General features: G+C 47.9%; 3 protein-coding genes across 3 annotated transcripts; all 3 read left to right on the top strand.

The window, feature by feature from the left end:
* The first annotated feature begins 17416 nt into the window (after positions 1-17416).
* On the top strand, positions 17417-40362 carry MTMR8 (myotubularin-related protein 8). Its single transcript, XM_034063997.1, is given in 16 exon segments — positions 17417-17535; positions 19098-19220; positions 19863-20025; positions 21924-22081; positions 23566-23694; positions 24651-24785; positions 26618-26750; positions 28168-28277; positions 29367-29492; positions 31123-31172; positions 32008-32208; positions 32634-32762; positions 33675-33720; positions 33722-33802; positions 35293-35493; positions 35495-40362. Coding segments are annotated over 16 exon segments (1893 nt in total). The 5' UTR covers positions 17417-17511; the 3' UTR covers positions 35579-40362.
* Positions 40363-46674: 6312 nt separating this feature from the next.
* On the top strand, positions 46675-48366 carry ASB12 (ankyrin repeat and SOCS box containing 12). The gene is given in 3 exon segments (XM_034064249.1): positions 46675-46704; positions 46706-47504; positions 48233-48366. Coding segments are annotated over 3 exon segments (963 nt in total).
* A 1230-nt stretch (positions 48367-49596) lies between these two features.
* Positions 49597-54210, top strand: AMER1 (APC membrane recruitment protein 1). The gene is made up of 2 exons (XM_034064052.1): positions 49597-49654; positions 50609-54210. The coding sequence occupies exon 2, from the start codon at positions 50679-50681 to the stop codon at positions 53913-53915; it is 3237 nt and encodes a 1078-aa protein (XP_033919943.1). The 5' UTR covers positions 49597-49654; positions 50609-50678; the 3' UTR covers positions 53916-54210.
* The last annotated feature ends 16173 nt before the right edge of the window (positions 54211-70383 follow it).

Here is a 70383-nt window from a genome sequence, read left to right as displayed (position 1 = left end):
TGGAGATGGCACATCTTACACTGGCATTCCCACTAGCAGGGCACCCTCAAGCAAAGCTAAGGGGTGCGGGACACAGAAAGCCCAGGGTTATCCTGGAATCGAAGTTTAATTCCTTCAGGAGCTTGTCAGTACTGAAATGTCAGAGGTGGGAGGATGAGACTGAGCTGGGGACAAGAAGAGGGCAAGTAAAGACATAAAGTTGCCAGTGCAGAAAGAAAATACAGGAATAACCAGCTTCTAGTAGGCTCTAAAGTGTAATTGGTACAAACAAGGTAATTTTTGCCTTGTTTAACATGATAATCAATGAGATAGATACAAAAAAGGCTTTAATCTGGAAACGTTGGAAAAATCACTTTTGAAAGTTTTAAGATGGTTCATTTCTGTGGTTGAAAACCAAGAGGCTGCAAATGTTGAAGCACTACTTCTGCCTTCCCTACACACAGTGAATCCATGAATTAACAGCATGTTTCAGGGGACACAATGCCTGTTTTAAAGATCATGAGAAGAAAAATCCTGCAGTGTTCTAAAGGCCCCACAGCAGCACAGGAGTGTAATGACCTCTTCATCTGTGAGCTGAAAATAAACCCAGACTATCTGCAGTCTCTCTTAGTCCCCTTGCTCTATGAGCAGGATCCATGTCTGCAGCATGGTCATCCCGTGCTTAACTGCAAGGAGGAAGAAAACTGTTGCTAAGTGAGCACTTGGAAAAGCAGGGAATAAGGGCAGCATCCTTTGGAGCAGTCTCCTGGTAATGTGTAGCACTGTTTGCAGCTTGAACACTTCAACACGTGTTCTTGGATGTACACAAAAGCTGTTCCCACATAAAGTTTTAGGAGTGTTGCCACTGCTTGTAGAGGGAGGCTGCCCAAAGATGGGAGTTTTGATCAATATTTGCACCAAATTCGCTCCCTTCTGATGTTTTTTAGGTTGAGTATTAGAAGCAGCTTGCACCTTTATGCTTTAGTAACTATTTCATAGGTTCAGTTAAGTCATATTTCAATCTCCAAAGGCATCAGCACCCATCACCTTCGCCAGTCGGTCCCTTTTCATGCATCACTTTTTAACTGGCTTTTTGGCAAATTTCATTAGAGAGATTGTTGGATGAAGAAATGTTAAATGAAATATCTGCTTGGAACTAGAGACCTTTCCAAATGCTGCTCAGCACAGTGAGAAATGCATTTTGCCCTCCTGTATTTCAGCTCTGTAAGGGTAAGGTTGGCTGATTGCGTGGGACCTGAGCTAGAAAACACTGAGCAGCCCCAATACCCTTTCAACACAGCCAGAGGGGAGTGATGTGCTCTCTTGGATTGGACTCTCGCTGAAGTCATACTTGAAACCCAAAGCTGTATTTGCCTTAGGGCAAATTCGAGTTTACTCACACACTCAAGGTCAGCGCTATTAGGCAAGACTAAAATGTAACTTTTATTGTTGGTTGTTATAGGAAAAGCAGCATCAGACAGGCTTTAAGCTTAGCACTTTGTGCAGTTCATCATAATAAAATGTATCTCAGTAAAGATAAGGGGCTGCAATTATTTCCTCCCATCTTCCAAGTTAAAAGAGTACAAACCCACCTGCTAGGGCAGGTATTCAAATGCTAAGGAATTCTTTAGGTTGTTCATTGCATTACCACTGAAGGATGGCTGCCCTCATCTGATCTCTCTCTGCACATACACTACCTTTAACAACATTAGTATTTTTCCTCACTGCCTCACTTGGCAGGATAAACCCTTGTGAGTTCCTATTCAGGGTCTGTATATGTGTGTGTGTGTGTTGCAGGGGATATTTGTTCCTTGTGTTCGTTTTTGCCACAGACTGTTCTGTGCTGTCATGTCCACTTCACTGCTGCAGGGGTAGATCAATGTACTTATGTATAAAATATTGTATGTGCTTACAGAGCTTGGTAACCCACTTTCAATTTGGACAGGTTAAAAAGAGCTACAGGGATATATTGGGATGCTAGTTGTGAGCTACAAGGCTAAATTGTGAGTAAGTTCCTATTCTAGTCCCTTCTGTTCTGTTGGTTCATCCTTGTTCTTTGCCTGTTTTGGGGAAGTTTTAAACACAAGCAATCCAGCCTGTTCTGCATGGGAGGACAGTGATGATGGTTTCCCATTATTAACAAACAGTCTTGTTACCTATTCTGAATATCCCTGCAGCCAAAACAGCTTGAGCTTTGCATTTACAAGTTACCATGGAAATAGCCCTTAGAGAGATCCTTTCTTTTTCCCCCACTTAAGGGTTGTTTCTCTTATTTAGGGAAATGCACATTCCCTCCTGTGAATCTTCCGGAGGCAGCAGGATGATGAAAAGTCCCTGTTATCCTAAGCAGAAAGCACAACGTGGAAGCTTCCTGACTTGCAGCTGCTTTGCCTTCCCTGCAGCACTATTGTTCAGTATTTTACAGTCTTCTGTAATGTTAAAGGTTGAACTCTGCCACCAGATTTCAGGTATATTCTTATCGTTTCTTAATGCCAAGTGAACGTTTAATACAGAGCAAGAAACAAATTAAAGAGTAATCCCTGTGTGCAACAGGAGCCTGCAGCCCCATGGTCACATCCTGTCAGGTGCTGATCAGTTCTCCTCTGATGCTGCCTGTACTGCTCCTCTCTGACATCAGGTTGGTCACCACTGTGCTGAGTGCTGGCACAAGCCAGGACTGGCCCTAGAGAAAATACAGGGGAAAATGGAGGCACAATGAGAACTGTGCCCTGCAGTAACTGAGTACTTTGCATTGCATGAGTGTGGCTCTTGAGTGGAAGCTGCCTGTGAGAAATTATGCCAATATTCTCTGATGGATCACCAGGCACTCCATAGACCTCATTTTTACCATGCTTGATGTGCACCAGCAATGCTCCTGCTTCCAGCAACTACCTGCATGGCTGGGGGGACCCTCTGCAACTCATTAATCCTCTGCATGTTTCAGCACAGAAAGGTGGAGTGTGAATGTATGGTGCTGGCCAGAGCCTTGGAGAATGAAGGTTTCTGCTTAACCACTAAACATACACTAACCTCCTGTTCTGTTACCTCCCTGCTGCCTTTATGCACATTGAATAGTTAACACAAGAGGGAAGGAGATAGCTGAGTATGAATGTTAAACATAGGGAGGATCTAAAGTCAGGAAAGAGAGGATCAGACCTGTCTATGGAAGGAAACAAGGAATGACCTGGGAGGAGAGAGCAAAGGGCAGGGAACCAGGCTTGGGAGATCTGTGGTATGAATGGGGAACCTAGTGAGGAAGACCAAATCAAGACACACAGGAAGGCGATTGCTGCTCTGGAGACTTGGGGGTTCTTGTGGTGTCAGAAAGAGAAAAACAACTGAGGCATCATGGAGCTCAATGTAAGCTCCAAAGCAACTGCTCCCTATTCAGGGATCCTGCACTTCTGCCTGCCTCCCCCTTTGCATTCATGCCCATGTCATCCTCCAGTGCAGGAGTTTAGGGGAAGAGGGAAGATGGGACAGGGCAGAAGAGTCACGGTAGGAGCCATGGCTTAGGGGAGGTTGATGGCTGTGATTGGAGGTGGGAACCAGCCCAGGGCAGATGGGATGGAGCAGAGGAGCTGTCGTGGTTCAAGCCCAGGCCATAAATCAGAACCATGCAGTCTACTCCCCTCCCCCTTTTCTTCCCCCTGATCCTGGAGGGATGGGAAGGAGAATCAAAAGAATGTAGCTCCCACAGGCTGAGATAAGAACAGTCCAGTAACCAAGGTATAGCACAAACCACTGCTTCTGCCACCAACAATAATAATGATACGGGAAACAACAAGGGAAGAGAATACAACACCTCACCACCTGCCAACTGATAATACCCAGCCCCCAGCAGTGCACCAGCCCTTCCAGGTAACTGCCCCCAGTTTATATAGTAGGCATGATGTGCTGTGGTTTGGAATACCTCTTTGGCTAGTTTGGGTCAGGTGTCCTGGCTCTGCTTCCTCCTGGCTTCTCCTCCTCCCTGGCAGAGCATGAGACTCACAAAGTCCTTGGTCAGAATAAACATATGAGCAGTAACTAAAAACATTGGTGTTATCAGAGCTGTTCCCAGGCTGAAAGTCAAAAACACAGCACTGCACCAGCTACTAAGAAGGATTAAAAAGGACTGCTATTGATGAACCCAAGGACAGCAGCCCACTGGCCTGAGACTAAGGCTTGCTAGGCAAGTGTTGCTGGAGGTCTCTGAGCCCAAACCATGAGCCTCCTGGGACTGAAAACAATGCTGTGCCATGCTGCTGGGCAGTTCTGCTCTCACTAACCTCTTGAAGCCTGATTCTCTACTCGTGTTAGTGTAAGGCAGGGAGCTGTTTCTGGCACACAGGCTGGTGCTAGCAAGTGAGAGTCGCCCAGGGCAGCCTCCTCATTCTGGCTCTGTATCATGCAGAGAGGCAGCTCCCTACAGGCACTGCCTGCTAACAAGATCTGTCCTTTAACAAGAGTCCCTTTATTAGTCATTATCACAGTATTGCTTTATTGTGTTCTAATTAAGGAAGCAAAGAATGAAGGGACATAGAAGGCAGTAATTCAGGGAGAGCCAGGAGGCCCATGTGCCAAGGTGATGGGTGAGCACACAGCCTTCTCTGCACATCATTACTAGATTAGTGAGGGGGTCTCATCCCTGAACCAGGGGGCATGCTGAGGTTACTTAGCAAAATCCATGCTCTGCCACTGTAATGAGGAAGCTATAGGAGAAGCTACTCATGACTGGAGTCAAGGAAGCTGCAATATCAACTGTTCTCTGAAGACAGAGATTTAAACCTTTTCTTTTGTGATGTGATACCAAGGTGTCCTTCTGTTACTGAGAAAATAGCTCTCTAACATAGGCTTGCATGACTTCATCTGTTCTTTAAATGCTTTGGCCAGGTTTTAGGTGAGAACAGACTGCAGAATCAACAACATTAGTATCTGTAAAAGCGCATGCTGCCTCTGCAGAACAAAACCAGCAGTCCTGTGAGCTGTAAGGGACACAAACTCTGCGTGTTTTATATAGAAACAGTTACTGCCCTTTAGAAGCCTGTTGGTTGGGTCTAGTGCTGTGTGCTCAGTGTCCTGCTGCTGCAGGGCTTTACTTTATCAACATGAATGCAGACAATACTGATGGCAGAGCAGGCACTGTGGAGCATTAGGGATGGAGGGTGCTGGCTGGAGCAGAGAACACTCCAATTTCCTTCTTTTCTTTTCCTTCTGCATGAAAAAGAAGCCAGCTCTGCTTTTGATCTCTATGTACAGTTACAATAGTCGCTGTGTCCCACATGACTCCTTTGTACTGACTTGCCTGGTCACAAAAATCACAGCCTGTGTTTTATGTTCTCAATTTCCAGCTTGCCACCTCTTTAAAAACAAACCCAGGAATATTAAACCCAGATGGTACTGTTCATCTTCCCAGCAAAGAGAGTGGGGCAGAGGGAGCTCACAGCAGTGGATGGAACACCCTTAGTCCCTTTTGGGGGCATTGTTTTTTGACTGAACCAACAGCTTCCAAGAGACTTCAGTAAAAATCCAGGCCTTGAATTTTCCTTGAGTTTGGCTTTGAGAGCCCCTTCACTCCCTATGATTGTCCTTTTTCTCCCCACTGTAAATCTCTTTTCCCTGAAGAACCAGTCTCATTTCTGCCCTTTCCTACCATTGATCTTTTGAGTGTGTTCCCTGCTGGGCTCTTCCCTCTGGAATGAGCCCCCTCTTGATGTCACCACAAGGCTGAACAGTCCCTTGGTCCTCCTCACCTCGAAAAACAAACCACCTGTTCCGGGCAGGTTACTGGAAAAGAGAGTGGCAGGACTTATTGAGATGGTGATTTACTGAGGTGAGCTTCCTGAGCAGCCTGAATGCTCTTGATTGTTCCTATACAATAGGCCTGATTTTCAAGAGGGGATGAGTCCTCGAGTCAGCAGGAGCTGCCCGAGCTGTCTGTGTGAAGATGAGCCTGAGCTCAGGCTGTGTGAAGATCAGGCCCGAGTGGTGCTGAACAATTGCTGCTGCTGCAGATGGAACCTAAGAGTCAAACATGGGAAGAGTTGAACCAAACTTTCATTGCCAGCTCAAATCACAACGTGTTTGGGGTTCAAACAAGTCTGGATTTGTTATTATTGTTTAGTTAGGTGTCGATTTTTCTCCTTTGAGTTGCAGCTGCTTCAGAGTTTAAAGGATTAGAAGCCTGAAATGCTGGAAATCTCACAGGAAAACCCCTTAAAATCTCCAGCCCTGACTTCGCTGAGCATCTGACCCATTGGGCTCTATTATTTTCTGCTAGAGTTTTCTGCAGTGGGCATTTCCTAGCTAAATCTAAAAGACTGCCATCAGAGGCTTGGCATTTATGGCTGAGCTGAAGTCAAGCCACTGAAAAGTATCATGACAGTTTGAATCATGCTTCATAAGCTTAACTCAAGGTCTGTGCAGGCATTTGCGTTCATCAGATCACCGTCAGAAATAAGTCCTGACAGGGTGTTTGTTAGGCTGTGCAATAGCAATTTCATTTGTATTTCTGTGTGTGCATCACCCGACTGTCAGTCAAGGAAACTGTGTAAGGGGCTGTATAAAATAATGCAGAAACTTAGTTTTTGCCCTAAACTGATAACAGTCATCATGTGAAGCATCCTGACTGAGGAGACGTACACAGGACCAGGGATCAGCAGTGAGGGCAGCTCACCTGAGAGCTGCACTTGATGTACTGCACAGCAGAGCGTGCCTGTGAGGAGGAGCTCTGTGAGTAGTTAGTTACAAGAGCCTTCTCTCAACCAGTGCAGTGGAAAGTGCTAAAACCCCACAGGCATTTCAGTGGTGATTTAACAAGCTGGAGGCTTTCTGTGGGCTAACAGGGAATTGGACTGCATGTTCACATAGGAATTGAGAGGTGGTAGAAGAGGTGAAGAGTAGTCATGAAGATTCTGGAAACTGGTGGAGGAAAAAGCTGTGAAAATGCTGAAAATAAAGAAGCTTGATAGGAAGGAGGATAAGGAGTCAGCAGGGAATGCTCTGAGAGGGGTAAGCAGACAGAATAGGGTTATATTTATCAAGGTGATAACCATAACAATATGTTGAAAGTCTGGCGGTGCTGCTCCTAAGAACACTTGAAACATGGAAAATAAAGACAAGAAAATTACTAGATAATTTCAGGCAGGAACAGAACCTTCACAGCTACATAAAGAAAAGAAGATGGAGTAAGGTAGATGCCTTTATAAATCCCGTTCCTTTTTGCATTTCTATAGGAGACAGTGATGTAGTAAATGGAGATTTGGAACCCAAAAGCTGCAGGTTCCAGATGTGAGTCAGACCCAGAGAAGGGCAGACAGACACACAGAAACATGCCAGGCAGCAGAGACACAATCCTTTCAACCCTCTGTGTCACCTCAGTCCCAGTGCTGCAGGCACTACACTGGGGATTCAATTCAGCAGTGATTTAGATGTCCATTGCAAGGCTCCTTCTTCTATTCCGTGGTACAAGCCTTCACAGTGCTTTCTGCTTCCTCCTTGTTTCTTTCTTGAAATTACTTTGATGTCTCTGGTGATTGTCTCCCTTGACACTTCCCTACATTGTGCAGGCACAAGTTGTGATGTGCTTGGCAGTTCTGCAATTGCTCTGACACTTGAGAGGATCCTCATATGCCATCAGTCACTTTCCTCTGCTTTGAATCTGCTGGCAGACTCTGTGCCACTCATACGTGCACTGTGGAATTGGCTACAGCATCACTGGCTTGTGGTTTGGGGCCTCGTGTCACAATCCCTCTGTTTAATCCCTTTTTCTTTGCAATTCCACTGGCATTCACTAGAGAAATTGCTAGAGAAAGAGCAGCTTATGCTAGTGAGTAAGGACTGAGTGCATGAAGGTTGGACAGAGCCTTGGGTGACATGGGCTAGTGTGAGGTGTCGCTGTCCATGGCAGGGGGTTGGAACTGGACGACCTTAAGGTCCTTTCCAACCCAAACCATAATATGATCCTATGATGGTATCCTACAAAAAGAAGAGGCCCCCATTCTTAAAGAGGGAGGGCTCTCATGCAGAGACATGAGGGGAGCAAACCTGTCTGAGGGGTTCCATGTGAACCCAGCATTGTCACACTCACTGCTTCCCTGCACCAGCTCTCTTCTTTCCAGAAGCTCCTTTCCTGCTGGGGTTCCTCAGATCAAGGTGGATTTGGCTTTACAGTTTCATTGGCAACTGGAGAAATCCACCACTGGGACATTTCAAAGAGCCACCAGAGAGCTTCAGGTCTTTCTTCCATGTTAAATAAACTGATTTGGCACTCTAGAGAGATGTTGCACCTGGGCTCAGAGTAGTTGCACTGGGAAAGTGCTGATGCAAAGCCTTTGTCTTCCCAAGCTTCATCCTCCCTCCTTCCCTTCATGTGCACACACAGCCAAGTGTCATGCTGCATTAGTGGATAGCTGCCATTGTCCCTCAGCAGCTCTTAAGAAAGAGGAAAAACCTAGTCCTGGAAAGAGTTTTTGTGTTTCTGCCCATTCTATATTTTACTCTATTACTGGCATCATAAAATGGAGGATTTCTGCTAACAGGAATATATATATATCTATATTTTTTCTGGGTCCTGAATAAAGTGTGCAGGAAATTACAGTATATAGTAAAGAAGAGAGCACGCTGTGGATAATGCTCCACTGTCAGATCAGGTGAGCACCTGGACTCTCCTTTGTGCTGAGGCTGCCAGTCTTTCTCCCTTGTGGCATCATTTGGAACTAGATGATCCTTAAGGTCCCTTCCAACTCTAACCATTCTGTTTATCCAGGTTTCAGGCCCAATGTTGTTTGTTGCTTCAGTTTCCAATTGCAGCCCCTCTGCACAGGCTGTAATAAAAGCAGAACTCAGCAGGATACAAACCCCTGTAATACAACAGGGATCATATCTATTTCTGATGCCACTTTCTCCACTCGGCCATAGAGGTCTTCAATGTCCTACAACACCCATGTGAACACACAGCAGGGCGTTCTGCATGGCACAGGTACATTGGGGAGGGAAGCACTGGATGGAGAGCAGAACTCATCACCTGGAATTGAGGCAGGGTGGAAATATGTGAACAAGATGAGGAGTAAAGCAAGCTGCTGCCCTCACAGAACACAACCTTCTCTAGAGATTCACTCAGTACTTATACTGTCTGACATTTCTGTTCCATGGCCGTTAAAACAGGACCCTCTCTGGATGATTTCTGAGTAGAAGAGGAATGGAAGTGGCCACATTTCTGTATCCTCCTGTGCCTGGAAACTGATGGAGAAACAGGGCGTCCTCCCTGCCCTGTCCATGCCAAGAGGTTTAGATCATTTGAAGAGGCATTGGTATTTCTGGATGCTTAATCAAAGCCAAACCTCAAGGTGAACCTCTGAACCTCCTTCAGCTCGACCATCACTTCTTATAAGTGATGTTTTAATTTTCATCTAATACCAAGAAAAGTCTTTGATTCTCCCCAGCTGGCATTAGAGATAAGGGACTAAATCCCCCAGACATTAAAACATCCAACAGTTCTGTCATGTGTTACTTTAGTCTCCTGCTCAAAGTCTTTCTCTTCTTCCTGACTGATCTCAGATAAAATGCAAAATCATCAGTGAGCAAAAAGAAGGGCAGTAATTTAAAGTGTGGCTTTGAAGTTTAGCCTGGATTCTGGGCTGCTGCCATTCATTTTCCAGCCATCTGAGATGTGTGTCCTCAGGCTGTTGGGCCAGATCTGCAATGGCTCCTGTATGACATCAGGGAATACTCTTAGGTTCACTAGGAATTGGGGATCACTAGGAATTGGTTGTGTGTCACAAAACTGCACTTTCACTAAGATTGCTGATGCTTTTCCCCCAAAGGAACTAACACACACCAGGTCATATCATCAGGTATTCACATCCTAGTTTTGATGGCACATGAGGCCTCAGTCACAGTCCTGGATATAGCCCCCAGCTCTGAAAACTACTTGACATTGAGATTCACAGGATGCTCCTTCATTTTAGCATGTGGCCAGGGCCATGCCCTCTCCTTGCTCCCAACTCCCAGTTCCCCACAACATGCTCCACAAACAACACCACTATTCATGGGGTTTCACCCCCAGTAGAGAGACCTGCACAGAGCTCCACAGAGCTCTCTTCCTATTAGGGATGATGACAACTGAAGTGCTGCTGGGGAAAAGGAATGTGGCAAGCAGTCCTTCTGATGGAAATGAAGGGCCTGTAGGGACAGGACAAGGGGGAATGGCTTTACCCTGCCAGAGGGGAGATGAAGATGAGCTCTTAGGCAGAAGCTCTTCCCTGGGAGGGTGCTGAGGCGCTGGCACAGGGTGCCCAGAGAAGCTGTGGCTGCCCCATCCCTGGCAGTGTTCAAGGCCAGGTTGGACACAGGGGCTTGGAGCAGCTGCTCCAGTGGAAGGGGTCCCTGCTGGTGGCAGGGGTTGGAGCTGGAGGAGCTTTAAGGTCCCTTCCAACACAAACCATCCCATGATTCTATGAAACCTTCTACAGGAGCCAGAGCTGAAGCTGAAGGTTGGTGTCACTTCCTTGAAGATCAAGCCTTGCAGAAGACCTCTCTTTAGCAGTGTCTGTTTTCATTCTGAATGAATGTGCATCAACTTGCCAGGAAACACCTCTTCTCGTCAAGAACACAGCTCTGACCTTGTGTCCGAGCAACAAAATCCTCCTGGATTCGTTTCCACCAGAGGGTGCCAGTGACTGGGAATCCACCGCCCCTGCAGCAAAAGAGACCTCAGTGCTGCCCGCGTGTCCTAATGGCACAGTGCAACACACAGAGCTGAAAAAACAGGCTTTTACTTTTAACTCCCTTCTTGGAAGGAGCGACGTTGCCTTTTGGAGCAGAGCTGGCCGCAACGCCCCAGCACAGGCACAGAGGTGATGCAGAGGAATAGCCAAGACCAGCGCTGTTTCCTGTTCCACCCATGCTGTGAGGTGGTGAGATAGGCAGTGGTACTCCCTGGGATGTTTCAGGATGCACTGCTTACTTACAGCTCTGGGTAAAGCATCTCTTTGTGTTCTTAACTAACATACAGAGTTTTCTAAGGCTTTTTTTAAGATGCCCCATTCTAACCAAGGGAAGAATTAAAAGGGTCAGTTCCTCGCCTGAAACAAAACTTGTCACTTGATTAATCATCTGATGAAGGTTTGGACTAAAATCTTTGATTTCTTTGACACAAGATAAGAACAGCCTGTTTTTTTTCCCCCCATTTGCCATATGTATTCACCTGCCTATCATCAACAACAGCAAATTTGACTACCTTTTTCTCCTGTCTGCCATCTAGAAGGACCAAAGATAGGCAACACCAAGCTGGGGCCTGTGTTGTCTTGCATGAGATCAGCAAACACGAATTTCAGTCGCAAAACCAGCAGTGCAGTTCTCTTGCCTTCCAATCAAGACATAGATCACACCCCCAGAGTCCCACTGAGAGTAACAGGGCTGCAGGCTGGAGATGAAGGGCACTATTTGCTCTGTGTATCTTCATTAGTTATTAATGTCTGGGCAGAAATAGCCATTGGGTGAGTTCAGCCTTTGACTTGTTACTCAGGCAGGTGTGATCTATGCTCACTGACTCGTAATGAAGATCAAATCCACGATGAGGTTTGATTTGGCTGTTTATTTTCCAGTCTCTTTCCACAGCAGAGCTCCACAAATGCAGCAGATCTGCTGTAATGTTAGGCAGAAATAACCCCCTGCATGGACAGGCTGGTGGGGCAGGGACAGGAAGACATGGCAGAGAGAAGCAGAATTGTAAGACTGAAGGAGCAGCCTTCATCTGTTCAAGTGAGGCATATGCTAGATAGGAATTAACTTTGTCATCTCAGCTGGGTGACATTTTCCCAAATGCAGAAGTGTCACCAAATGGAACAATCCATTGGGGTTGGCACATTCCCCAGAAGAGGATCTTGCCAGTGAGGGCTGATGACATGTTAGGTCAGGACTGCAGTGTGGACCCTTCAGACTGAAATAAGGGCTGTTGTGAGTCAGAGGTCAGTTTGCATAGCTGGGGGGGGAGCCTCTGACACAGGGCACATTCTGACACATTACCAAAAAGCACTGGTGGCATCTCTGACACACACAGCATCTGTATAAAACCTTCACTTGGAGAGTTTCTCTTTCAATTCAGGCAGCTAAACTGAACTTACAGTATCAGAATCATTTAGGTTGGAAAAGACTTTCAAGATCATCGAGTCCAACATGAACCCAGCACTGCCAAGCCCGCCACTAAACAATGTCCCTCAGTGCCACATCTACACATAATTTAAATACCCATGATCAAAAAACCCCAAACTTGAGGCTTTTAGTTTTACTAACTGAAACATACAGTTGATAAATTATCTCACAACAGAGACTCAGGGTGAACCTCAATAATTTGCTTTGTTGTCTCCATGTGACCCTGAAGTCAGAGGAGCAAGAAGCAGAAAGACATCCCTTTGTTTTAGAGCTGATAGAGCATCTCCTGCTCTACCTCCAGCTGTGTGTGCATGGCTGACACTTCCCTGGGGGCTGGCACCACTTGCAGGTATCTGACATAAGATAGAGATGTGGCATTCTCAGGATCAGGAAGCTGATCCTCTGTGCACATCCCTCCTTGGCCATAGCAGAGGAGAGAAAATCATAATAAAATCCAACTAACTTCAAACAAAAGAAATGTGGTAGAATGTCCTTTTGGCACACGATTGTTTCCTATGGCACATTGCCTAGTGCTCTGCTGGTAATCCCAAGGATGATAAATGAAGTTTGATATACACAGTGACTGAGAAAAATTGCTGGTTGTCAGAATATCATCAGCCAAGACAACAGCTCTGTTTATTGAATTGCAGCCTGCAATGTAATCTTAGTTATTGGTAAACCCAGTGCTGTCCAACCTGATAGTCCTTGTGGAAGCATAGCTTATGGCCTTAGAGAAAGGATGGCAGCTCCCTTCTCCTTGATCATGCATACTAAACTGTCACTGTCATACACTGATGTATTGCTGTAGCATTATTTTAAGTGATGTTCTTCCTCTGTCTTTAAATTGCTCTGGTTTGAGGTCTGTAGCCAAAAGCAATCAGCAGATAACATCCATAAATGTGCACATTAGAAAACAAAGCTATAACAGCAGAGTAAGAAATTATTCATACTAATGGAAATAACAGAATTGCTAAAGAGAACATCAGCTCCAGGATTCTGAAGCTCAGCAGCAGGGCTAATCTTATGTAAATTCCCCTTCCTCTTGTATCTCTTCAGAGGTTCTATCTAATGTAGGTAATTATTATAGCTACCTCAATTGAAGTCAGTCTTCCCCTGAGCACGAGGTGGGATGAGATGACCTCCAGAGGTACCTTCCAATCTTTTTTTAGCCCTTCTTTTTCCTATTACCCTGTTTTACACACAGAACAACTGATATGGGTTGCCCAGGGAGGTTGTGAATGCTCCATCCCTGGCAGTGTTCAAGGCCAGGTTGGATGAAGCCTTGAGTGCCATGGTTTAGTGTGAGGTGTCCCTGCCCATGGCAGGGGGGTTGGAACTGGATGATCTTAAGGTCCTTTCCAACCCGAACTATTCCATGATTCTATGATATAGACACTGAGTGCCTTACACACATAGTGAGTTAACAGGAAACACAGAACTCAGAAGATCAGATGCTGACACTGTGATGATCTGGAAAATGGGATCAATACGGAAACAATATAGGATAGTCTCCCTGAGCCTGCAGAAGTTGAGGAGCTCAGTTTCCACCCCTGGGAGGTGCCACAGACAGGTGAATTGCCATCGGTGACATCAGCTTTGTACGTGGGGTTAGGATTCATCCAGTCCCAGCATGCCCAGGGTGTTCATTTCTGTGCTCCCAGTGCTCCCAGTGTCACCTCTACTCCTGGAAGCTGCATCCATGGAGAGCAGCTGCAGACAAACAGTGGGATCCAGCTCTGTCCCAAGCTTCCTTTCAGGAATCCATGTGTCCTAAAACACACATGAGAAGGAACACAAGCACAGTGGCTCCCAAAGCCTTGAGGGAGGAGAATCTTTTCAGCACCTCAGATGTATTGAGCATTGGAGTATTTAGGAGGAAGGTAATTGTGTTTCGTGAATACAAATGAAATATGATGTAAGAAAATACCTTTTGACAGGGTATAGGGTGTAGATGGGTGTGGGGTGCACAAGAATAAAATCAGCCAATACATCCACACAGGGCTGGGACTATTGGAACAGGACTGGCCAGGCCACATGAAACTGGTGTAGTGGGGACTGGGATGCATGGATGGATGGATGGATGGATGGATGGATGGATGTGAGGGTTCCTCCACTGCTGGACCACCCTACATGGGCTGATTCTGGTGTGTGCGAGTTCTCAGGTGGATCTAGGCAAAGGACAGCAGAGAGTGGAGGGAAGATGGAGCCATTGTCATGGCCAGCCCTGGGAAACTGCTGTTGCTAAGATCATTATTTCCCTTCCCATCCCTTTATTCTGCTCCAGTATTTTCCCAGCTCATTTCTAGAAGCCATTTTGACACTGTCAGCAGTGAACAGAGATGGCATGGACGTTCTGGGATGATATTCCTTGGAAATGCCACCTGACAAAGCAACTTGGAACCAGTGCACACTGGAACAAGCCATGTTGGTCACGGACAACTGACTTTGGAAGGATCAGGGAGCCTCACTGGAAGAAGGTATAAGTTGTCTGTCCTTAGAGACAGCAGAAAAAGCACGTACCTGCGCTTTGATCTCCTGGAAGTCTTGCATAAGACCACCGAAGTCTATATTGTATTTTGAATGTATAAACACAAAGTCATCTTGCTGCCAGTGCTATCACTCAGGGAGTTGAAGGCCTCCATGCTGCTGCTGACAAATAACCTGCAATTGTTCATCTCTGTTCCCGTGGGTGCTTTCCCTGACAATGGGATGACTCAAGTCAGCAATGATGACACCATGAGCACGATTTCACAATAAAATAATCAGTCACTTTGTAAAAAAGGGCAAATTTATGCAGCCACTTGGAAGGAAAAAGCAAAGTGAAGCCTAAAATTCCTTTCATTTACAGTGAGAAATGAAGCATGAATAAGGTGATTAAAACTGTAATTAAACAAGAGTCAAATCCACAGACCTGCACCATATACAGAAGGAGGCTCCCAGAGAGACAGCACAGAAGAATCCTTTTTCCACTGCAAGCCCACGGAACATCCCTCCTTGATTTGATCTCTAATGAGAAGTGATGTCCAGAAGCCCCTCTGTTTACCCTTGAATAAAAGCTGGGCCTCAGGAAAAGGTCTGGCTGATTTTCTCACTATGTGAGAAACACACATCCTTAGTGCATGCACGGATACTGAAATCTGAGCTTCATTACAAATGGGGAAAAACAATTGTCTAAGTATGGCAGGAGAAAACCCCAGAGGAGGTTCTGTCTGCAGCCAAGTAACACTTGAGTTTGGCTCCAGCCCTCAGTAATACCCCTTTCATTTGCCAAACACCATCTCCATTCTCCAGGTGCTGCTAACATCCTAACACCACACTGCAGTCAAGTACCATCCCTGCTCTCCTTCGCTGTATTATACACTTCTTGGCATGTTTTCAATAGCTTTCCTAAACCCACATTCAAATTCACTCTGCTAGGTTTCCATCTCTTGCTGAGAGGCAGATAATCCAGCCTTTGTCACGATGGATTGAGTCCTGTCTCCCAAAAAAGAACAACTCCATTTCATCAGAGAAAAATAGTTAGGAATGGATTTGTCCCTGCTAACAAGCTGGACTGGGTCAGAGCTTTGTGCACTGGAACAAAGAGTTTAAGCCCCTGAAACATGTTAGTATTGTAGCAAATATTCTATTCAGTCCCTCTAGAATTCGTATTTTAAAGCACTGGATCACTTGTATTTTGTTAGATGGTGTCTTACACTATAGGAAGAGTACCTGTCAGATCCTTACAAAGCACTGCTCTGCTCTGCATCTAATTCAATGTGTTCTCTTTCTGTTTCTATAGTACAAGAAGTCTCAGTGCTTGTAGCTGTTTCCAGAGGTACCAAGACAGCAGCCCCCAGCTAACCCAGCGCAGTGCCCAGGGGCAGACAGCATTCCTGGCTCTCAGTCCTTGATTCAGCCATTCATGCTGAGCTTTAACCCAACAGGGAGCTCAGTGTGCAATGGAAGCTGCTAAATAACGTTCAGAAAACAACTTTCCCACTTGCCAGGGCGAGAAAGAACAGCTCCATGTCCTCGGGGAAGCCCAGGGTCTGTGGTGTTTGAAGGCTGAGGTTTGAGGTCTTATTCTTACATAGCACAGAATGGTATCTACAGAGATTTGTTTGAAACTAAACACACCTGCTTTGGCCTTGCTCAGGCTTATCTCAGGGTCCCATTCCATGAATGTTCATGCAAGTGATTTCTCAGTAACCCAGCTCTTTGCAAAAGCCAGATTTATCTTTGTTTTCCCAAGTGCAGGCAGCAAGAACAGTTTATAGGAGCATGCCTTGTGATGCTTGGGGGAGAGAAACAATGCCATGTCATGCTAAGACCATTAAAACCCAAGAAGTGCAGCTCAAATGGCAAGGCAATGAGCAAGAAGGCTGTGATGCTTCTCAGATGCATTCTTCTTCTCTGGGAAGATAGTTCCAAATCTATTTGTGACAGTCAGAATTGTAAAATATGGGCAAAATCCGTGCTCCCCAAGGCTATTTCTTGAGCAGCTATTTTCTGAGTATCATTATAGTGAGAAAAACAACCTCTGAATGCCAAATTCATGCCTGGTGTCATTCAGGCATCAGCACCCCAGCAACAGGCTTGGCCGAAAGGACAGAACACCGAGCACCTGGACTGGACTGTACCCAAACCATCACCACAAGGTATTTTTGGTACCTTTATAACACTTGTAAAGGAAGCTCCTTTTCAATAGCCTCCCCCTGGACTCCTACTACAGGAGCATAGCAGTGTGGGTGTCGAGTAATCCTTCACTCAGGAGCAAGTGTGTTTTCCTCAGCCAAAATGTGCTTTTCTGTCACATTACACAGGAGTTCAGTGCTCTGTTGATGGGGATTTACTGTGCATACAGTGACAAATGGTGTTGTTCAGGGGTCAGCACTGGGACCAGTGCTCTTCAGCATCTTGGTTGGCAACATGAACAATGGGAGGGAGCACCCCCTGCAAGTCTGACGGCATGAGATGCTGTCAACACGCTGGAGGGAAGGGATAGGATCCAGACGGACCTAGACACACTTGAGAGGTGGGTCTTGGGTGAACCTCATGGAGTTCAACACGGCTAAGGACAAAGTCCTTCACATGGGCTGGGGCAATGCTAGGCTAAGACAGGCTGGGGAAGGCTGGACTGCAGCAGCCCTGAGGAGGAGGACTTGGGGTGCTGGTCCATGACAAGCTCACCACAACAGCAGTGTCGGCAGAAGGAACTCATAAGGAGATCAAAGCAGTCCCAGGTCCTCCATGACCACCCCTGCCCTCACCCACCATGGCGGCCGCAGCATCGCCCCCCCTCCCCCCGCTGCTCTCGCGAGATTTGCGACGGGGCGGGTCGGGCGCTGCCCCTTGCAAATGGCGGCGCGCGGGCGCGCTGAGGTAAAGCGGGGGTAGGCGGGCGGTGCTGCCGCCATGGAGTACATCACCACACCGAAGGTAAGATGGGCCGACACGGGACTTCGGCTGCTGCCCCTTACAGTACACCCGCGGGGCTTGGGGGCTGCAGGAAGGGCCGGGTGTGGGGCGTCTGAGGTGGAGCCCCTCGGGGGGCGGTGGGCCTCGACTGGGGCTCTGGGCAGGGCCTTGCGTTTTTAGAGGCTGGTTTTGTTTTAAACTCGGATTTTTAATCAACGCCGTGTCTCTGCTTTCCTCCAAGGCATAACTGTCCGTGAGCATCACTTGTTTTTTCAAGCTGGCCATCGATAAGGCTGTAAGGTTTAAAACTACTTGGTATATAGGTAATTCTTACTGTATTGCCTTGTTGGAAAGGAAATACCTAGTAAGGGTGATGTTCAAAAGGCGTTTTAGGTTCGATTCATATAAGCTTTGTTTATATCAAAGTGCAGAGACCTCTTCAGTGTAAAGAAGTGAATCAAATTGTGCTTTTTCAGTTGAATAAAGTGAAGCAGGAGCTCCGGCAATGCTGTGTTCATGACAGCTGGGAGAATTGTATTTACTTCACACAGCTGCCTGCCTACAATCGAGTTCTTTAATTATTATTAGTCTTTAAAGATGCTGCTTGCTGTATTTTGTGGGTTTTTTTTTATTTGCTATGATGCTAATTTGGGGATGCTCCTTACCCATGTTGCCTAAGGGGCTTTGCTGGACCTGCTTGTATCTAGTGGGACTGAAAAAGGGCAATGTTAGATGTAGTTATTATGTGTGCTGGAAAATGGGATGTACCGGGAGGACACACAGCCCAGACCTCTGCTCTTCCAGTTCATCTGCTGACATTTGCTGTGCTTTATCTCTACTAATGGCCTCTAAGGAAATTTATGTATCCAGTACCCAGGACTAGTGTATTGTGTACTGTTAAACTGTTTTCATATATATGTTTTATATATGTTTTTGGTTTTTTTGTTATTATTTTTGCTTAATGATGAATTAAAAAATGCCCTCTGTGTGCCTTAAGAAGCAAATAGGTCTGGAGAAAAATCAGTCAAATAATGTACAGTACTTAAAACCTCACGTTTTGTTATGTTTACATTGACGTTCTTAGAAACTGGTTCTATTAATTAGCTTAGTGTGGTTTATGAAGTGCACATGCATGCCTAAGAAGTGTGTTGGGAGAAATAGCTACTAACACTTGTTTATAGGGACTGAGCAGTAGGAGGTCAGACTGGAGGGGGCTGTTTCTTCTGCAGGAATACTGTGATTATACTGATCATGGACAGTCTTTCACACCTCTTTGACTTACCATTTCTGCAGCCTTGCACAGTAATAAACTGTGATTGTCTTGGCTGCACATCCAGTAATTGTGTTGCTCACACTGGTGCTAAACCTGGGCTCTTTGCTTAACCTTTTTGGCTTTTAATTGCTGGAGAAATTGATTGAGTTTATAGGATAAATCTGAGTTACTGTTGTAGGTGACTTGAATTCCTGTGTTTTTTTGTCTTACTTCCCATTTTGTATATTAGGAGTTAAATGACTGTGGTTCAACTTAAATATTTCCTCACTCAAAGTTAAACTCAGTGTTTCATACTCTTTCTATGTTGCAGGTTGAAAATGTGAAATTACTAGATCGCTACACAAATAGGAAAGCAGCAAATGGGACATTATATCTGACAGCCACCCACCTTATCTATGTAGATGCATCTACTGATGTCAGGAAAGAAACATGGGTAAGTTGTGATACATGGAGTCTCTTCAGAAGCATGTATAAAAACTACTTCATATCTTATATCCAAAACAGGTTTGTGAATTCCACTATTGCAGTGTTTTTTTTATAGTATTTTGAGACCAAATGCTTAACAGAAACAGCTGGTGTTGAAGCTAGAACAGTAATGGGACTTGATACAGGTCGCTCGCTGAATTTGTGCTAGTTCCAGGAACACAACAAACTTGTTTGGCTTCCTATCTGAAGCTCAAGTCACCAAACTTGAATGTACAGCTTTTAGAAGTGTGAAATTAGGACTGAAATTACAATTTTTAATTAATTCTACATTAAAATGGGAATGACAAAATATATTGCATATGAGGGTGGAGGGAAGGCAAAGTGAACCGTGTAAACTGAGCTGCATGTCAGCCTCAAGGTAATTTATATACATCTGTACTTTTTCAGTCTTGCTCTTAGTTACCAGCCTTTGTATGTGCAGTTGGGGTGTTATGTTTGTTTGATAAATATCTCAAACTCACTTTTTGCTGCTAGTTAGATGCAGCAAGCTTAAACAACTGATAGTATTTGAAGAACTCCATATCTGCTTGTACTGCTCATGACCTTAAAAGTGCCTTCTGAAAACCACTGTTTATTTCCTGTTTTGCAGATTCTGCACCACCATATTGCAACTGTAGAAAAGCTGCCTCTGACCACAGCTGGATATCCACTCCTCATTCACTGCAAGAACTTCCACGTGGCTCACTTTGTTATTGGGCAGGAACGTGACTGTCACGAAGTTTATACCTCATTGCTTAAACTCTCACAACCAGGTATTTAGGCCTTGCTAATTGTTGAAGTGCTTCAAGCTGGAAGCCATAGAGTTTTACCTGCCAGACCTTTGGGTTTGTGGTGTTAGTACAGAAAGGGGAGGATGTGGAGTCAGAATCTCTTCCCACCACCAGAGATGATCAGTGAGGGTTGGCTCAGTAAGTAGAGTGCTGCTGTGTGGACTCCAGGATGTTCACTTCCGCATAAAATGCGTGTCTGTTGTGGCAGTGGAAATGAGGTAGTGCCCATTGTCGCACATTTCTGTGACTTGGCTGTTGGGTGAGTGTGGTTCTGCCCTTTCCAGTTGATCTGGATGCTCACAGAATTCTGAAACCCCACAAATAAAGCTTTAAACATTGGCATATTTCATTTGTTTCCCAACAGCCTCTTTAGGCTACTCTTCAGTGTTTGTCGTTCAGTTGTGAAATCCTCTGCTTCTCCCTGGCTGTTGTCACTTAGAGTCACTCTCAGATTGTAAGCAAAACATCCTCAAAAGCATCTGATCTCTTCTGGCTTCAGCTTTTTAGTCCATCATGGATGAATCTTCAGGCTCTTTGCTCTTCTTGCAGGACAGCATTTCGCTGAGTTTCGTACCTAGCTTCTGTCTGTGGCAGCTTCTGGTTTTGGGGTGCTCCCTTTATGAGCCAGTATTTGGAGTTTGGCATTATTATAAGGATGCCACTTGTAATTGCATTTTGTAATGATGTCACTAGGCTAAGGGAGGGGAATTGATATCACCAGTCTGCTTCATGCTGCTGTCACACAGGACTTTAATAGAAATGCTGTAGTAGGAATACTTTTTGCTTAGTTCAGGGTTTTTTGGATGATATTTAGGCTTGGGTCTGTTCCCATCATGTCCCTTGTGCTCTGAGCTTTGGAATTTTCCTAGGTCTGACAACTGGCAAGTTTCTGGTGATGTTTAAAAGCTGTCAGTGTTCTCTCAGTTTTGAAAATCAGAGGCTTAATGTAGCATCTTGAGGCATAGGAGCTGTTGCTGCTGAGGCTTCTGGCAGTTTCTTTTGTCTTATGGCTGTTTGTGTAGAGTGCTGTAGGTTTTCCTTTTGGGTTTTCTTTTTCTAGATTATAAGTTCTCTTTTGTTGCTTTGAAACTCTTGTGTATATGCTTCCTTCATGGCTTTTTGTCAGAGCATATGATGATTTGATTTGCACATGTGTGATTGACAGCTATGGTTACCTGTCTGGTAACCTGGCTACTTTTATCAGACTCTGACAGGTTTCACTCCGGAGCACTTGCTGCCTTGGGAATCGGCTGAATGAGTTATTAGTTGGATTTGTATCTTATAAAGAGAAGGAAGGAAATTGGGATGGTGGAGATGGAGGGAAGCAGAAATTAGCACTTGTCAGACACGGCCTGAAGCTTTTGTTGGGTGATAGGAATATCAAAGCCTTCTGTCAAGTGTTCCATGCAGCTCTGAACTTGCTGTTGAGTGATGAGCTTATAGGTGTGCAAGAGCTGGTTCATGAACTCTGCACAGAAAATAAATCTTTTAAGATATGTTTTCATTTATGGGTTAATCCTTATGATATAAATCTCATCTAACATGCCTATTGCAGTGACTTCAGTAGGAAATAATGTGATCAGGAAAAATTACTACTTTGAGGTTTCAGTTAATGCTAACAAAATATTTTAGTTGTCTCCTTATATGTGGGAACTGAGTATTGGAAATTCCTGAGGATTTCAATATGAACTGTTGGTACTATCTTGAATGAAAACCTGTAAATGTGAGGTTTGGGTGCTTAAAATTTCCCTGCTCTTCTATGTAGTGCTCAATTGTTTTATTTTCAGGGGTGAGAGTCAGTCTAAGTTTGCTTGGAGGAGTGAAGTACACAAAGTAAAGAAAGAAAACTTCTAACTAGTTAATCTTTTTCTTCTTTCCAGCAAAACCTGAAGAACTCTATGCTTTCTCTTATAATCCTAAAGTGTCTAAAGAGAGCCGGGAGATTGGATGGAAGCTGATTGATTTAAAAGTAGATTACCAGCGTATGGGAATTCCAAATGACTACTGGGAACTAACAGATGTTAATAAAGACTATGAGGTAATTTTTGCACACAGCAGTCATTTAATGCAGTATCTCTTATTTGTTATTAAGGATATGCAGCAGTCCTGGTGCTGCATAAGTGATCCCTCGGGGGGGGGAATGAGCTCAATTGGCTCTGATCGAAGCAGCATCGTCTTGATGTGAAGTTGAGGATAAGGATTCTATGGAAGAACAGAACAGAGCTTCAGAGTCACCTTGGCTTGCTTTGATCCCCCTGGCAAAGTACCAGATACTTGTTTTTCTAGAGGAATGTCAAACCATCTGTTACAAAAACTTGAAGTACCCTTTGCTGCTTTTGGCATTTCCAGGCCCTGTCCCACCAGGCTGGTGGCAGATGCATAGAAGAGAAATAAGTGGCAGCGGTTTGGCTTGATGGGGAATGAGGCAGAGTGGAAAGGGACTAGATAGGGAAGGGGGAAGAGCAGCAGCAGAAATCAGTTTTTTCTTGGTTGGTTGGATCTTCTGCTAAATCAGGGCACTCATGCATTTCAGTCCTAACTGGCTGCTGCTGTTGTTTTCTTCTTTCTCCCCTGTAAAGCCAGATTTGATCTAAACCACATAAAATGAAAACATTTTTCAGCAAGCTTACTCAAACTCATGCTTCATTTTATTTCCCTTTTTATTTCGTCTGATGTTGTGTACTGTCGGAGCTTTCTGTCTAAAAGACAAACAGCTCTGAGGAAGAAACTAGTATATTAAGGCCTGAATCACTTCCTCCTGCTCTCTGTTCCCTTCCCCCACAAGCTTCCTTTGCTTTTGTGGTTTGGGTTGAAGAAATACAAGCCTGTGCTGTCATAATTGACTGGTAATTTTAAATGACTCTGTCTTTGGATGCCTGAATTGAGATACAATGTGAGAAGTGCTTTTTCCATTAGCTGATTAGGGCATCTGAATGTGAGCATCTAAAGTATTAATCACTTAGAAGCTTTATTTGCTAGCATGTAACTCTCAAGTGCCAGTGCTTTAGAATTTCCTCAGGGTTTCCAACTTAAAGTTGTCAAGCCTGAAGTAAAGCCAGACTTGGAGAACAGCCTATCTGTCAAGTACCTGCTGCGAAGACTGTACTTGTTCAAGGAAAAAGGACAAAGCTGGTCTCTGAGGATGCTGGAAGCTCATTTCAAGTTGAATAAGAAGGAACTTTTTAAACATAGTTGTTCTCAATACAGTTTTTTGTGACAAATCGGGAACTTTTCATAAGATTAATGGACATAAAGAGCTTCCTTTTAACATATATTGTGCACAGTGCAGTCCATTTTTCAAGGTTCAAATTGTTTTTTTTCACCACACTCCTTTATTTTGCACCTATTCCTATACTACTTTTTTGAATGCATCTTAATGGCTGGAAACTTTAGTGTTAGATACACCACAGCAAAAAATCTATTCCTGTTGTTCATAGATGCTAGATCAGAAGCTAAAGATGAATTTTTCATGCATTTTGAATTCTTCGCAGTAATACCTGGCTTTTCTTTCTTCTCACTTAGGTTTGCAGCACGTATCCTCCAGAAATAGTGGTGCCTCGAGCTGCTAGTAAGGCAGTGGTGATCGGGAGCTCACGGTTCAGAAGCAGAGGGCGGATTCCAGTGCTTTCTTACTTGTACAAGGAAAACAATGTTAGTTGGTCACTGTCTGCTGTCTTTGTTGGGGAGTGAGGGTTCCCCTTCTTGTCCATCCCCTTTTAGTGAAAGGAAAAACTGAGGTAATTATTAGAGCATATTAACTTCATGTTTGAGAGCTGTACTTCTCTTATCGCCTTTAATAATGGCTTGTTCTGAGTCGCAGAATAAGCTGGTTAAAGGCAAACTCTTGGGACGCATCCAGAGCTGTGCAAAAAGCACAAACTTTCTAAGCCTTCTGTCTGGATTTTTTTTTAATCAGCTTTCAGCAATGCCTTATTATGTAGGTTTTTTTAATCCATTCTTTGCTGTATTGAGTAATGTTTTAGCAAGATAATGTTAACTCAGCTGGATTTTCTTAGTGTTGAAGAGGAAGAACCATCCTGAAATAAATCCCCACCAGCTCAGAATAAGAGAAGGGTTCTACTGAAGACCAGAATGTGCATTTTTAACTTGCGGTCTCAGCATGTTTTAGATGCAGATGTTAGGAAAATGCTGTCACAGTCAAATGATTGTTTTCCTGAGTAAGTGTCCCTTGACCTGGGCAACTGTGTGGAGTTGTGCTGGCAACTTGGAATTTCCCTAAAGGATACTCAGTGCGGTTCTGAGCATGGCACAGCAACAACTGATAAGCAAAGTTGTGGAAATTAATGGTTTGGACAATAGAAACCAAGTAGAAAACATGAGAAGTGCTAACATTTGGGGTATTGATCATAATGCAGAGCACAGTGGGTTTGAGAGCACAGCCCTGAGGTTGCAGCAGAGCTCAATACTTTCTTAATATTCCCAAACTCATAGCTTGGAGAAATGTTCCAGTAATATTTCTGTATGTCTATGGAAGTAGGAGGTTTTTAGTGAAAGAATGGGACACTTAAACCCAACAAACTGTGTTCTTTGGGACAGTGCAGTAGAGACCATGTGGAAGCAGGCAAAGGTGAGATGTTGTTTTGCAGGCTGCCATCTGCCGCTGTAGCCAGCCCCTGTCTGGGTTCAGTGCACGCTGTCTGGAGGATGAACAGATGCTGCAGGCCATCAGAGAAGCCAACCCTGGGAGCCCCTTCATGTATGTTGTAGACACAAGGCCAAAGGTATCTTCATGGGGTTTGTGGCTACTTCTAAAGCTTGTGACTGAAGTAGTAATGCTGTTTCCAGTTCATTCTTTCATAACTCTTACACTGCATTAAGTTAAATTGTGGCAGTCCTGAATCAGGAATTCAGAATCAGGCTCCCGCTTCAGTGCCTTAATGTGATGGATGCTTGTGCATAATAAGCCAGCAACATTAAGTGCTGTTAGGAATGTTGGTGTATTCTGGGCTGAGGTGAGATTTGTGTGAAGCAACTGGCAGCTTTAAACAGCTGAGACAGTGAAGCATTTTCCTGCAGAGAGCTGGTCCTTAATACATTGAGTTGGAGAGAAGCCTCTAGGATTCAGATCCACCAGGCTGAAGTGCTTTTGTCAGTAGACCTGGGAAGGAGTGGGGCTGCCTGGAGTTTGATAACAATGGAGAAAAACAGTTCCTCTTTTTTTTTTTGCTTGTGATCTCATGATATGCAGCTTGGAGTTCAATACAGTTCAGCTTTTCTGATCTATAGGCATTATCTGGGGCTAGAACTTCTTTGCTGAGCTGTTTGTGTAAGAGGATATCGAAGATTAAATATGTAGTGACTGTCTTGAGTGACTGAATTCAGAAACCAACTCAAATGATTCCTGTAGTCATATTGATTGGCAGGCAAATTAGAACGGGGATTTTCATAGTACACAATCATTTAAATACAGATTTAAAAGTGTTTCTGATTATCTTAAAATTGAGCTTTCTGAGAACCTGCTTCACTGTTCAGACATTGCAGTTATAGAAACTATAGATTTAGTTGAACTATGGCATGGGCAAGAAGGGAAAAGGTCTTCTGGGAAGATGGGGAATGTTTCACCTGGTGGTCTGAGATGTATTTTGGCTTTTTGTAGCATGACATTTCCTAGAGAGAACCTATTCTGTAATTATATGAGTATTTATAGCAATAACTGCATGATGTTTTGGTTCAGGGACCTTCCAGTATCATGGATGTTCTACTGACATCTATCATTGATGACAGTCTTGTTCTAAAGTATTTAAAGAAGGGAGGAATTATAATTGGTCACATTTCTCCTTCTAACACAATGTGTCTTGTGTGGTAGAACTGAACCACAATGGTTGTTTAGTTATTCTGAAGATATTTATACCATATCTGACTCTTTCTTCTCTCTGGAGTCAAATCACTCCTTCCTAAATAAATATATGGGGAGTTTGAGGTGCTCCTTTGGGTTTTCTTTTGCTCCCCACTAAAGATTTCCTGGTAGCTCTTAGACTGGCTTGGGTGGCTGTTAGAATAGCTGTCTTCTTTTCTGCTTCTTTTCTGCAGTTCTAGTTGGTTGCTATATTCTTTCTGCTCAACTTGAATATTTCTGTTTCCCTCAGGTGGCTTTATTTCATCTGTGCATGTATGTCTGTGAAAAGCTTTGGAATTCTCTTACTATTTCTGTACCACCATGTATGTGTGTTACTCATACAAATGGCTTTCCTAGTTTTACTTTCATATGCTTCTGTCTGAATCTTTTGCGTAGCTTCACACTTAAGGCAGACCCAAGGTCTCTCTCCCTGTTTTGATGACAGCAGTATTGTGAAACTGGGCATGGTTTTCATGCTGGCCACCCTAAGAAATTCTGTCCTGAGTCTCTGCATATGAATGATGGACTGGAGACAGTAGCATGATTTTAGTGAAACAGCTGGAAATAGTGTCTGGGAGGTGGGAAGTGCAACTGAGGAATGACTTTGTTCAGTGTATTTTCTGGGAGATCTAGAAAGAAGGACTTGCAAAACAGACTTGTTTGTGCATACTGTTTGCTGTAGTTTTCTGTTTTCTCCTGTTCCTTCGCTTGTGACAGTTAAATGCCATGGCCAACCGAGCTGCAGGGAAGGGCTATGAGAACGAAGATAACTATGATAACATTCGCTTTAAATTTGTCGGCATAGAAAACATCCATGTGATGAGGAGCAGCTTGCAGAAACTGCTGGAAGGTGCGTGCAGGCCACGTGACTGGCCACTCTTCTTTACCCCAGTCCAGAGAATGTGAATTTCTTTTATGTGCCAAATTAAAAGGCTGGAGAAATACTCCATTGTACTCATTTTGTGAGTTATTGAAAGAAAATGGACATAGGTTGTTGAAGAAGTAACTTTCTGGGCATTTGGAAAGTTCGGAGCAGTTCAGTGTTAAACAGTATTTCTGATTTGAAATTATGGCATGATCTTCCAAAGACTTTAATCCCCTACATGCATAGTTCTTTTTATTTCTGATTCCTGTAACTGAGCTTGTCTTCAATACGTCTTAATGATTAAAGACATGTTTTAGTACATTAAAATAGATATTAAAATGCAGAGTTGCTCAGATAATTAAGCTGCTCTGTGAGACTCTGAACTTAGCGGGGGAAAAATGTGAAGCAGCACAGAAGAAATGCTGACCTGAGCTGTTGCAGATAAGGAAGTGAATCAGGTCTGTATTCTCAGTAACGTAGTTTTGGAGAGGTTCTGTCAAAGGCGAATGCACAGCTTGGGTCACACCAGTCTGCTCTGCTTGCTGCTTTCCAGCACTGTTACTGTCCTTGTGCAGAGGGGATGCTGCAAATCATTCTGCTTGGTCCCTGTGATTAGTTCTAATACAAGTACTGTCATTCAGAGTACAAGTGTAATATTTCAGGGGGCAGCATAATGGTCATCTTGCCTCCCAGTAGTTGAATAATTGATGCTACCAATTGCCAGGTGGCACTGCAGGACCCATGGTGACCTTGGAGAAAAATAAGGCTATTCACACAATGGAGAGATTGTCCTGATGACAAGTACAAGTCCTCAATTGCCTGTTCTGGCAGATTTATTTATGGTGGAAGAAGAGGAGAATAAATACTTGTTTACTTGTGTATTCTTCTCAGACAGTGATAAAAACTTTACTGGTACTTACAGGCTATGGAGCTGCATTACTAGAAGTATTTTCTTTACTGGGTTTCAATATAGCATCTGGTTTGCCTTCAAGGTTTAACTTGTTATTTCTCTAAATCAAAACTCTTCTTCAGGTCTTTGGTCACTGTATGTTAGTGGTGGTTAGATGTGTGTGTGAAGGTGACTTACAGCAAAGAAACAGCACTAAACACTTCCTTTTGTTGGAAAACCTCAGCTGAAAAAATAATGAGTTACCATTTAAAAAGAGAGGAGGAGGATGATATTTTCAGATCCTCAAGTTCTCTCATAGCTAAAAATTGCTGGTTTGTGTATTTAAGTATGGAGCCAGTGGTTTCTGTGCCCTTCAGACAGGATGTTGCTGACAGTGTGGAAATGTGAGCTTTTGGGATCTCCCAAGCTCTGGTGCTGTGAAGAGATAATGAGGAGGTGGGAAAAAGATGTTGTTAATGGAATGTCTGCTAATTCCTTCATTTGTGTTCTCAGTGTGTGAGATGAAGTCCCCCTCCATGAGTGATTTCCTCACTGGCCTGGAGAACTCGGGTTGGTTACGGCACATTAAGGCTGTGATGGATGCAGGTGTCTTCCTTGCCAAGGTAAAACTGTACTCCGACCTGAGGTGAATTAGGTGTGTATTTGTCTGTCAGGGACTGCTCCAAGGCTGGAAGATGTCTCTGGAGAGAAGGTGGGAACATATTTCTGGTCATGTTGGCCTCAGTTCTGAAAACCAAGCCTGCAGTTGGAGGACATCAGAGGTTCACCCAGCGGCTCTCCCCTACCCACTTCCTGTGCCTAAACTAAATGCCATAGGAGTTAGGACATTGTCCTGTGCCACCGTTTGTTGCAGTTGTCCAGGCTTTATTAGAACTCCTTTGAAACAAATAAAGTCACAATGTCAGTAAGTGATCTTTCTAAATGTCTCTAGCGTGGAATTACCAGTGCAAACAACTCATAACCTTGTGCTCATTAGTTACTGAACTGCTCTGAACTGCTTTAAATGAGGGATTGTTTAGAGCAAGTTATTTTCTCCTGGTTCTGTGCAATGTGGGCATTGCTAATTTTGATTATTCAACAGAGTCCTCATTTCTTCAGAGCAAGTCAGGCAGAAGGAGAAAAGTCACCAAGGCATGTGGCTGTTCAGTGATAGTAGAGGGTGTGCAGGCAGCACGTGGCGAGAGTAGGGACCTTCTGTATGTGTTGTCTTTTCTCTCTTCAAGTTTTCCTGTGTAGCCAGCAAAAAGCTATTTAGTGTTTCTATTGTATCACCAACACAAGGTAATCCATATGGGAGGAAGTTGGAATGAGCTCTTACAATTTTTCTCGGAGTCTTTTGTCCCTATGTAGCTAGTTATTATTCTTATCCACCAAATTTTTTCCTCAGAGGAGGGAACTGAAATTTCTTGGCCTTTCAGAAAACTGAGCATTTTGAGATCAGAGGGTCTTTGTTTCTTGACAGTCTGTTTCCTTCAAGGCACACCATGGCATTGTATTCTGGTTGGGGTTTCCTGTGGGTTGATGGTGATGTGCCCAGAACTGGTGCTTTTCCATGGTCTGGAGGGGAAATGACAAATTTTCCTCTTGAGTCTCAGGCCAGTCAGGTAAATGCAGCTGAAGGGACAGCATATTTAACTACAGTAACACACTAAGAAAGCTGCTCAGCTTTTGTGTGTGGTATCTCTTGACAGGCTGTGAAGGATGAGAAAGCCAGTGTGCTGGTGCACTGCTCGGACGGGTGGGACCGCACGGCACAGGTCTGCTCCCTGGCCAGCCTCCTCTTGGATCCCTTCTACAGGACTTTTAAAGGCTTCATGGTAAGAACACAAACACTGGAATTTCAAAACCAAAAAATGCTTCCTGGGTTTGTAAACAAGCCATAATTGAATGTTTTGGGCCATTTCCTGGAACAAACAGTAGGTGACCTATATAAAAGTAGCTTTGATTCCATAAACAAGCTTTAATTGCTCTGAACAGCATGGGGACAAAACACACTTGATCTGCAGTTCCCAAATCTTTGTTTCCTTGAATGTCCATGGCAGAGCCACTAATGAGATTTCAACAAGGGATAAGTGAGCAAAGGATGCAACTCTGGCAGCAATCCCCAAAAAAGTGGTTGAAGCAGCTTGTCATTTAAGATTGTCTGAGTGAATACCCTCTTACCTCCTGAGATATAAAATTGGCTGAGCTCATTCTTGTGCACTGGGCAGCACATAACCTGTATATCGGGTAAAATCTGTGCATTGTTGAAGACCCTTTTTAAAGCCATTACACATCAATTTGACCATTTGCTTCTGCTGTAGGCTTCTTATTTGAAGCTGGCACTGTATATACAGAGCAATATGTGACATTATCCTTCAATTTTTCTGTGGTTAAGTACCTGAAAGGCTGATGCTCTTTCTCAGCAGAGTTCCCTAAAAGAAACCCTGAAATCAGAGCAGTGCAAGTTCTGCCTTCTGCCTGTTGGTTGCACTGCTGGGATTGTTTCCTTGTATTCCATGCTTTCATTACTAATTACTGTTTTGGGTCTGGATTACACTGCAGTCTTCTAACAGTTAAAATGACAGAGTGTGAAACATCTGCCTGTGCTTTGGCTGCACTCTGGCCAATTCTGTGTGAACTAAGAAACGTGCTTTTGCTTATGAGAAGGAGCAGTAACTAAAACAAACAATGCTTGTCTGTCCTCTGAGCAAATGGTTTATATGCACAAATCCCAGGAGAGTGCTTATTCCTCAATAAATATAACTGTAAGGAATGGGAGAATTTGAAAGGCAATATGACTTCAAAGACCTCTGTTAGGAATTTCTGCTTTTTTGTTCTTTAAGTCTCTGGATGATGGTATCAGGAATTGATCTTTAAATCTGACCCTGCAAGGCAAGTAATAATGGATTCAGTATCAGGCATGTGTTTCCTTATGAGACGTGTTTAAAGAAAATAGTGCTTCCTTGTTGTCTTCTTGCACATAGCACAGGACATTCTGTTTAAAATAGAAAGAACTATATTCTCATCTCATCTTGAACTGCACAGTACACAGCTGTATTTCTTACACTCCTATTTGTGTGTTAAAGGTCTGTTGTATTCCAGTTGATTTTGCTGAATATCACGATACTCTGTGTTAATAGTACATAGTGATAATGTTAACATATTAACACAAATTAATATTAAGCTATAAATTCTTTTAGCTCAGTGTGTTTGTATATTACTATAACGATACAGAAATTCCCTCAAAATAGTACTGGACTTTCTTGAAATAACTTGTGATTTCAATAGTGATATAGTGCTGGTAACTGGATAACTCTAATCTATAAACCACTATTACTGTTTTCACTGGCCTCTCATACCAGGGAGGGTCAACATGGTTGTAAGCTCTGTAGATGTTAGCATCAAAGTCTTCCTTTTGCTTTTTCTAACCAAAGTAATGCTCTTTTTCTCATCTCTGTTTTGAAGGTCCTGATAGAGAAGGAATGGATTGCAATGGGCCACAAGTTTTCACACAGGTAAGAGCAGCACATTATGGGTGCAGTGACTCGGTGAAGGCTTGACAGGGAAACTAATCCTGTGTTTTCAGGTTTATGAAAAATGTTAATGAAAATACAAAACAGAGGAGAAAAGATACGGAAAATACTGGAGTTGGTGACATAAAGCCAGTATCTGCTGGGGTTATTTCATCAGTGCTTTATTACTATTGCTTTACAAAATCAAACAGTCTTGAACAAATTGTTTGAGTTCTGAGTGGTTTCCTACCTGTAAAATCACATTCACATAACGTGAGGAGTGCTGATGTTCTGGCAAGACATGTTGATTCTTCTGCAGTCACTTCCTGGAAGGAAATCTCAGCTCTTACTTGTTCAGGACTTGAACTTTTATGAAGTTCAAGGCATAAACTTGAGCCCAGTATAGTATTAAAAACCCATTTGACTTGCCATCCCTTAAGCAGATCCCTGTAATTGCCTGCATCTAGTAGGGTTATTACCTTGATGTTATGTTTACCACATTATATGCAAACATCGTGGCATAGGCTCAGGGATTCCTGGTTCACAAATGCTTCTTGTGATGCTTGCAGCAGTGTTACATGGACTAATTTGACTTTAGAGAAAGAGACATGGCACAAATCTCATCACTCCTAAGAGTTATCATTGGGACACAAGTAATGAGGGTGGCTCTCTTGAATGTGCACTTGCTGTAAGAAAAACCACATGGGTTTTTCTTTGTCTCTGCAGAATAGTTTCTTATTCTAGTAGTGAAGAAAACTTCCCAGTGGTTAAATGTTGAGGGAATTGTTTTTTTGTTGGATGACACAGGATTTACCCTGGTTTATTTGCATCTCTCTAGATGTGGCCATTTGAATGGTGACCCCAAAGAAGTCTCCCCTGTCTTCACCCAGTTCATTGAATGTGTGTGGCAGCTCATGCAGCAGTTCCCGTGCTCTTTTGAGTTCAGTGAACGTTTCCTTCTTGAAATCCATGACCATGTCTACTCCTGCCAGTTTGGCAACTTCCTTGGGAACTGCCATAAGGAGCGTGAGGATCTGAAGTGAGTTGGCAGATTGGCAGTTTAGAGAGCCAGCAGTCTAGAAGTCTCTTTAAAAGTCAGGAAAAGGGCAGGTTTGTGTGTTTGTGCTTTTAATGTAATTATGGATTGGTTAAGGGTAACCTTGTCTTGAAGGTGCTTCTGTTCTGGAGTGTGAAAACAATTTATAGATGAGTTATATTCCTGAGGACAGATGTTTTAATGTGGGCCAAAGTACTAACTTGCAGATACCCCTTTTGACTGGATCGAGTCCATTTTAAATGATTATATATTCCTCAGTGATATAACTTGTGCTTATGAAATGAATCAGATACTGTGCAAAAATAATTCTTAATTCCCTTAATGTGGTTCTGCTCAACTTAGCCAGTTATTTATCCCTTTAACTTCATTCTTTCTTTTATTGAGAAGCTGTTATTTGTAATTGACAGAATCTTTGAGAAGACCCATTCTCTGTGGCCTTTCCTCTTACAGAAGAAGCAGGAATTGAGAAATCCCTTGTACAAAGGATATACAGCTTACAAAGAGCTTCAACCTAACACACTACCTTTCAGTTTCCAGTAAGTTCCTTATTTAAGGAGGGAAGAGGGGCATTTATTTCATTGTAACATAGATTGGCAGTTCAGTTTTTACAAATTCACTGATGAACATGGTTTGTTCTACCTTTCCCCTCCATTCCTCATCCATAAACTGGGAATAACAGTGCACAGGTAACTGCTAAATAAGTGTAGGTAATGTAACTTAAAATAAGACTTTGGTGTTGAGAAAGAGGGTGAGGAAAGGCAAGGAAAAGAACTTCAGGTGTAGATAGACCCCACACACCCCCTGGCTGCTTGCTCTGCCACATTTACATTATAGGGGTTGGCAGTTGTTAAACAAAATTCCTCCTTTCCTCACTTTTTGTATATATGTATATATTAAGGAAGGCCTTTAAGCAGGAGTTTCAGTGCTCATCACTCCCAGGCTCACACAGTCAGGTAAGGGATTTCTTGTTGCCGTGTCTCTCTGCTTGCCCAGGGTGTTACAGCCAGAATGGTTAGTGCTGCTTTGTTTCTGCCTCACTCCTGGTCCCTGCTGAGGGAGGGAGGGATGTAAATGTGTTTTTAAGTGCTGTCTGTGGTTACTGGCAGGCAAAGGGCTTTAATAACAGCAGAGCAAATTGAGGGCTTGAGGGTGAGCTCCCAAGCCTTCAGTAAGTCTGCTATTGGGAAAAGCGTGTTTTCATCTTAATGCTTATACCTGCTGCCAGCACATGTGGATCATAACCTCATAATACTTAAATCCTTAAAAGTATTTTTAAACTATAAGTATTTACCCACTGATGCTGAGTTTTCTAATCCAAGGCTGTGGCAGGTTTTTAGAATGTTACTAATCTTAATTGGTTGAAAATTTGCTTCCTAAACAGCATCAGTTTGTTTGGCCAGTAGTATACAAATAACTGTTTGATTCCCTTTTCTTGCCCTGTCCTTGAGGTTTTGGTGTGGGATGTATAACCGCTTTGACAAAGGAATGCATCCAAAAACAGTGTGTGCTGGATTATCTGCTAAGCTGCATGGGCGAGAACATGAAACTGGAGGACAATGCATCTGAACTGGAAAATGTGAGTCCTGAATCTCAATAAGGCTTTAAATTACCCAGTGGTTTCGGCAGATATACCTAGGGCTGAACATTGGCCCTGAACAATGGCTTCAATGAGCTGGGTAGAGCCAGGCAAAATGAGGGGTTGAATGCCATTGCTGCAGTCAGTAAGTTTGATTTACACAAAACTCTCATCTGCTAGGTAGAAGCTGTGGTAGGTCAGGGTCTGTTGCAGTTTCCTGGTGGTCTAATTCTCTAAATGAAGCAGTTTTAAAAAGAAATCTGGGTTTCAGCTCTACTCACATCAAACTTCAAGGAGAGAAGAAAAGAATGGGCCTGATTTTCTGCACATAAAAAATATGAATATACAAAAATATTCTTGTTCGCAGCTCATCCCCTCGTTTTTCTTTCCTGCCTTCTTAGTCACAAGACACAGGTGTTAAGCAGTGGAGTTACTTAAATTGGCTTTCATGCAATAGCCAAAACATAACTGGATGCTGTGGGCTGAATTAGCCCTGAAAGTGGCTTCCTCAGATTTGAAGTGTTTTGCTAAAGCAGGGAGGGGAATCTTGCACATTAACTACGTGTGTTCTGTGGTACTGGAGAGCAGAGATCTCGTGACCAGAATAACCAAAGTCTTTCCTTCAACCCAGAACAATAAACAACCACACGTCTCATGGTGTGGTCAGCTCTGATGAGGTTCTCCAAGGAGCTGTATTTGTCTGTCTGAAAATGCAGATCTCTACTTGGCAGTGCAAGTCAGAAAAGAAAACCAGAAGTTGTCTGGTCAGTTTAAGCCCTGCAGTTTTGCTGAGGGGAAGGAAGAAGAGGGGCACATGTTATTTTGGTGTTTGTCTTCTGGAGCCACCACTGCACGTAATGAGCCTTGCTCCCTGGGAAGCAGAGTATAAATCTTCTGTTTTCCCATGCTTCCATGCACAACCTCTGCTTGTCCTTCATCAAACTGCCTTTATCTTGACTCAGAAGGGATTTTCGATCTTATTTTACCCCCATGTCATCTTGCTGAGAAAGGGAGTGATAAGAGCAGCTTGAGGGGTGCATGGAACCCAGCCAGGGTCAACCCTCCACAGTTCAATACAGCTGCCTGCAAGGAGAAGTACAGCTTTTCTTTATGCTCAAGGCTCTGCCCACAGTATCCTTTCTATGTGTATGGAAAAAAAAAAAACAAAAACAAATAAACCACAAACCAACCAAAAAAAGCCCTAAAAATACATCAGTGAGAGAGTCACCTAAAAATACAGCAATGAGAAGAACTATGTGTCCTTTGGTAGGTTAATGTGAGTGCTGAAAACTTTAGTTTTATTAATTTAACAATGATTGGATACAAACGTGTAAGGATCTGTGCTTGTGTACTTCAGTGCTGGGTTACAGAGCTGAAGAAGAGGCACTGGCACAGGACTGTTCTGTAGGCAGTTGATTTTTGTATATCTCTGGCATCTGGGAATAACAACTTCCATTAATTTCTTTTTTCATGTCATTTTATCTGTGTAGAAACTTCCTTTCCTTGATGGTCCTTTGCCCAGTGAAGGCTCTTCCTTACCTAAAGTAGGACATACTACTTCAAAAACACCGATGCTCAACACTCCTCAGGGTTATGAAGGGGAACCACCTCCTGTGCTGAGCAACGGTGCCTTTGTTGGGGATGTAGATGTTCCAGCAGGTGTGGACCAAAAGCACAAAGAGAACCTGTCCTCATCACCGGGACCTCCAGGATCTGAGTGACACCCCTCACGTGTTGGACTCTGAAGTGAAGGGTGGAAAACCTCAGCACCACTGATGAGCTCTGAGAACTGATTTCGATGAACCAGGCGCTTGTGGTGGTGAGGCCTGAAGGGGCTGTGCCCCCAGGAGGTGCAGACCCTCTGCCTATGGACAGCTGAGTGTGAGTGGTGTGTTGGCAGGGAGCTGTGCTCGCTGTAGGGCGCGCAGGCTGCATTTGGTTCGGTTCCCATTGTTTTGCAGCTGAAATGAAGGTGGTGTGTACAGAGCTGCCCAGGAGGCTGCCTTGGGTTCGTGTGAACGTTACTGCTTACTGGAAACACAACATGTTTAAGGTTCGTGACTGCTGACAGTACTTGGTGTTTCAAGCTGAAAGAAATCTTGGCCAATTTACATGGGGCATAGGAATTATGTGGTGTTTACAACTGGAGTAGGAAAGATACAATCCAGTTACTCTCAGTGATGGTGCAAGGTCATCTTAAAATGATTACTTTCCTCCCCCCCCCCTTTTCTTAGCTGTGAATGAATTTGCATGGACCCTCACCTGTGCCAGAACTGATTCATTTTCTGTTTCCTATGCATATTTGTTAAACAAAACCAAACCCCCCTGTGCCTTTTTATGGAGACCTTTTAATGTTGACCCATGCAATGTTCTCTTTATTACTGTAATGTAGAGTGTAGTATTTGGTTGTCTTTGTAGGCAGTATTTTTAAACCAGTTTTTTTACCTGCTCTGACTTTTCCAGGATCTTTGCTCATCCCCTGAGTACAGTAGCTTCCCTCTAAGCTGACCTTTCAAAGGGTAAGGACCACATTTACTGACTGTGAGAGAGCAGCAACCCACAAAGCTTGTGTAACCTGTGGCTTTGTGACAGAGAGAGGATGACAAGTGAGAAAAGATAGGAAAAAAATTGTATGGTTTTTATTGTCTCTTATGATCTTGGTTAAATTGAAGCAAGAGAGTAATGTAGTTTGAAGCTGGAGTCGATGTGCTCTCCTTATATCCATTGACAAGGCAGTAGTTACAGATCTGGGGTGTTCTGCTACTGAAATGGGTTTTCAAATGGTTATTTCACATCATGTGCTGTGTTACCATAGTGCAGGTTGTCTTGGATGCTAAAATTACATGAACCTTGGAGATGTTTTGTCTGTACTGTCTCATGGTGATGAACTTTGTACTTCTGTGGAGCTGGTGACAAAACCTGACCTGGGACATGTCCTGTTAGTGGAACACAGAGTGGATGTCTTGGCTTGTGGCTGTGGCTCCAGCTTGGGCTCACTCTGGCTGTTAGCACTGCTTGGTTTCTTTAACTGTAGGAATCTCAGCTGGAGACACCAGTTCAAAGTTGGGGTTTAAAACAGAAACTTATATTCCATTTATCCATAAGTCTTGTGGAGAAAGAGGGGCTTGTCCTGCAGGAAAATGGTTGGTCAGAAAAGCTGTTCCCTAGTACTTGTTCTGGGCAAGCTTCTAAAGATGTGCGTAAATGAACAGAATTTCTTCGTGCAGCTTCACTCAAGCTGCTTTGTTGCTTTCTTCTGGATCTTGATGTTTCAATGAGATGCTACCATTAGGTCTTAAAACCAGGGATTTTATGAAATTTTAAAAGGAACTATAAAGATTGTTTAAGTTAACCCTCCCAATCTGCAATGAAAAGCAGAAACATTCCACTATAACAGCAGAAAATGCAATAGCCGTTGTTCATGTGCTCATATATGGTGAAATAACCAGGTTAGCTTCAATGTTCAAGTAGAAAGAAAAAAACCCCAGAACTTCCCTGAGTGTCTCACTTTGTGTAAGAAAACAGATCTTTTAAGTATATCAGAAGACCCCAGGAAAAAGGGCAGTACCTGAAAACAGAGTTTTCAGTGTCTAGAATGGCAAAGAGATACTGGTTTTTAATGTGCAGGTTTGTCAATTTTAAAGCAAGGAATGTAGTTGTTTTCAAGGTAGAATTACAGTGCATGAGGCATTTAAAAACAAAGCACAGGCAGGCCTGGTTTGGGATTTTAATGATGTTTGGAATTTGTTGTTTTAGGGGTTAGAAGATCAGTGGATGGTGTTTGTAGCTTCTCAAATAGAGAGCTCTGAAATGGTAAATGGGACCAAGACTGGCACTTTCAGGACCAGCTATTCTGGATGTCATCAGTCTTTGTAACATGTTCTCTACTGAAAGTTAGAGATTCAGGCCTGCAGTGAATTTGACTGCTGAAGGATTTGGGCACACCACTGGTAAATCATTGTAGAAAAGCATTTTGCAGAAGGTTTCTGCACATGTTTATGTGTTGCCTTGAGTTCTGAATTACCATATATTACCTTGGAGAAAGTATAATCATCTTTGCTTATTCCCGAAACGTAAATTCCACATCTCTGCAAATCCTTCTTGATGACAAGATTACTACAGGTGCATAGAACTGTGAAAGATTACTCCATATACTGAAAGTATTAGTAAGCTCTTAGTAATCTTGCTGCTTTTGACTTCAGTAACAAAACAATGGATGACTTTATACTTTGAAATGCAAGACCTAGCCAAAATAAAAGGGTAATAGTCTGTCTTTTTAAACCTCTTGGATTTAATGTATTAAAAATCATTCCTGCTGGTGCTGTAAATATATGGAGCTGGAAAAGATTCCAGTGTTTCCTGTCTTTCCATTAGCTTATTTCTTTGCAAACCAATTACCTGGAAGCTTTTTAGTTTTGATAGTAACTCTTGGGTGTTTCAAGACCAAAAATGAGAAGCTGTTCCATTTGCTGCAGCACATCCTCAGGTCTCTGCTCAGCTAGATTCCTTCCCAGAGCCTCACCAGAACCCCATGTTCTCTCCTCATGGAGCGTCCTGCTGACAGTGGCAAGTGACTTCATTATATGTTCCCTAAAAGTGTTAAAGGCAATGTAAATCTGTTTCATAGGAATCTTCTTGGCAAGCACTGTGTAGGTAAAAAGTTCATGTAGCTTGTTCGTTCTAGTGGAGAATCCATGTGTTGTGAGGCCACAAAGCTTTTTACATGGAACTGTTGAGTGAACAATGTAATTTGCTGCTTTCCATTTGGATTCCAAGAACTGGGAAGGAGGAGGGATCCTGTTTGCTCTGCTTGTGTAAAACTCTTCCTTTTCTGGAGCACCTCTTGCTTTACCAAGATACCCCACGGCATCACAGTGTCATGTTCTACCTTGGATTTCTCTTGCTACTAATAGGTAAAGCACTGCAATGGGCAAGTGCCTACAATACTGTGTGTTAAAGCTACTACCTGGAAGTAGAAGAGGGGCTCGTATATCTTCATTTCTCATTTGAAATGTCTTAATGTGAACTTCATAACGCTAGGTTTGTAAACTTGGTTTTTGTTCTGCAGTTGTTGCCTGTGGTAGGGAAAATCAATTGATGCTGTTTGGTTTACAGGAGAAAAAAAGGGAATGATTGGTTTGCCTGTGGAGTTGTAGTTGGTCCTTTTTCACAGGAGAGAAAAAGCAGTTTGTTAAAGCCTGGAGGTGTAATTCCCTTGTGGCTGTGTATCCTGTTCCTGCTCTTAGTGAATGCCATTCATTTAAGTACTTAGAAGAAGAATCCACCAGCGATGTGGGTGCTGCTGCCATGCAGGGATGGGAAAGGAGGCCTCCTCCTAGGTACCTGGTGAGCTTCAGTGAGCTCCTCAGGTCCTGGTGAGGACTCTGCTGGGAACTGAAGATGCTCAAAGCTTCAAGAGATCAACACTTCGAGTTAGTCTTTGCTGAGTTACAGCTGGAAATCTGAAGTGACCCGTGCCTGGTGGTGTGTCAGGTTTGGAGGTGGTGAGCACTGAGAGGGAGCATCCTGGCATCTAACAGAGCTGTAACACCTGCAGGGGGAAGCACTTAAAAAGGGCTGTTGTGCCAGATGCTGTTTCAGTTCCCTTGTGGCAAAAACTGGTCTTTGGGTAGCTCCAGTGCCTGATGTTGTGCTCCCAAAGGGATCACTTGGCACTGCTCAGTGATGGATATTCATGAGCGGCAATTCAAAAGGTGGCTGCTGCTTTGCTCTCCTTCCCTTCCCTACTCTTTGCTCTAAATGCTGGGTCATGCTTCCCTATGGACCTAACATGTTATTCCCTATACCACCTATAGGCACTTCCCATGCCTCAGGACGAAGCAGGGATGAAGAATCTGTTCTGAATGTAGTAGTTTGGTTTGGATTCATACACAGCACTTGACTAACTGGATGAGGAATGTCTCCAACCAGGTGATGTTGAAATCCATGTCTTCATAAGCATCTTCAGCACTAGGAGCAGCCAGGTCAGTGCCAGTTTGTGTCAGTGTAGTTGATTCAGGCAGGGATCTCAATGTCCTTTGAGCACCTCTGAACTACAGAGGCGATGCAGGAGGGTAGGTGACAATGGTTGATGCATATCTCATCATTTCTCTGTGTGTATTCATCTGTATTTAATGTAGCAGCATACTACTGGAATAACTTGTAGCACTGGATCTAGTCACGTGTAACTGAGCACACATACACTTTTCCTATTGTCCACAAACTGATCTGTGTAGGAATGCTCCCAAAACTGTGTGGTGCTCAGCTGGAAACTGTCAATGTTTGTGCTGTTTGTCAGTCTCTGGTTTTGTTGGTGTCCCTGTTGAAGGACAGTTGTTTTAAGATTGTGGGTGATAAATCCCATGTTGTTGAATGTGCTGCGATGGCTGTGTAAGTTCTTCTAGTTCACGCACTGCTTAAAAACCCCTGTTGTACCATGTTTAGGGGAGCACTGTGTCCTTTTCCCTCTAAATGTGTTTGTACCATGAAGTTTCACTTGTATTACAGTTTATTTTTATTCCCTATGGAAATAAACACCCTGCCTTTTTGAAGTAAATGACTCCTCTGTTTGATGGTTAATTAAACTCCAAGCAGAACTTCACACTTGGAAGTGTTAAAGACTTGAGTAGTGAGCTTATCTTATATGGGTCTGGGCAATCCCAGACACAACTACAGGCTGGGGAAGACTGGATTGAGAGCAGCCCTGAGGAGAAGGAGAGAGGGGGAGGAGGTGTTGGTTTGTAAGAAGCTCCCCATGACCCAGCAGTGTGTGCCTGAGCCCAGAGAGCTGGGCTGGGGCAGCCTGGAGAGGGGAAGGCTCCTGAAGGGGAGACCTTAGAGCAGCTCCAGTGCCTAAAGGGGCTACAGGAAACCTGGAGAGGGGCTTGGGACAGGCCAAGGGGAATGGCTTTAACCTGCCAGAGGGGAGACTGAGATGAGCTCTTAGGCAGAAGCTCTTCCCTGTGAGGGTGCTGAGGTGCTGGCACAGGGTGCCCAGAGAAGCTGTGGCTGCCCCATCCCTGGCAGTGCTCAAGGCCAGGTTGGACACAGGGGCTTGGAGCAGCTGCTCCAGTGGAAGGTGTCCCTGCCTGTGGCAGGGGTTGGAACTGGGTGAGCTTTAAGGTCCCTTCCAACCCAAACAATTCTGTGATGCTGTGATTCCAGTTCCTTTCTCTCCCAGACCAGAAGCCAGGTGACCTCACTGGTTTTGGAGGGACTGAGTGCAGCACTGCTCAGTGTCTTAAAAAACAGCCACCAAATGTCATAGTGCTGGTGAAGCTGCATTAAATCATATTATCTTCTGTATATTTCATTACTCTGATTGTTCCTTTTTTTACTCAGATTTTTCTTTATATATTAAAGCCCAATTCCTTTTCAGTGTTTTCTTCCTCCTGGAAAGCTCTCTGTCCATCACTCATGGATAAGCCTCTGTACAGGTGGCTCCAGGCTGACCTAAAATGCTTTCTGTGAAGCAAGGAGACCTTTCTTCTGGCTCGCTGTAAGGAATCTAGTCTGACCCATGTGGGCATTGTGTGGTACCTGGTGAAGAGATTTCTTCCTGACAGCTTTGAGTGAAGAATTTACAGTCCATCTGCTGATGCTATCATCTAAAAATGCTCCTTTATCCAGTTCTTCTCAGTCAGAACTTCAGTTGTGAATCCAAGTGGGGTTTTTTTGAGTGTGGGCGAAGTCAGGTGAGAGAATCCTCAAGGAAGAGGCAGATCCCAGGTACAAAACATGCCCCATGTGAGTAAGTAAGGTGGGCACTGATGCTGTGACAGCTCAGAGCTGTGCAGCACCAGTCCAGCTGTGCAGTTAGGCACAGCTCTGCACAGCAGAGGGATGAGGCGATAAGGATTGATTTGATGTGTATAAGGCTGTACAAAATGCTTCTGGATGCCACTTGGATTGGTAAATCCATGTAAATGGTTTCTGACTGTGCTGGGAGAAGCCATGGAGGCTGTTTTAATAACAGCCTGTAAAATAAGCACTTGGAGGCAAAAATACACCCAACACTTGGGGATTCTCAGTCCCCAGGTGCTTCAGAGTGCTTTTCCTTCTTGCTAATTTTAAATGTTCTTAATGTTGCAGTGCAATCCTTCGTGTATCTAAATGAGCCTTGCTTGCACTTAATTGGATTATTAGCATTAACACTGCCTGCAGTTGATAAAGCTTTAATTTACATTAGGGGAAAGCGCTGTCTGACAGCATCTTCATGAGGAAGATTTGAAACTTCCATGTAGAAGCAAACTCCAGCTCTGAGGGGGCAGGTTCCATTTCGAGTCACTGCTAGGACTATTGCTAAAGGCTTGTGGGCTGTGTTTTTAAGGGCTGCTGTAGCAGAAGGTGTCCCTCCCCGTGGCAGGGGGTTGGAACTGGTTGAGCTTTAATGCCCCTTCCAGCACAAACCAGTCCGTGACTGTGATTGATACACCCTTTAAGCTGTGAAGAGCCTCGGAGCTGGGGCTCTGGAGTTGCTGTGGGTGCGTTTGCTGTAGGAAGGGATGGTCTCTGGGTGTTCGTGCCCTCTCGTGGTTAATACCTGCATCACCAGCTCCAGGCTGGGTGGTGAGGAGGCAGCAGGCAGAAGTGCTGGGAATGTGTAGGTGTTTCCATTGGGACGGAGGAAACTCCCCAGTTCAAAGGCTTTGCTGTGGTTTGGCCCTGACTTACAGCTCAAAGGCAGGAGGCAGAAGCATCACCACGCCGTAACTGCATGTTTCCAAACATGGGGCCTGTCAGTAAATCCTTAATCCTTGCAAAATGATTTATTTGGTCCTGTTTAGCACTGAACTTTTAAATGGGAATGCTTAGGGCTGTTAAACCTGAAAGCTCATTACCTCGCACGGCTGCTTTAATAGCTATAATCATTTTAATGGAAGCAACTTGGTTGGATGGGATTTACCTTCCCAAAAAACCTTCTTGATTGGCATTAAATACACTTCTGCTCTTTAATTCTTCCCCAATTAATGAAGAGCTGATAAAGGAGCTGCTTTGTCTGCAGCACAGGTCAGGCCAACCGGTGACTCCAGAGCTTGGAGCTCAGGCAGGAGCTCTGCCTTCCCTGATGTTGGAAGTATTGGGAAGCTTCAAAATGGGTCAGACTCATCTGGTTGGGGCTTATCTGAATCTGCTGATTTAAATATTCATGCAGGACAGTATTTAACACGGTGCTGTGGCTGTTCAGGTTGCACAGAGGTGTCACTTCATGTTCTTCCAGTCGGCGGTGGATTTATCAGAGTACTTTGTAGTCTGTGCTTCATTAGTTTTTGATTTAATCTCTGCTCTCTACTAAAGAGCTGGTTCTGAGCCTTCTTTTCTTGTTTAACAACAACAGCAGCAGCAACAAAGGAATATGCAGTTTGTTATTACATTTTCCACTCAAGGATTTCCCTTTCATCTCTCAGTTCCCTTACAGTTCCCTGCAATTCATGTTTTCTAATGAGTGTGTTCATTTGTTGTCTGTATCCCCTTGTTTTTCCCTTTAAAATACACAGGATTTTTAATTGCCTTTTTTATGCCTACATTTTGTTGCAGGGGTTTCCAGCCAGGTGTGGCTTTTTTACCTGCAGCATCCCCGTTGTGGCTGCAGCTTCTTGACTCTTGATAAGCCCTGAACTCCTGCTTTTGCTCTCATGTTTATCCATATTTTCCCTATCCATAATTCCATCTATAACATTGACTTTGGAAAACCGACCTTTTTGAGGTAACCTATTTCTGAATGAATCTGGAGAGAGTGAAACTATGAGGAAGCAGAAGTCTCAGGCCTGCGAGTACTGGCTGTTGTCCTGCTCTCTGTGTTTCCCACAGCGTGGCCGCAAACTGGGAGTGTGATGGTGGCTATGGGGACACCACAACTGTTTTGCAGAGCCCTGATTTTACTCTTACAGCAGTGGAGATATTTCTGCTGGGTGGTTTGGTTCCCCTGTTGTTATCTCATCCTGCTGATAGCGCTGCCTCCAACTGTCATGACACTCCTGCTCCACTGCCAGGAAGTTTGGAAGAGGTTTACAGGGAACTGGATAAAGCAGGATTGCACTTACCAGCTGACAGCTTTTGATAAGGCAGCCCCACCACTGCTCCCTGTGGTTTTGTTTGCCCCTGTGAAGCTTTCTGCCTTGCTGTGTGCTGCTGAATTTCATGAAGCCAAAGCAGGGGTTGGTTCTGGCAGGTGGAGCTGGGGGGGAAGCCTGAGGAGCAGCTTGGGTGAGGAATCTGGACCCTCCTCAGTGCCTTTTGTCCCCCCTATGCTTAATAAACAACTCTGGTTGTTGCAGATGGTTGTTTGCATGGCTCTGGAAGTGGAAAAGGCAGTTGGGCGATGGGTTAAGAGAGAATCCATGGGGATGATTGGCAGTGACCATGATAAGTGGAGGCTGATGGTGCAACAGGGACCGCACTGCCTGGGCAGGTGGACTCAAACTGCCGGTACCCTGTGATTCCTGCAAGGGAAGGGTGGAACAAACACTTTGTGTGTGCTCAGAGGGGTCAGGCAGCCCCAGCACCTGTCCCAGCCCCCCCCACGTCGCTGCCCCTCTCTATATTTACCCAGGGGGAGCTTTCCAAGAATGGAAGTGGTAAGATAAAACCCCCGAGGGGCTAAAATTAGCCCCTGCGCCCTGGCCTGTCTGCCCGCGGTGGCATTTCAGCTGTGAGCTCCACAGCCTGCACTGCTCCGGCCGCACAGAGGCAACGTCCATCCCATCACAGCAGGATCCTCTCTCGTCTCTCCTTGTTGAAGCCAAGGGAGGACCTGGCCATGGGACCACTGCTGCCCCACCAACCCTGGCTCTGAGCATCACCAGGTAAGGACCAGCGTAATGCTGCCCAGGCAGCATCGGGCAGTCAGAGGTAACTGGGAACCAGCTGTAACTGGTGTGTTCTCTGTCACCTTCAGCTCCAGTCAGAACCTCTTTTTGGGGTGTCTGAAGATGCACAGCTTCTATCCCATCAGCTCTGGTTTGGGCTCTTCTGGGTGAGGAGCAGCTCTGAGCTGCCCATGTGAACACTTACACTGTCAAAGTGACATCCCTTTGGACATGTGTGTTCTGTTTCCAGTGCATTTCCTTTGGGAATAAAGCTGGGCCTTCTTTTTGAATTGAATCTGCATTAAACCTGCCTCCATTAGCCATGCTGGTGAGGGGGTCCAAAGCTCCAAAGCTTGTTATATTATAGAACTATAGAATATTTGTGTTGGAAGGGACCTTAAAGCTCACCCAGTTCCAAACTTCTGCAAGGGATGGCAGAACAGCTTCTCTGGGCACCCTGTGCCAGTGCCTCAGCACCCTCACAGGGAAGAGCTTCTGCCTAAGAGCTCATCTCAGTCTCCCCTCTGTCAGGTTCAAGCCATTCCCCTTGGCCTGTCCCTACAGGCCCTTGTCCCAAGCCCCTCTCCAGGTTTCCTGTAACCCCTTTAGGCACTGGAGCTGCTCTAAGGTTTCCCTGTTCCTGCTCCATTTGCAGAAAGAAGCCAATTGCTCAGTGCAGCTCCTTGCCTCACCCCAGGCAGGATCGGAGCTGCCCAGGGAAACCCGAGCTGTGACCCGAGGGGTGAGGAATTCCAGCGCCCTTCCCGACGGCTGCACTTCCAGCTGCTCAGGTGCCGGCCCAGCCATTGCATTCCTCCCCCTGCTGCTGCTTGGCCATGGTGAGGCTGGATCCTGTGTCCTGGAGATGTGTTGGGGTCCAGTCCCAGCCGTGCTGTGACCAGCTCAGTGTCCCCTCACCTTCCACTGCAGAAATCACAGGACCCCAGGGTGGTTTCGCTTGAAAGGACTTTAAAGCTCATCCAGTTCCAACCCCCTGCCCTGGGGGGTCTCCATTAGAGCAGGTTGCTCCAAGCCCCATTCAGCCTGTCCTTGAACACTGCCAGACCCTTCCTGCAGCCCAGCTCAAGCAGACAGGAGAGAGCAGGGGCTTTGCTAACTCCCAGTATCAGCACAGTTTTGGGAAGGGTGATGCTCAGAGTCCTTAAACTGGCCACCATCATATTCACCTCATCCGTTTTGAAACGCACCCCCTTTGAAAGTGGCAGGGTGTGAAGTCCTTGCAATGCTGACAGTACAGCATTAAACAGTTATAAAGATAATAAAGTAAAAGCCTGGGGACTCCCCATGCAGCATCTGAACTGCAACACCAGATTCAGGTGTCAGCGTGTTCTCAATCACAGCATTTTGAGGGAAGTGGCCCATATATGTGCTTCAACAGTGACCTTCACCTTAGCTCTCCTGCATGGGTTTCTTCACCCATGGAGGCAGGGCCATAAGCATGTCAGCAGCATCACAACCTGATATTATTTGTCTTCTTGAATCATAGAATCATTTAGGTTGGAAAAGACATTTAAGATCATCAAGTCCAACCATTCCCCAGCACTACCAAGGCTACCACTCACCCATGTAGTGATAGGACAAGGGGTAACAGGTTGAAACTTAAACAGCAGAGGTTTAGACTGGATATAAGGAAGAAATTCTTTCCTGTGAGGGTGGTGAGGCACTGGAATGGGTTGCCCAGGGAGGTTGTGAATGCTCCATCCCTGGCAGTGTTCAAGACCAGGTTGGACAGAGCCTTGGGTGATATGGTTTAGTGTGAGGTGTCCCTGCCCATGGCAGGGGGGTTGAAACTGGATGATCTTAAGGTCCTTTCCAACCCGAACTATTCTATGATTGTATGATTCTATGTCACTGAGGGCCTCGCCTCCATGGTGTGTGAACACTTCCAGGGATGGTGACTTTGGGGGAAGAAATGGAGAATCCTCCTGAACTTGTCCTTCAAAACACAATAACAAAAGTATGGTGCTCATGCCAGGGGCTGGTTCTAACCCAGAGGTGGTGATTATGTTCTCATCCCATAGCTCTGTGGCTTTTCCCTTTATGATGAAAGTGGCAAACCGGAGACAGACCAACAAAAATGAGCCTCATGGACATCAGCAAAATGTTCGCCATGCTCCAGCCCAAAGAAGATGAAGACAACAACAACAACAGAGAAAGTGAGGAGCTGAACCGAGCAGTGGCGGAAGGCAACCACCAAACCCTGGACATCCTCTTATGGCAGGACAGGTACAAGAAGGTCATCAACCGCCAGAGCGGCTGGGGCATCCCCAGCACACCACTGCGCCTGGCGGCCACCCGGGGCTGTGCCCAGTGCATCAGGGTGCTCTTGGCACATGGGGCAGAGCTGGACAGCCTGGATGTGAAGGCTCAGACCCCGCTCTTCATTGCAGTCAGCAATGGCCATTGGGAGTGCGTGAAGGTCCTGCTGGAGGCAGGGGCCAGCCCCTGTGGCAGCATCTACAACAACTGCTCCCCACTGCTCATTGCTGCGCGGGATGGGAATGTGGACATCCTACAGCAGCTCCTGGACCACGGTGCAGAACCCAATGTTCAAGCCAGGCTGCCCCAGTGGGCGGCTAACTGGGTGGCTTGCTCTGGTCCCCTCTACCTGGCTGCTGCATACGGGCATCTGGAGTGCTTCAAGAGGCTGCTGCTTTACGGGGCTGATCCCAACTATAACTGCACCGAGGAGAGTGTGATCGCCCACATCAAGGAGCCCAAGACTCTGCTGGAAACCTGCCTGAGGCATGGCTGCAGGAGTGAGTTCATCAGACTGCTCATTGACTTTGGAGCCAACGTGTACTTGCCCAACATCACAGTGTATGAGGCCACACCACACAGTGAGAGCCTGGAGCTGCTGCTGCAGGCAAGAGGTAACTTGTGAGTGTGGCCCCGGGGCTGGAAATGAGGATTCATTCTCCATCTGGGTGCAGGTTGCTTTAGATTCCCCTTCCCTTCACCTGTGCTTCCCACCAGCCTTACCCAGGCTTTCCCACAAGCATCAACTCCCTTTGCAGCATCACTTGACTGCCTGAGTCTCTCAAACTCTGCAGTGTTATCACTGACTCCTTATTCCTTCCTCTCCCTCAATGGTTGACGTGCTCAGGCCAAAAGACTAAGTTGCCAACTGTGAACAGAGCAAGAGAAGGACATCATAAGTCATGGAGAACAGGTCTACCACCGGTGACTGAATCGGTGGCTTTGACACATGTGCTACTGCATTCCAGGGCCTCACCACCCTCATCTGTTGCATTAGAGGCTGCTTTTCACTGTTCCCATCCTTTCTGCTGCTCAGCTCTGGCCTTCCTGTAGCTGCCTATGTCCAGAAAAAATGCATAGTTCTGTATGAAGGTGGAAGATTCCATCTTTGTGTGCCTGACTCCCATAAAACACACACTGCAGAGCTTGGGGCTCCATCCAAGGTGTAAGCACATACAGGCCTAGCAAAGACATTGCTTTTCATTAATGCATTGAATTATTATTGTTTCTGGCATTATAATATTATCCTTTGCTGGGGATCATACCTGGGTTGGAGGGGAGTGGGGTTGTGTGTCCTGAAGGTAACCATCCACCTCCTTTTTTCCTCCCTCTCCTTTCACAGCTCATCCCAAATCCTTGATGGCTCAGTGCCGGCTGGCCCTACAGCGCATCCTGAAGCCAGCTGCCTACCTGCATGCAATTGGCAAACTGGAGATCCCAATGGCCCTGGCAAACTACCTCCGACACCAGCCATGACACACGGCCCAGTGCGAGGGGCGCCTGCCCCGTACATGTGCTGAGCACCCACATTAAAAGCTGCTGTGACACTTGGCCAGTGTGAAACCACCTGAATTTGTCATCACGGAGTCATTTCTGCTTACAAGGTGTCTCCAAAAAGCAGTGCTTGGGCAAAAAGATGGGAAGAGGGGGAGTAAACAGGGACCTGAGCTCCTGGTCTGCATCAGGGTGATGGTAAAGCAGGGTCTGGTTTAGCTGGGTTTGACTCTAAACCCTCTTCCCTGGAGGTTTTTTACATCTTTAGTTGACACTGGTTGGAGAAGTGGGTGGGAAAAGGTGCACAGAGCGAAGGGAGGGGAGTAAGGGCTGCTTTTACCTCCTCTCCTCCTGGGTAAGAGTGGGATGGAGGGAGGCACCATCAGGCTTCATGACCTCAGCTGCTTCTAAACCCCTTTTCACAGAGGTTCTAAAGTGCCTCCTGTGTTCATGTCATGGCCGAGGGGCTTTTGGGGTTGGGCAGGGGCTGTTTTTAATTAAAAATGTTCTTATTAAACTAATGTGATCTGTTTCATAAAATATCTCCTAATCAAAGAACCCAGCATCCTTTGGAAGGGAATTCAGGCTGGAGCAGGGCATCCAGGCAGGGGTGCTGCCCACCAGTTGCTTCCACTTTCCATGGGTCTCTCCATCACTCCAGCTCTCCTGATGAGTAAAGGGGACAATGCTTGGGCATCAGCGATCGCCCTCATTGACTGGAGGAGCTTTGCTGGCTCTTCCTGGAGCAGGGAGTTGATGGATAAACCACACTGCTCCGGACAGCGCCTTGGGATGCAGCAGAATGCATCCCACATCGCTGAGTCCATGCTGCCCTAACTGCATCCCAAATGGAAGCGCAGAGGCACATGGCCTTTAGGAGCTTTGAGGACTGTTCTCTGCAGAGCACAGGCACGTTTCTCCCTGATTTATGTTGCTTGTTTCCAGGCATGGGAGGAGCTGCGGGTGTCTCCTGTGCTCCCATGCTGCACTCCCGTGTGTGTGTGGCTGTAGGGACACGTGGAGCTCTGCTGGAGGCAGGAGGTGTCCCCCCCACTGCGCTGCTCATATGGGGCTGTGCCATGGGGCGCTGCGAGCAGGGTCTGCAGGGCCGCGTGTGCCGGGGCGGGCATTAGGACCCGGTGCCACCCGCGTCTCTGTGACGTCATGGAGGCCCCGCCCCCGCCGTGACGCAGGCCCCGCCCCTCGGGCCGCGCCGGGCGGACGCGCGGACCCGGCGGCCCCTCGGCCTGGGCTGCCCCGGGCCCCGCCGGTGAGTACCGGGGGTTGGGGGGGGGGGCTCCGCTACCGAGCCCTTGGGAGGGGGGAACCGGGGCCCCCCCCCCGCTCCGTAGGGCCCAGCGCCGGGGGGCGGAGCGGGGCTGGGGTTAAACCCGACCCTGGAGCGCTCAGGGCCGGGTTGGGCTTGGAGCAACCTGGGCTGGGTTGGGTTGGAAGGGGGCTTAGGGCTCATCCAGCTCCAGCCCGTGCACCGGCAGGGGACACCTCCCACTGGCGCAGGGTGCCCCAAGCCCCTGTGTCCAGCCTGGCCTTCCTACGTGTGTGCTGCTCCAGCCTGAGGCTGGCGAAGGAAACGGTATTATTGTGGTTCTCGTGTTACCGACATCAATGCGGGATCAGATTTAAAACCTCCCTCTCTGCTCCTGGGATAATCTGATCAGGGCTGTTCATTGTGGGTGCTTTGGATGCAGATTCCCCCCTCGCTGGAGAGATGCTTTGGGAAACAACCGCAATCCTCTTAAAAAGAGCTAACAAGTGCATTAGAGCAGCTTTCCTCCTGGGCATGTGCTCAGTGTGAGCGGCATCCTGGCTGGGTCCCCATCAGACTGCTCCCTGTAGCTTGGCACAAGGGCTGGGATGGGGTCTGGTGGGTGTTGGTCCCTGTTCCAGCCTGTGTTTGCCAGCTCAGCAGTGGCTGGTACCTGAACCTGGTGGCAAACGGGCTGGGAAGCCAAAGGGCTTGGAAGGAGGTGGCTCAGGGATGAGACCTGCTTGTCCTTGGGCAGTGGGAATGGTTTTCCTGCACTTGTAATCTGGTGTATTTGAGCAGTGTGATGTTTTTATGCCCATTTCAAGGAATGGAAGGAGCTGAGTGGCTTTTGGAGGTGTTTGCAGCTCCAGTTGCAGCTGGTGACCAAGTTCCATCTCTGGCTTTGCACCATCCGCTGCCCTCCTCTCACATCTCTCCCCTTTCTCTTTGCTTTAGCTCAGCTGTGATGCCTCCATCTCCATGCCCAGAAGAGAACTCTGCTCCCAGAGTCACCCTTTCCAGCTAGATGCACCCAAACCAGGAAGCTGCCATGGAAACAGGCTGCACGGAGGAGCCTGCCCAGACCAGGACACAGTCAGTGGCCTGTGCCAGTGACCAGCAGCGGGATGAGAGCAGGGACCAGCTCCCTGAGCAGGGCAGTGCCTCCATCGCAGCCGCGGAGCCACAGCCGGCACCTGGGAAGCTGAAGAAGACGGCGTTCAAGCTGTTTGGAGGGAAGAGGAGCATCTGTACACTGCCCAGCTTCTTTGGGGGCAGGAGCAAAGGCCAGGGCAAGGCAAACTCTAAGAAGGGCCTCAGTAAATGTAAGACCCACGATGGGCTCAGCAGTGCTGCTTATGATAAAGGTAGTGGGGCGCAGCTGGAAAGCCCTGCGGATGGGAGCAGGGACCCGCATCCCGGCCCTTTGCCGAGCTCCCAGAGCGCTCACGTTGCTGTAGATGCCAGCACCAGGTTTGATTGTGGCCAGCAGGACGGTTCGCCACCCGGGAGCATTGAGGGCTGTGAGAAAAAGCCCAATGGAGATAAATCCTCTTTTCCCAGACCCAAAAAGGGCCTGAAAGGGTTTTTCAGCAGCATCCGGCGTCACCGCAAGAGCAAAGTGGCCGAGTGTGAGAGAGCTGAGCTGCCCGAGTGGAGCGGGGACACGGAGGAGGCCGGCAGAGCTCCCGGAGGGCCAGCGGAGAGCCAAGGTGCTATAGAAGCAATGGGACTGGCACCCGTCCCTCCTGGCACAGCCTGCCCAGGGGCCCCAGAGGATGAGCACTCCATGGGCACCGCTGATAACTGTGGGGAGGCTGAGCCTGGCTGCCTGACCACGGCTGAGGGCAGCTCTGAGTGTGACACAGGGACAGTGAAGAGGGATGCTCTGGATACAGAACCAGAGGCTGACGCTGTTGTGTGTGCGGAGTTTGACCCTGGTAACACACTGCTGGCTTTTCCTCCGGACTTCATGGACAATGACCCCTCCTGCCTCAACTCTGGGGACCTGCTGAGCCTCATCCTGGGAGATGCAGCATCCCTGAAGAGCTTCGATTCCCTGACAGGCTGTGGAGATGACATTGCTGAACCTGACATCGCCGAGAGCTCCATCTCTGTGGAGCGCAGCAGGGATGCTGCGAAGAGGAGCTCCTGCCTCGTCACCTACCAGGGCGGTGGGGAGGAGATGGCCATACCCGAGGAGGCAGAGGAGTACCTCCACCAGCTGTGGAGCAGCAACGTGGCAGCTGACAGGAGCTATGGAGCCCAGGTATCGAGCAGCAGCCTGGAGACCCACGCCTCGCACGAGGCTGAAGCCCACCCCTACATAGGGGATGCAATGGATGGCGTTGACCTCCTGACGCCACAGAGTGACCAGCAAGAGTCTGCCCCTAACAGTGATGAAGGTTACTATGACTCCACCACACCGGGGCCTGAGGATGACGCTGGGGATGGGCTGGGTGAGCTCAAGAAGGATCGTCTGCCCCGGGACAGTTACAGTGGTGATGCACTTTATGAGTTCGACGCGCTGATGAGTCCCTCTCATGGGGAGGAATCCCTGTTTGAGAGCAAAATCCCCCGTCCCGGGATCTTCAGCTACTTCTTGGACTTCTGCCTCCCTGCCGAGAAGAGCCTGATCCAGATGATCGACCAGAAAAGAGGGGTGATGGAAATGGAAGGAGAGGAGCTGGCGGCCATTCAGAAAGAGCTGCTCTACTGGGAGCTGCAGGGGGAGCCGGTCTTGAAACGCCTTGATGCTCCCAGCAAGGAGAAGTGTCCCCTTGAGAAGCAATGTGTTGAATGTAAAACCAGAGCAGCCAGCTCAGCTGGCAAAAAGAGTGGCCTTGGTGGTGAGCAGGTGGCCTCGCATGCCCCAAACAGAGCGGGGAACAGTGTGGGTTCGGTGGCTAGAGCTGAAAACCCAGAGTGGAGGGATTTTCCAGGGACTCTGTGTCCAGAAAACTGTTACAACAGCCAAAAAGCTGGAAGTTGCCTTATTCAGCTGGTACAGAACAACCCAGGGTTCGAGTCAGACCCAGACTGTGGGTTGTTTCGGGACTCCATCCATGGCAGCGTCAGCCCGACCACAGCAGGGATGTTCCCTGGCTACCGGCTCCCGGAGCACGAGGATGGTGGTGGAGAGGAGACCTCGAGCAGCAAGCCCCAGGCAGGCAGTGAGCCTGAGCACGCCGTGAGCTTCTCGCAGGCGCTGGTGGAGTTTGCCAGCAGCGGGACCCTCTTCTCCAGCCTGTCTGAAAGCCTGGGCAGCTCAGCCTCTGGCTCCTCCTTCACCCAGAACCTCCCTGCCCTCCCCACCATGGTCACCTTCGACGTGGTCGACGTGGAGCAGGAAGGAGAAGGGGAGTGCGAGCAGCACCCTGACATGACTGCGGGCGAGGACATTGCCGAGGCCTTTGAGGACAGCTATGGGCAGAAGGAGTCGTTGGCTGAATGTGACGAGCGAATGTCCCCGGGGTTCACCCCGGGCTCCTTCCAGAGCTGTGACTGGGGTGTCACCAGCCTGCCCCGGCACCTGCGCCTGCATGGGCTGAGCCCCTCCATGGCACCGCTCTCCATGGACCGCAGGAGCCGGTCGCTGGACACGGAGAGCCTGGAGTTGGAGCTCGCCGAGCCCCAGGCTGCCAGGAGCTGTCCCCAGCCCGGCCGGCTCTGGGCCAAGCGGGATGGTGGAGCGAGGAGGAGCAGGAGCAAGGAGGAGGGTGAGCCGGCGGCTCCCGATGGGGGGTTGAGCTGGCCGGGCTTGCAGCACCTCCAGCATGACCCCGACATGGGGATGGAGCTCTGGGGGTTCGCTCCGGCCACCACCATGGATGGTGCCTGGGAGCCCCCAGAGCAGCCGGGCTCCGTGTCCCCTTTCCTGCCTCTTTCCCAGAGCATCTCTGGGGAGACTCCAGAGCCGGAGCTGAGCAGACACCCGCTCAGGCCCCACAACCTGCCTCTGCAGCCTGATGCCAGGTGGTCCCGGGAGGCAGCCGGTTCCTACAGGTACCATGGAGAAGCCACCACCAAAACCTTGCCCCATTTGTTACCCACTGGTGGGACAGAGCCTGAGCTGCCCCCGGGCTTTGGGTTCGCTTGCTCCCCGGAGAAGCGCAGCAAGTGTAAACCCGTGGGCATTGCCCAGGGTGTTCCACAGCATCCCAGCGGCTCCACACAGAGCCCAGAGCGCTGCGGAGAGCCCCTGAAAGGCAGAGCCCCCCCCGGCACCCGCAGCGCTGCCCTCAGCCACACTGACCCTGAGTAGCTGCTCCGGGGAGGGAGCAGCAGCGATTGCAAAGGGAGGGAGGAAATAAAGCAGTGAGTGACTTGAAACCAGACCTGGGTGGGCTGAGCTCCTCTGCTGCTGCCCTGGCTGTGCTCTTGGTGCTGGGGATGCTCTGCCAGGGCTTGGGCTCACCTGCGGGATTTGGGTGTTAACACTGAGGCACCTTCTTGTTGCCCCCGTGTGTGCTCACGTTGCTGCTGGAATGAGAGCTGGGAATGGACCCGTGGCAGGGCTGGGGGTTTGCTGCAGGATTGGAGCCTGGGGGAAGCTGTTGAGGGACATGGGGGGGGGGGGGGGTTCTTCCTCTTCTTGGTGAAACGTTTTGGGTCAGGCTCATGCTGAATGTTTCCATCTCAGCCTCTGTTTGGGATGGAGGGATGTTGTTCCCAGAGCGAGCATGGAGGAGGCGCAGGCGAAAGGGGAACTTTGCAGTCACACTCTTATTTATTACCCCTTTTGCCTGGCCCCGAGGAGAGCAGGAGCTGGTGTGTGTGTGCTGATTGCATCCCCAGGTCTAGTTTTGATTTGCTCAGAGATGCCACACTTGGAGAGGTGTGCTGCCCCTCTTGAGAACAAAGCACCAGTCCCTTCTTTGTCACAATCTGCCTTCAAGTGTAGAATTCCAGTTGCAACCATTCCCTGCATTGTCCCAGGCCTCTCCTGTGCCATGAGGTCTTTGGAATAAGCTAAATCTGCCTCGTGCCTGTAGCTGTGGAGTTGCAGGTGTTGTTTCTTCCTTCGGAAGGAAGGTCTGGGGGTTGGTTTCTTTAATTTCCATTACTTGAGGGTTGCTTTCTTTGCATAAACTCATGCGAGGGAAGCGTTGTGATGGTTGGAACACAGAATGTAACAGCCTCAGTTGGGCTCCACGGCCTCTTCCTCCTGACTGGAAGAGCTGGAGGTCGCTGCAGGTTTGGGATTTGCTTTTCCTGTCTGCAGGAGCATGGAGGAGGGACACGAGCTGAGATGAGCTCCTGCAAGCATCCACCAGAGGCTGTTGGTCCTGGAGGCATCTCCCGTGTCCTCACCCCATGATCGTCTCTAAACCAAACCTCCCTGTCCATGACTCTCGAAGCTGCTTCCTCCCTCCCTCCCTCCCTCCCTCGATCCTCATTTTAATTCAATTCCTGACAATGGGATTTGTTCTCCCCCGAGTCGCCCCTTTTCTGCTTTGCTTTGCAGCAGAATCTGTAGCACTAAAAGGAGCGATCATGAACTGAAACATCAGAGTTTCCTCCAGAGCTGCCTCTGGTGTTTTCTCCCCTCTCCGGAGCAAAGTGCAGGGCAAGGGGCAGCTCATCCCGGCCCTGACTCACTTTTCCTGCCAACTCCTGCTGCTCTCTTGACCCACAGCCCTGCAGGGATGCGGCTCTGGTTGGAAACCTCAGCAGCTCCCTGCCATTGCCAGATTTACAGGCCCAAGGAGTTGGTTGGGGTTTGGTTCCCCCTCCCCTCCCAAGCAAAATAAGGTGCTGGTATTTCCTATTGAGAAGTGATTCTTTACTGCCTTGTCCTTGTGTGTGTTGAAGGAGCAGGGAAAGGCAAAGCCAGGCTTTGCCCACCTGCTTCTGTCTGTGTTTTCATCCCTGAGCAGGTTGCTGAGGTTAGAGCAGACCCATCTCTGTATCCATGGGCTGAAACCTCCATTTCCCAGCATTTTCACCCAGTCCTGCTGCAGGGAGTCACTGCAGTGCCACGTTTCTTTCCTCCCATCCCTTTGCACATCCAGAGAGGATTTAATGGGACAAACCTGGCTCTCGATGCTGCTCCTGCTCCGCATCCCCAGCCTGCAGAAGAGAACCCGGTTGGCCCTGCAGGCATTCACAGCCTCTGCCTGCCCTGACAGCAGCTCCTTGATGGTGTTTTACTTACCCTTTCCTTTCAGCGTGTCACCAAAGGCACCTCGTGGGTTTCAGGGGGTTTCTTGTAGCATTTGTGTCTCCATGGTGCAGCCTTTGCCAAAGTCTTGGTGAGGTGTGGAAGTGTCTTGGTGCTCAGATGAATGTTCCATTGCAAGCGCATGTCTCCAGGGGTAATCCTGGTTGTAGGTACGTCGTGGGAAGGCTCAGTGCAAACAGCTTCTAGACTCGAGTGGGTGAAGCAATACAGCCAAGACTTGATAATCTGACTTTATACCAAAGGTTTCTCCCCTTAATTGGATGGGAATGAAATGAAGCAAAAATCCATTGGCTTTAAATGAGCTTTCCAGAAGCAGTTTTGGAGCTCATTTGCTGGATTATTGGCATATTCTGCTCCATTAACCCAAAGAAATGAAGAGTTTTCAATGTGCTATCCCAGCCTGTAAATTATCACTGCTGTAGAGAGATTGGATTTCACTGCCTGACGTGCTGCTCTTCCTAAGCCACCCGTGTGTCCTGGGATGAACAGGAACAGGGCTTCTGGTCCTGATCTGCATCCAGCCGTTAGTCAGATCCTGCCTTACCCGAGGAACTCAGATCTGAGAGTGGTAATGGAGGCTTCTTAATGAAAAAGGGCTTCAGATTGTCTCACCAGGGTGTTAAGGGAATTTCCCCTTGAGGAACCCCTGGAATGCATGGAAGGTTTTGCCTCAAAGGGATGCATTCTGGCTGTTAACCTGCGATGAAACCACTGACATTGGGTCAGTCTACCAAGTAATTCTGTATTGCATTTTGGGGACTTTAGGGGGTTTTTTGTTTGTTTATTTGTTTTTATACACATAAGAAAACGGTCGATTTTATCTATTTTTGTATAGTTTGGCATTTTCTATTCATGGGGAATCTTTACGGACTGTTCCTTTCCTCGTGTGCGGTGTCTGGTGAAGCGGTGTGGTTCACCCCTTCCCATGGAGAACAGGCAACTCCTGCTGCTGCTCCCACTGCCTGTGCAATGCAAGGACATCACCTCCTGTCACCTCATGCTCCACTCCATACCCAGGGCCCGCTCCAAAACCCCGTTACCAGCACCCCTCTCTGCACACACCACTGGGACATCTTTGCTTTCAGGCAGCTTTGTTGCGCTCATCAACTGCTGTTTCTTACTTTTGAAGCTTTGTTTTTAATCTGGATTTGTGGATTTGGGTGATTTCTCCCTCAAATGTTGTTTTTAAACCCAAAACCCACAGATTTCAGCTGGGGCTTCCCCTTCTGTCTGCTTAAATTCTTTTGTCCAACTGGGGCTTTACCTAACTCCCCAGGCAGGAGATGCTGTGGTTGGTGCATGGTGATGCTCTTGAAGCCAGGGATGAATTTCCCCTTGGTGCTCCCTGGCTGGGCTGGGAGCTTGGCCATGTCTGAGGATTGCTCTTCCCATATCCCAGGATCCACATGGGATTGACAGGGCTTTCCACCTTCTCTTCTTCTCCTGCCATGCCAAGCTGGAGCCTGGGGAGCTCCAGCCCCAAGCCGCCTGCATTGCCAGCATCAATAAAGCATCTTCCTGGAATAACACCACCTTGAATTTGGGATCAGGAATACAAAGAGAGCTTCTGGCAAGATAAGACCCAAACCCAGTCCATGTGGCTCTTCTTGGTTGTGTTTTTCACTTACCTGAATGAATGTGCTGCTTTGTTTGCTTGACTCTGGAGGAGCTGTGCCCCTGCTGAGCTTGCAGCCCTGCACAGGGGTAAGGGCTGCAATAGCTGCTCTGCAGAAGGCTGTGGTTGTGAGCAAACAGTGATGGGCAGCAAGTAAAGCAAGTGCTGGAAAGCTGACAGATTATAGCCCAAAGCAAGTTTTTCCTCTTCTTGCCCCCCTCCAACGCCAGCAGAAGGCAGCTGGTGCCCAGCCATTGGGCTCGACTGTTTGTCTTTGATAGCTCTTGACCCACTGGTGTTTGGCTTTGGATGGGGTGGGCAGGTCCCTCAGCAAACATTCCTGGGGTGTGCTGCCTTCCACATTCCCTCTGCCCCTTAGGGCTCCCTGCTCTCCAGCTGGAGCTTCCTGCTCCTCTCTGGGTGCTGAATCCTGGAGGCCCCACTTGGGTGAAGTGATGAGCTAGAAAAGCCTCTTGGTAATACAGAAATACAGTGATTCCCCTTGTCCCAGCACTGCGGAGCTGGGACTGACTGGGGACAGCTCCTCCCCAGTGACCAACTTGTCTGAATTTCTTTCTGGTCTCATTGCTACTCGTCCTTTCAACTTTTTAATGTATTGATTGTGTTTCAAAATGAATGTTCCTTTCACTGAATTCTAGTGAATAAACTTCAGATTTTTAGAGAACATTGGATTTCATTTGTGGTTTGGTTTCTTCCTGCTTATTTTATGCTTGATTTAATCATTCTTCCCCTTTTATCTCTTGATTATTTGCGAGTTGAAGTGGCTTTTCAGTGGGAGAAGGCAACAGAAGAGATGCTTCAGAGAGCACAGCACGCGGCCGCTCCATACCACATGAGCCCTGCAGAGCATCCATCATTTAAGACACCAGCCCCCAGAGGTGAATTTGTCCTCTTCATTTCTCATTCCCTGTCACTGCACTTGAGTGGTGGCCGGGGCTGATGTGGCTGATGGAGAGCAGAGATCATGTGGCTCTGAGTTAATGAAGCATCACTGGTGGGGTCCTTCCTTCCAGGGCTGATCCAGCACACAGCAGCAAGCTGGGCTCCTTCCCTTCCAGTAACATTCCATACAACCATAGAATCCCGGAGTGGTTTGGGTTGAAGGGACCTTAAAGCTCATCCAGCTCCAACCCCTGCCACAGGCAGGGACACCTTCCACTGGAGCAGCTGCTCCAAGCCCCTGTGTCCAACCTGGCCTTGAGCACTGCCAGGGATGGGGCAGCCACAGCTTCTCTGGGCACCCTGTGCCAGCGCCTCAGCACCCTCACAGGGAAGAGCTTCTGCCTAAGAGCTCATCTCAGTCTCCCCTCGGGCAGGTTAAAGCCATTCCCCTTGTCCTGTCCCTACAGGCCCTTGTCCAAAGCCCCTCTCCAGTTTCTTACTGGCCCTTTTTGATAATGGTGTGTATATATTATAACAGGAATTTCCATAGCATCCATGGGAGCAGGGAAACCAGTGACAGCTTCGCCTCCCCCTCTGCCCTGCGCTCCTTGCTTGGCCTCACCAATAGGTTCCTTGGTGTCGAAGGGGTTGAAGGGATGGTTTGATTTGGTTTTGTATTAAGCAATAAGCATTTCCAGGGAAACTCATCAGCATTAGTGTTTAGTAGCAGTAGATTCCTGGTCTATGAGTTTCTCCAGGCTGTGTCTCTGTATCCGGCTCTGCTGGGGCTTTGTGTGTACCCCTGGGCTATGGCACGTGCTCATGGGCACTGCTGAGAGCTGCAGCTTCCCCCACCTAATAGCTCATTCCTGATGGGAATTAGCAGCCTCTGGAGCAGAGCACTGCTCTGGGTGATGAGGTGCTCAGGAGTGTGTAGGGAGCATGTGGCTGATGATGGATGGAGCAGGGTGTGGAGGTGAGCTGAGGTGTCTGCTCTGCTGGATGAAAGAAACCCATTCATCTACATGAGTCCTGCTTCATCCCCCCCTCTTCCTCCTCAGCACCCAGCCTGGGTGATTTCACCGCTGGAATTGGGGAGGAAAGCTGAAATAGATTTGTTGTAACACCCTGAGCCAAGTGATAGCTTTGGGTGAATAGAAACAATGACCAGGAGCGAGGGGGATGCATCACCCCATGAGTGCATGGGGGGGACAGAACCTCTCCTGCTGTTAGTGCAGACACAATGCTCCCCAAACTGGCTTTTCTTGGCACATCTGCAGTCTGAGGTGTGATGGAGCACAGACCAGAGGCAGGGTGAGGGGCAGGCAGTGGTGCAAGACATTGGCTCAGGGCTCAGCTGCCTTCAGAGCAAATGAAATGAGGGAGCTGGTGGAGGGGGGGGCTTTTCCCTGCCCAAACAGTTCTATTTGTGATGGCACCTGCTCTGCTGCACCACGTGGTGGGGATGGTGGGTATCTCCCTAAGGTTGATGAAGATGCCAGGAACATCTTTCCCACCCAGCCTGCTCCGGGTACCACTGGAGGAGAGCTACTGTCTATCCTGGCAGTAGCTTGGATGCTGTTTCATGCACTCCTCAGGATCATCCCAAGGTTTCAGAATGTATCAGAAGGCCCAGAAGAGGATTCCTGCTTCCCCCCCTCCCATCCTCAGGCAAAACCTGCATTTGTAAAGAGCTGTAATTATCTTAGTGCTGATGAGCTGCTACATTAATGACTGTGGAACAAACCCTGGCTGCAGGGCAGATGCTCTGGGAGGCTTTGTCTTTTCTCACTCCATCCACTGGTGATTCCCAGCCATCCATCATGCCAGCGGGAAGGGCAAACCTCTGCTGCAGGCATCTGTGAGCAATCAGGGGTGTGTGCTGCCTCTCCTCCTCCTTGTGCTGCCCTAAACCTGCTTAGATGGGAGCATCCTCTCTGAAACTGTGACTGATTTTGCTCCTGGACCACCAGATGTGGCCGAGCATCAGCTATCAGAGAAACTGCCCTGTGCCAGGCTGAGCACAGCCACCATCTGCTGTCTACAGCCATTGATGCCTGTAGCCATTGGAAAGCTTCAGAGCTCTGTACACATCACCCATACTTAGGCTTGATGGCTCTAATGGGAGGCAACTGGGAACTAATGGTGTGATAGGTTGGATGGGGCTTGGAGCAAGCTGCTCTAGTGGAAGGTGTCCCTGCCCATGGCAGGGGCTGGAGCTGGATGAGCTTTAAGGTCCGTTCAACACAAACCAGTCTGGGATTGTGGGACTGGTCTATCCAGGGACTGCCAGGGCACAGACTGGCAGAGGGACGCTGCAGATGATTCCACCTTGTCCCTGCATTGCTTTCACCTTCTCCCACCACCTTCCTGCTGCACACATGGCAGGAGAAGCATTTGGCTGTGGCAAAGGAGCTGTGCTGATGAGGGTGGTGTGATGGACACTTGGGATGGCTCATCCCACCGGGAATGCTTCACACTTAATTGCCTGCTAGTAAATACAAATCGGCTTGTTCACTGCAAACAAGGCTGTGCTGACAGGAACACCCTGGCAGGCAGCTGTCATCATGCAGATGTGTTCCACACTTTGAAGTGTTTCTTCTTTTATTCCCTTTTTATTCCAAAGTCATTTAAAAAGCTTCAACACAACAACATTGCTCCAACAGGAAGATGTGATGCCTGCAGGATTCCTCGTGGCTCTCGTTTCCCAGACTGGAGCAAAATGGGTCTTTCCAGGGCTGAACATGGCTCTGATGTAGGCCCCAGTTGTGGATACCCATTAGAAACCCCAAAACATGAGGACTGTGAGCCTCACCTGTGGAGGAAGGGGTGGTTGAGACAGGGGAGCTCCGGGGCTCTGAGCTTAGGGTGCAGCTCAGCAATAACGTGGGTGCTGGGGGGGACCCACGGGACTGAGATCCCACCTGGCCCCTGTTTCTTAAGCCTGATGTGACAGTGGCCAGCCCATTGATCCAGGCAGTTGTTGGGGGTCTGGGGCCATGAAGCTCTTCCCACTGTCTCTGCTGTGCCACCCGCTCTGCCAGGCTTCACTGTCTGTTACATTTAATCTTTAGCTCTCTAAATCCTCACTTGAAGCAGTTGAAGCAGAACTCCCTGCTCGGAGGGGGGGTGTGAAAGCACGGGTCAAGGTAAATCCCTTTTCAAAGGTGCACAAAGCCAGTGGGGTCAGGCAGGATCTGCTTAATGGGATTGCTGCCATGGGAGAGACTGTCGGGCAGGTAGAGCCCTTTGTGCCTCTGAAGTCTTCAGGGATGGAAAGCAGGAACTGGAAATCATGTTTCACCTTGGAAACTGGCAAAGCCAAAGAGACACAGGGCTGGGGACCAGGCTCCATGCAGGAAATGACTGAGTCCTGGTTAACTGCTGCTCTGTCACAGGGGATGGATCACATCCCTGAGCATCATTCCTTTAACGAGGCTTTTCCCCCTGGAACTGCTCCAGTCTGTAACGGTATCAGGAAAGCTGCTGAGCTGAGCCTGGGGAAGGGTCCTGAATCTCTGACTGCTCTTAGCTCCCTCCAGTGTAGGCAGATAGGGCCTGGTGGCCGGAAGATATTGTGCTGTATGGAAAGACAAGACCCCTCTCCAGGTAGCCAATAGCGTTCAGGTGATGATACCAGTTTTACGATGCAAGCAGACAGAAATGGCATTGTAAACCTCGGCTATATAACACCATGTTCTCTCTCAATAAACACCATTTGCCGTCCACCACATTGGTGTCTGTGAGCATTTAGACCGAGCGGCCCAAGGGGGGCCCGTCGCTGTTCCTGAACCAGGTCCTCACGCCTCTCGAAGGCAACAAGTGGTGCCGAAACCCGGGAAGCTGGAAGGCAGGTACCCGGTGGACACTTGGGAGGCCCCATAGCAGGGAACCCAAGTGAACCCGGGAAGCCTGATAGTCAGGAACCCAGGGGGTCGGGAATCGCCTGGACGGGTGAACGGTGGCTGGAGCGGCTGGAGCAGCCTGGCAGAGGGAAGACGCTCCCGGACCCGCAAGGAGGATGGAAGCTCTTGTGAAGGTTGTATTGATGCACGGATAGAATAATAGAATAGTTTGGGTTGGAAAAGACCTTAAGATCATCCAGTTCCAACCCCCCTGCCATGGGCAGGGACACCTCACACTAAACCATATCACCCAAGGCTTCATCCAACCTGGTCTTGAACACTGCCAGGGATGGAGCATTCACAACCTCCCTGGGCAACCCATTCCAGTGCCTCACCACCCTCACAGTAAAGGACTTCATCTTTACATCCAGTCTAAACCTCTGCTGTTTCAGTTTCAACCCATTACCCCTTGTCCTGTCACTACAGTCCCTAATGAACAGTCCCTCCCCAGCATCCCTGTAGGCCCCCTTCAGATACTGGAAGCTGCTATGAGGTCTCCACGCAGCCTTCTCTTCTCCAGGCTGAACAGCCCCAACTTTCTCAGCCTGTCTTCATACAGGAGGTGCTCCAGTCCCTGATCATCCTCGTGGCCTCCTCTGGACTTGTTCCAACAGTTCCATGTCCTTTTTATGTTGAGGACACCAGAACTGCACACAATGCTCCAAGTGACAGACTCCACAACTAGTTGCAGTTGTAAAGTAGGTATGCTTTTATTCAGCGCTGAGGTGCATGGGGATCGCTCCTCCAAAGCATGCACCCCTCAGGGGTGTTCTCCCTTTACATTTATTCTCTTAAGGTATACATAGACATGAGGTTGCTCAATCCCCCTATACATATTTAGTATCTATCCGTGCTTCGTATTATAATGAGCTGGAAGGTCCTTTGCACCTGCGCAGTGCCCCTTCTGGTCATGGGCAGGGGTCTTCAAGATGAAGTAAATGAGTCTTCCTCTTCTTAATCTTTACACCTTTCAACCTTCAGACATGGCCTTAGGGTTTGGTCGGCGCCCATTCTGCTTCTCCTGGGGTTATCAGTAGTCAATGGCCGGTATGTCAGGTACTTCACAAAAGACAACACCCCTATCTAAGCAAAGGAATCCTCTTATCCCCCTTGTACAATTTTCTCTGCATTACCCCCCTGTACATCCGTTACCCCTGTATCAGTATCAGAATTACATAAGCAGTGGGATATTGATTGTAATCCTAAAGGTTTTACTCGTTGTTGAGAGACTTGTGAAAATTGGGGCTATTGCCCAACCAGTGGATACCCTCCACCCAGAATCATGGGATAAATGTACTCATGCATCAGCTGAGGAGACGATGTCCTCGGGTAGTGGGAAACATCTTCAGTCATGAGGCAGAGTCGCCCATGCTCTGTGGAAGGCCCTGAAGAGCAGGAAACCTGGAAGGCAGTAAGGGAGTGTTTGATGGCCACCCCGAAGTGAGGAGTCGGGGCAGCCACACACACTTTGCCCCCCCCAGACCATGACGACTCCATTAGCCCGGAAGGTCGGCAAGAGGGCGATATGACCCCTCCATCCTCGGGCGCTGACAGCTCGCGGAGGGACAGAACCAGGCTGGATCCCTCTGAGGTGCACTGGCAGCGGGAGCCAGGGGGGTCGGGATCAGACCACCGCCATATGTGCCCCAAGATGGCGCCGAGCAGTGAGGCGAAGGGCGAGGCGAGGATGCTCCTGGCGGGGAGAGGGAGGGAGCACGAGAAGGGGAGGGGGGGGGGTGCAGGGCGGACACCGATCCGAGGGCATCGGGAACAGTGCCCATGTGGGCACACACCCCCCGAGCGGAGGGATGGGCGAGCCCAAAGGGGAGGAACGGCCCCGCCCACCGGAGAAGGGGGCGGGGTCGGAACCCGAGCAGAGGGAGGGGCCAACCCGCAAAAGTAGGCGGGGCCTGAGCACAACAAAATGGCACCGAAAACCGGAAGTAGCCGCCAGTCGAGTTCCGGCTCTGAACCAGACACGGGTGGGACGAGTGGTCCGCAACCGGTTCAAGTTTAGAGGCGGAGGAAACAGAGATAAACAAAATCAGAATCCAAAGTATTCCCACCCAAACTAAACAGGGACCTCGAGGGGAAGAAATCCCTCTCACAGAGTGGACGAGAATACAAACTGCGTGCGCCGACCGGAGCTCACCAGCCACGTTAACGTTCCCGGTCCGGGTGGCACCTGCGGGACAGAGGCACTATTCGCCAGTAAACCCCAAGGACATACAAGTGATTGTTAAGGCAGTTGCGGATAAAGGGCTTAACTCTGCCATGAGTTTCTATCCACAGGACTGGATTATCGGACGTCCCTGTAACCCGTATACCCCGGTGACAAGAGAGGACGATAAGCCAACAAGCACCCAGCCTGCACCTGAGAGTTCTGCACCGATTAGATCCAAACGACAGCCAACGCAGTGCCTTTGTATACTGAATAAGCTCATGTCGTTTGTAAAGAGCCGGCTAGAGAGAGTTAACATCATGTTATTAGAACACCGGCAACTGCTTTAAAAACGCAGCCAACAACTGCTTTGAATGTTCTTGTTCAGAATTTCCTTTACTTATCCCCAGTTATACCCTGTTATTCCCAGTTATCCTCCTGTTACCTCTTGCTTAGTGTGCCTTATGTTTTCCATCCAAGTTTCTGATATATATCCTGTTATAGAGCAGAGAATAGGAGTAGGATGTATTTAGTTTACTTTTACGATATATATATATTCTTTAAGACTGTTACATTTTAGCTAATTTAATTAAGCATAGGGAGGGGGGAAATGTAGGCAGATAGGGCCTGGCGGCCGGAAGATATCCTGCTGTATGGAAAGATAAGACCCCTCTCCAGTTAGCCAGTAGCGTTTAGGTGATGATACCAGTTTTACGATGCAAGCAGACAGAAATGACATCGTAAACCTAGGCTATATAACACCGTGTTCTCTCTCAATAAACACCATTTGCCGTCCACCACATTGGTGTCTGTGAGCATCTGTACCGAGCAGCCCAAGCGGCGGCCGTCGCTGTTCCTGAACCAGGTCCTCACGCCTCTCGAAGGCAACACTCCAGGTTCATCTTTAGGTGCTGGGACAAACCCTGCGCTCCCGGAGGAGCTTCCGAACCCACCTCCCTCTGTAGGCAGGAATCACACCCGCCTGCAGAGGATTGTCGGACCAGTTCTGATGCTGGGCTGACCTCTAAAGGGAGAGCTCAGTTACTGCAGTTATCCTGCTGCTGTGAGGCTGAGCCAGCGTTCCCCGAAGTCCTTCCCAGGGCTTTCTGAGGACACAATGGGGGGAAACGCGGAGGCAATCCAGACCTTCACACTGCCATGGGTCTGGCACCCCTTGGTCCATGAGCCTGCAGCATCTAAGACATAACCCCACAGCAAGTGATGTGGTGCCCTGTAAAACACATCAGCCGTGTTCCATCATGATGGAAGGACACAAGCCTGGCTTTGCAGCACTCTTGGCTGGATCCCACCTCTGCATGGGTCTGCTCACCCTATTTGGGCTTCGTTATGGGTTTTCCTTATTTATCCCTATTTTTCCCACACTATTTTTCCATCAAGAGTCTGGACAAGAGAGCAGGAGGATTTGGGGCATCTAACCATTATTCATCAGTTGTTCTTTATCTACATGAGCTGCCTTTGGCTGATGAGCCTACAACTACCCTTCCTCACATGCCATCAAGTAGCTGTGTCACACAGCCTCACAGTTCTCTCCCTGCTTTTCCACAGGACAGCTTTAGAGACAGTTGCCAGAGCACTGAGGCCACCAATAGTCCTTAATGGCCCCAAGCAGCCTCACCTGGGACCCCCACCCATGGTCCCAGGAGCCCATTTAAGCTCAGCCCTGGTTCTTTAGCCCTTCCTGGGCTGTCTTGTAGGGGTGCAGGGTTCTAGCGCAATCCCAGCCCATCCCTGGCCATGGACCCCACCGACCCCGACCCCAATGCATGGGTGGACTTCCCAGCCTGGCCATGAAGCTGCCTCATGACCATGAACATGCCTTGGGCACCATCCTTGTCCTGCTCACCTTGCTCAGGTACCACAGGGCCAGCCCCTGCCCTGCCACTGGGTTATTGCTGCTGGCCCTTGGGTAGTGCAGTCGATGCCATCACTGCTGTCCTCAAACGTCCCTGAAGGGTTCTGTGGGGCCAGGCAGGAGCTGTCATGCCTGGAGAAGGGATGTCTACAGGGCAGGATGCCAGGGACACACCAATGGATAAATAAACCAATGCTTTATAAAGCCACAGGAGGCTGGCTGTGTTTGTTCTCATGCCAAGCACTGCCTGAGGAAGGCTCCCTTCTCTTCGGAAATGCACAGGAAGGTTTCCAGGGTGTTACTTAGCATCTCCAGGAGTGGGTGCAGATGGGGAGGGAGACTGTGCTGTGCTGCTGCAATGGGACCTGCGGAGAGGGTTTCTCCTGTTGCTGGGGTGGTGGTGGTGAGCTCGGCTCCACTTTGGCCATCTGGGCTGCGTGCTGATCCCCATGTAATGCAGTGCAGGCAGGCTCCAGGTCAGGGTGCTGTGGTGTCATAGAACCACAACCTGGTTTGTGCTGGAAGGGACCTCAAAGCTCATCCAGTCCCAACCCCTACCACAGACAGGGACACCTTCCACTGGAGCAGCTGCTCCAAGCCCCTGTGTCCAACCTGGGCTTGAACACTGCCAGGGATGGGGCAGCCACAGCCTCTCTGGATTCCAGCTTCTGCCTACTCCTGGTTAACCCCTTCCAGTGCTGCAGGAGGTGGGAATCTGCTGCCTCCCTTCACTGCTCACCTCCATTCCCTGCTCACCTCCCTTCACTGCTCATCTCCATTCCCTGCTCACCTCCATTCCCTGGGTGGCTTCTCCTTTATTCAGTTTTCATGTGCTTGGCTCCACCCTGACTTTCTCCCTCATGAATTCCAGCACAATGGGGTCTGTAACAGCAGCATCTCCTGCCAGCCTCGGAGGATGCTTCCCAGCCCCTGCCCTGCCTTCCTCCCGGGGCGAATCCTGCGTGCCCATGCAGAGGGCTCAGCACCGGGATAAGCGGCGCTGTCCCACACGAGGCACAGGAACTCCCTTGTTGGAGCCGGTGTGTGCTTCCCGCACGTCTGAGGATCTTCCTCCTCCGCCCCGGGTCGGTGCTGTTGAGCAGAGACACGCGAAGTCGCCTTGGCTTTGATGGGGAGGTTTTGCTCTGTTTGATGTGATCTGTTTGATCTCGTCTCCTGCCTCCCTGCTGCGCTCGGCTACGTCTTTCCCTGTGCCTTTTATGCAACGCGGGGATGTTAAATTCCATGTGCGTGTTAACGTCGTGTCAAGGATGTGCTGTTATCTTCTAAGGGCTCCTGTTTCTTTTTGGATAAATCACTTGTTTGCAATAATAAAGTGCCTCTTGGTGTGAAACTAAGGGGGGGAGGGAGGTGAAATCCGCAGCTGAGCCAGGCCCGGGGAGGGGGGATTGCTGATTTCTGCTGTTTCCTCCCCAAACCACCCATGAACCAGTCTGAAACAGAAAACTCCTTGGTGTGTGCCTACAGGCTGTACATTAACAACGCCACCAGGAATGCTGAGGTTACAGAGTGAAGCTGGGTCTTTCTGCTCCCCTTGTGCACCCCAAGTGTCTCTCCTGGCCCTGCAGCCTGTTGTTGTTGCTTGGTGGCTGTTTCCTTCCCCAGGGTGGATGGCATCCTTGCATCTGGGAGAGCTGCTGGCACCCGGACCTTTGAAGCAGGAGAGCTGCAGTGACCAAGGCACCACGTAATGGAGGCAAAACTGGCCGTGAACAGTGATTTTTGGGATCAGCTTTAAACCTGGGATAAAGTGATCTTGGCATCTGAGCCATGGACACAGCATCAGACACTTGGAAGCTCCCTCCAGAGGTGGGATGGTCAAAAAAGGAGCTTGAGCCGTTGCTGGGGCAATGAGGTGTATGGAAGGATTGCTTTGTCTTCCGAAGCCCCATGCAGTAGTGATTTTATCAGAATAATGGATTCGGCAGCTGAGCAGGAGGAGACGGAGCTGCCTGAATGGTTCTGTGGTGAGACAGGTAAATCAGAGAATCATGGAATAGTTTGGGGTGGAAAGGACCTTAAGATCATCCAGTTCCAACCCCCTGCCATGGGCAGGGACACCTCACACTAAACCATATCACCCAAGGCTTCATCCAACCGGGCCTTGAACACTGCCAGGGATGGAGCATTCACAACCTGCCTGGGCAACCCATTCCAGTGCCTCACCACCCTCACAGTAAAGAATTTCTTCCTTATATTCAATCTAAACCTCTGCTGTTTAAGTTTCAACCCATTACCCCTTGTCCTGTCACTACAGTCCCTAATGAATAGTCCCTCACCAGCATCCCTGTAGGCCCCCTTCAGATACTGGAAGGCTGCTCTGAGGTCTCCACGCAGCCTTCTCCAGGCTGAACAGCCCCAACTTTCTCAGCCTGTCTTCATACAGGAGGTGCTCCAGTCCCTGATCATCCTCGTGGCCTCCTCTGGACTTGTTCCAACAGTTCCATGTCCTTTTTATGTTGAGGACACCAGAACTGCACACAATGCTCCAGGTGAGGTCTCACAAGAGCAGAGTAGAGGGGCAGGATCACCTCCTTTGACCTGCTGGTCACGCTCCTGTTGATGCAGCCCAGGATACGGTTGCTTTCTGGGCTGTAAGCACACACTGCAGCCGGCTCATGTTCATTTTCTCATCGACCAACACCCCCAAGTCCTTCTCCGCAGGACTGCTCTGCCCAATCTGTAGCTGTGTCTGGGATTGCTCCAACCCAGGTTGTAGGTGCTGGCAACTGACTGGGTGTATTGGGATGGAATGATGCTCCCCTCCCCCAGCACAACCAGTTTAAAGCATCCTTGACCAGCCTGGCAAGCCTCCCGGCAAAACCGCCCTTCCCCTTCATTGTCAGAGCAGCTCCAGCAGCCCCCAGTAGGCCTGGCCTACAAACTTGGGCCCCATGTTCAAGGCACCCAAACCCTTGACTATGACACCACCCTTTTAACCATTTATTTACCTGTCCAATCCTCCTTGCCTTTGGAAGGTCCTCCACTGTGTCTTGGAGAATTGATGAAAAGACCATCTGAGCTCCAGAGCCCCTGACCACCTCTCCCAGGGCTCTGTAGTCCTTCTTTATACTCCTCAGGCTACTACTATCTATATCCCTAGCACCCACATGTATCACTAGAACTGGGTAATAGTCCGTGGGACTTACTAGAGCAGACAGTCTCTCTGCAACATCCCTGATCCGTGCCCCAGGTAGGCAACACACCTCCCTTGTGACCGGGTCAGGCTGACAGATGGGTGCCTCTGACCCTTTCAAAGTAGAGTCTCCTACCACTATGACCCACTGCTTTTTCCTGGCAGCACCAGTAGAGATCTGTACCAGTGCATCAGCCACTTGCTCATGGTGTGAGTGTGCTTCCTCATTAACCCCCTGCAGGACAGCAAAGCAGTTCTGGGTGGGGACAACAGATTTAGGAGGAATCCCCTGGCTTTTAATTGTCCTCTGCCTCCTTTTTCTGTTGGCATTTTTGTTGCTGTTTCCCAGCTTCCTGGGTTAATGCCCTCCTTCTTTCCTCCATGAGCTACAATGGATGCTTGAGGCTGGCTGCTGGGCAGGTCCTGTTGAGGACTTGAGGGTCCCTCGGTGGCTGTTGATGCTCTGAGTTGAGGCTCCTGGATGCTGATCTCCCCCCTGCTCAGGTGCTGGACGTGTCCTCTCTGGAGATGCTCACCCCAGCAAGTGACATGACATACACATCACTGGCTTTTGGCCCCAGGATGAGTGTTGGAGGTGAGGCTGGTGTCACTGGTGGGACCTCCCTGGTTACATGTGCAGCCCTTCCGAGCCAACACCTCTCTGGGGTACCATGGTCTCTGCTGACAGGGGAGCCGGTAGTGCTCTTGCACTGAGCCAGAGCTCAAACACTGTTTTACTGCCCTCCTGTGACCATGAACTCAAGTCCTGGTTTTCCAGGACACGGACTAAGAGCCCTGGAGCACTTGTCCTGCAGGACTCTTCACTGGATACTTCACTGCATAAGTGCTTGCCTGCAACCAAGGTAAGTCCTAGCCTCTGCTGGGATAACCATGCAGCTATGCATGCCCTTCTGTTGGTACAAGGCTGCCTCTC

This window comes from Melopsittacus undulatus, chromosome 6 (assembly GCF_012275295.1).
Source record: "Melopsittacus undulatus isolate bMelUnd1 chromosome 6, bMelUnd1.mat.Z, whole genome shotgun sequence".
Classification (NCBI taxonomy): Eukaryota; Metazoa; Chordata; class Aves; order Psittaciformes; family Psittaculidae; genus Melopsittacus; species Melopsittacus undulatus.
Note: the sequence above shows the minus strand (reverse complement) of the source record. Positions and strands in the feature narration are given on the sequence as shown.

What these genes read in the sequence shown, in the direction of transcription:
- AMER1 (XM_034064052.1), top strand. Translation starts at nt 50,679, where the DNA reads ATGCACCCAAACCAGGAAGCTGCCATGGAAACAGGCTGCACGGAGGAG.